Below are 64,159 nucleotides of genomic sequence, written 5' to 3' on the forward strand. Positions count from 1 at the left end.
GGTGGGGGCCCTTACTCACTGAACGCACTGACCTTAGAACAAGGGAAACTGAATGAAGCAGGGGGACCCGATCCTGTTCCAGGAGGTGCCGTTGCGCTGAACCCTGAAGGATAAATGAGATGAGCGTCAAGGGGAGAATAGACAGGACGGGGCAACAGTGTGAGGAGAGGCCTGGCACCAAAGCCCCCACCCTGGCCTCCGAGTGTGTGGCATCCCTTATGTTTCCTGTGCTCTAAGCATCCTTTTGCACCGTTGAGGCTCCATGAAGGCAGCCCTGGATCACCAATATCCTCAGGGCTCAAGGGGTAGTAGTTGCTCCAGAAATATTTGTTGAACTGAATTTGAAAGGAAAAGTAAACGGAGTCCTAAGCATGTCCGTGTTCAACTGTTGCCACCCCTTGGGGAAAAGCTGGCTGGGTGAAGGGGTGCTGCGACACCGAGGTCGCAATCTCTCCACTGTTCAGTGCAGGGAGCCGGGGTGCAGACGGGGTGTGGTCCCGGCCGGGTCCTCCCTGATGCCTTCGTTCATTCCAGGTCCCAGCCGTGGGGTGGCGTCATGAGCCTGGTGGCCTGTGAGGGTCCCCCTGGCCCTGGGCTGGAGCCGGAGCTCTGCTCACGAGCACGGTCCCAGGCCTCCGTGTTCCTCGAGCAGATTCGAAACCGGGTGGCACCAGCGGCCCCTGAAATGACGAAGCGTGACTACCTGGTGGATGCAGCCACGCAAATCCGGCTGGCCCTGGAGCGCGATGTCAGCGAGGACTACGAGGCGGCCTTCAACCACTACCAGAACGGCGTGGACGTCCTGCTCCGGGGCGTGCACGGTGAGGCCAGCGCTGGGCAGGATGGGGGTCTGTGGGGAAGGTCAGCGCAGGGCTCCCTGCCATCCATCCGTGGCGCTGGAGGCGCAGGGCCTCATAAAGAACATTCTGGTAGCTAACATTTATTGAGCGGTTCCTACACACCAGACACTGGACTGAGCATTTGCCCGTGTGAACTCAAGCTTCACAGTATTGAAGCTACTGTGCGTGTTCTTGCGTGTAGTTTCAAGTAAGCAGGAACTAGTTTTAGTCCTGTTTTCCAGATAAGGAAACTGAGGCGCAGGCAGGTTAAATAGCTTGTTCAAGGCTCTAGAGCTATTAAGTGGCAGAGCTGGGCAAGAGGGCACCCGAGGCCAGGCTGGGCCAGCACAGGGCCTTTTCTGGAAGTCAGAACTCCAGTTGTGCAGCTGAAGGGCGGGACAGTGCTCCCGAGAGAACAGCGCAGGCCTGGAGGTGAGCGGGGAGGCCTGTTCAGGCCACTGGAGCATTTCTACACCAGGTTGAGGCTGGCTTGGAGGCCGGTCTGAGACCCCAGTGGGTCTTGGTGGCCAGGCTGAGGGTGGGAGTCGGGCCCCCATTCACACTTCCTTGGTGCTGGGGACCTCTCAACGCCTGGGCCTTAAGCCTGCCCAGTGAACTCCTTTGTCATCCCATCCTGACCCCCGTCTGACCTTTCGCACACTGGCCATCAGAAATGGAAGCAGACAGGCTCTTTCTGGGAGCTTCCATCTCACAGAAATCCTCGCTCGGTCCCTTCCTAGGGTGTGAGGGCTGCCACTAGGGCTGGGTGCCAAGTGAAGGCTGTAGGCTGAGGGGAGACGTGTTCCCCAGCCCCTCTGGTCTCCCACCCGGAGGAGGAGCCCAGGAATGGAGGAAGGGGTGGGACCTGCTGACCACCCTCAGGAGCAGGCTGTCCTGGGGAGGGCAGAGGGCTGTCCTGAGAGCTGGAACCAGCCTTTCAAGGCAGGGGCCGGGGGCCGGGGTAGGTCCTCCTGACACCTTTTCCCTCACAGTCGACCCCAACAAGGAGCGGCGTGAGGCTGTAAAGCTGAAAATAACCAAGTACCTGCGGCGAGCAGAGGAGATCTTCAACTGCCACCTGCAGAAGGCGCTGGGCAACGGAACCACCCCCGGCACGGTGAGGAGCCCCCCCCAGGACTGAAGCTTGGGAGGGGAGAGAACTGAGCCCCCATAACCACAGACCAGAGGGCTGCTACCTCCTGTCCTGGACAGGTGGGGAGGCAGGTGGAGAGGCCAGGTGGGGAGGGCAGGTGGGGAGGGCAGGTGTGGAGGCAGATGAGGAGAGAAGGTTGGAGGGAAGGTGGGGAGGCTGGTGGGGAAGCAGGTGGAAGAGGCAGGTAGGGAGGGCTGGCGGGGAGGGAAGATGGGGGGGAGTTGGGGAGGGAGGTGGGGAGACAGGTGGGGAGACTGGTGGGGAGGGCAGGTGGGGGAGACAGATAGGGAGGGCCCGTGGGGAGACAGGTGGGGGGGCGGGGGGAGGCAGGGGGGGAGACAGGAGGTGAGGGCAGGTGGGGGGGCAGGGGGGGGCAGGGGGGAGACAGGTGGAGAGGGCAGGTGGGGGGCAGGTGGGGAGACAGGTGGGGAGACAGGTGGGGAGGGCTGGGGGCCCATTTGTGTGCCAGGTGGCTCCCCCGAGGGCCTCCTCTGGCTCACTCTTCCCACACCCTCCACATTCCTTCATTTCCAAGCACTTGGGGAATCACCTCCAGCGCAGTGTGGCGCTTCACAGTGCCTCACACACCCCTACCCCCCCTCACACAGCTCAGAGCCACGCGTGCGTGTGCACCAGTGCCGTCTCCCAGATTGTTTGTTCTTAAAGAACCACAGTGAGTGTTTGGAGTAGACATGAATACCCACACGCACACATGTGTGCACACACCTGAGTACACACTTTGGGGTGTGCATATACAATGCACAGATCCCTCGTCTCCCCAGACATCATTTCCTAACCCAGTCGGCTTCCCGAGAGGGTTGCGCATGTACACACGCGCCTGTCCCCAGGAGACCTGCTCGCCCCGTCCCCCTCGTAGGCTCTCTGAGTCCATGAGGGCAGCTACCCAGGCCACACGCCTTGGCCTGCGAGACACATGCCTTGAGACCCACAAGCTCCTAAGTTACTTTTCTACCCGGGAGCATCTGCCTCCTATGGATGCGGCCTCCCTGGGCCTTGGAGGAGGATGGGGGGGGGGGGCTGGGAGGGGCTCAGTGAAGAAGGGGCCCCCTGGGGCCAGCGTGGGACCCTGGCGGTCAGGGCCAGTTTCTCCACTCAGCCTGTCCCTGAGGGGTGGAATCTGCCTGTCCCCCAGTCCTGCCTGCTCTGGCCGCTGCTCCCCTGGAAGCCAGAAGCCCTGCGCCTGTCTGGCGAGGTGCTGGCTGAGAACTTGGCCCTGACGCCGCTGCGGCCCCCCCGTCTCCCTCCTCTGCAGGGTTTCAGCAGCCTAAGGCTCCGGCCCATCCGCACACTGAGCTCTGCCCTGGAGCAGCTGAGGGGCTGCCGGGTGGTCGGGGTCATCGAGAAGGTGAGTGAGCAGACTCCCGTGGTGACGGAGGGGTCATGTATGCAACTGGGGCGCGAGAGCAACCACCCCTACTTCCCCAAAGGGGACTGGGAGGGGTCTGAGGGTGTAAGGGGAGGAGAACAGCTTTGGCCAGTGGTTCCCCCGACCCTCGCTGCCCCAGCACATAGCTGTCCGGTCCCAGAAAGGAAGACAGGACCAGAAGAGGCAGAAAGCCTCTCTCTGCAGCCCCCCAGCTCAGGCACAGAAAACCTGCTCCCTCGGAGACTCAAGACAGAAGCCACAGAAGAAGCTGTGACCAGGGCACCCTGCCAGCGCCACTATTCTGCTAGTTTCCACTTCCCACTTCCCACAGGCCCCCGCCCCTGCGCCCCAGGGAGGCAGCCAAGAGTCTCTCCCACCAAACACAGCCAAAAACTTCCTGAGGCAAGAATGTGCGCGACTCCAGAAACCTGGCTGCACGGGCTCCAGGCGGACCTGCGCATGGCCCAGGGCCTGGACACCCCCATTCTCCTCCTGACACCACGGGGACCCTGTCCCTTAATTCCCGGCAGAGAAGAAGATAGGAGATGACACCCCAGCCTTTCCTGGGCCACTCACTAGAGGGGGTGATTTCAGAGGGACACACATTTTGGTCAAATGAGATGGAATCATTATTTGATTGCCCTCGGCCCAACCCCAAGGAGTCGCTAAAGCAGTTCTATATCTCACAGCCTGTTTAGCAGAATTACCTGGGCAGCTTCCTAAAAATACAGATGCTCAGGCCCCGCCCCAGACCTGTTGAGTCAGAATTTCTAGGGTTGAGCTCAGGAATCTATCAGGAAAAACACCCACCAGGGGATTGAGCGGGTCTGCAGACCCACAGAGAGGAGACGAGTGTGGGCTTCCCCAGGCACCAGAAGAGGAAGTGCTGTCTGGGTCCCACACTGTGTGGCCCAGGGCAAGTTCCCCCCCCACCCCCCCTTCCCCGCCCCAGAGTTTGGGTTTCCTTATGGGACAAGAAACCTCCCCCACAGGCTCCTCTGGGAACTGAAATGAAATAATTGTTGGGAAAGGCCTGGCACATGCTAAAACAGTTGATCCATGCTTGAGGGCTCTCAGTGCCAGTGACAAGAGCGAGTCAGGAGGCTGCAGGCTTCCCATCCCCGGCCTGGCTCCAGCTGTTTCTCCCCAGGCCCTGGAACGGGCCCCAGTCTGTCAGCCCAGGCCCAGCCAGCTTCCATCTGTGGCCTCCTTCCCTCCCGCTGCACAGTCCCTTGGCTGGGTCACAGCCCGGCCTTGGCCTAGCACAGCTGCTCCCACGGGAGGTGACCGACGCCGTTTTTTGAGGGGAGCCCATCTCACTATAGGTGTTCTGGAGAAAGGGGTTCTAGGTCAAACAAGTTTGGGCAACAGTGAGTTAGTCACTTTGCTTTGTTTTTCTGACTGTAGGAGTTTTCCAGCGCTTGTAGAGTGCAAATACACACCAGGAGTCTCACAAAGAGATCTGTGACACAGAATTTTCCAAATTGGTTTAACCCCAGGACATGCATATGCAAAGCATTTTCAGAATCCACTATTCTGGGGCCTGTGTGCATGGAAGGCACGAAATGAAAGTCCAAGCTTTCTGTTTTGAGGTCGCCCTTCTCTTTTACCCTTTCTTGGCACTTGATTTACCTGCTCACCTCCCTCCCGAGATCCTGCTTCCTCTCCTGTGATGTCCAAGACAGGAACACCACTTTCCCCAAAGGCCACGGTCCCAGGGCTCTGCAGCCTGGCCTGCGTGTGCTGTGCCCACTCCCAGCCCCACAGCTCGGCCCTGGTGCAGGTGGAGGGCAGGCAGGGAGGAAGCAGAGGGCTGGCGTGCCTCCTCCAGGCAGGCTCAGAGGGCTGGCGTGCCTCCTCCGTCGCAGTAGGTGGAGCTAGCCAGGGTGAGGAGGGGGTCTCTCCAGGGTGAGGAGGGGCTGAAGGGATGCTGGCTGGAGCAGGGTGACAGGGAACGGTGAGGTGGGCGGGCGGGGAACGCCTGGGGACCTGGTCTCGGGGAGCTGAGAGCCTGGGAGACTTCATCTCGGATTTGCTGAGGCTCCTCCAGGAACCAGGCTCTGAGTCAGGGGTGGGGAAGAAAAAGGTCATCCAAGTCACTTCTTGTTTTTTTGGTTCAAAAATGGGTTGTTTTTTTTTAATTAGTTACCAACATTGAAAAACTGGCAGGTTTTCTATAGAAGTACAGATTTCCTGCTGCTTCTGAAAAATCAGAAGATCTGGAGATGCTGGCTCACGTCCAGCGGGGCGGCAGGCGCAGAGGAAGGCCTGCCCGCTTTCATGGGGCATCGGTCCTCCCGTTGGCTCCTGCCCCACCCTGCCCGCTCCGCTCACGTGTCCACCCTTGTGGGCCTTGGAGTTTGAGAACCTGTTTGAAACATGTGGACTTGTTTGCTCCATGAAAGAGTCCTCCAGGGATTTTGATACTTCGGGCATTTGAAAAGAGAGTGGTGATGTGTTTCTCCAAAGCTTTAACTGGTCCCATGTCCCAAGAACTCTGTGGGGTTCTTTAAATAATAATAATAATAAAAGGTTTCCCTTTCGACAAAAGTGAGAGCAGGCCCCCAGAAGGACCCGTACCTTCCCAACAGCAATGCGCAAATACTCATCTGAACATAAGGCACGTTCTTGTTCACTAAGTTGTTGTATTAAACCCTCTAGTCGCCCTGGGGAATAAAGCATATTCTCTGTGGTCCCGCCCAGGAGCTACTAGCCACATAAGACTATTTCAATGAAAGTTAATTAAAATTAAGTATTCTGTTTCTCAATCTACCAGCCACACCTAATAGCTTCCATATTGGCCACTGCAGATATACTGTATTCCCCTCAGGTCAGAAAGTTCTGTGGACAGTGCTGCATTTTATTTTTTTTTAAAAAAAGATTTATTTATTGGGCCTCCCCTGGTGGCACAGCGGTTGAGCGCTGGGCTGCCAAGGCTGCTCGCAGCCTGGGCAGCGCCAGTTGGTTCCCCAGCCGCCGGGGAGGATCCCCCCCACCCCCCCCACACACAAAAGATTTATTTATTTATGCATACAAGAGCTGGGATGCAGATCAGAGGTGCAGGGGGCTGGTGAGAGGATTCACCAAAGGGAGCGGGGAACAGAACAGGCAGACTGACTGAAACACACTGCTGAGGGGAGCAGCGGGAGAGACAGGAGAGGTCGGCCGCGCCATATGGGTTGCTCCCTGGCCAGCTGGTGATGGAACTTGTGCTGCAGTGGCTGGCAATAGCTTGGTAACGCTGTCTTTAACCCCTGCACCACCAGGGAGACCCCAGTGCTGCATTTTGATAACTGTCTTACAGAGAATGCAGTTGAGACTCATGGAAGTCACGTGATTAATCAGTGCTCTGTACCCCACAGTTCTAAGCAAAAGAGGAAGGGTAGTATTTGTGTGCTTGGTATAATGGGGAAATGCTCCCTGTGCTACCCTTGTATTTTTTTGAGATATAACCAGAAAGGATTTTTAAAGCAGGAAAAAAAAAAAATCCCCCTACCAGTCTACCAAACTCCAAGATAATCACTATTAAATATGTATCATTTTAACACACTTATTCCGATATACTGATCAAGTTTTATTTCTGGCTTCCTCACCTTCACTGTTTTTTGGGGGTTTTTTTGTTTTAAGCTCTGATTATGAGAGAGGCTTGCCCAGGACATGGTGGTGGGGAATCCCACTTGGCAAGGGGCAGTGGGGGATTATCCTGGGTGTCAGCACTTGTGGGAAACTATGTTCTCCTAAATGACCCCAGATTTTTCTTCCTTTCTTTTTCAAGCATTGCACAAGTTTGGTCAGGGAGCAGGGGCCAGGCTGGCCTTGGAGTCTGGCTGTTGGAGGGAGCCCTCTGGTGGCCAGCAGGCCTCGCTCGCTGGTGCTGCAGGAAGGGCCTTCAGACTCCACCTTCCTTTCACTGGTGTTGGGGAAACTGAAGCCCCAGCCCCAGAGGGGACGGCATATGGCATGATCGCCTGGTTGTGCCTCTGATCGCAATTCTGTTTCCAGAGGCCCAGGATCAGCCTGCCTGGGTTCAAATCCTGCCTCTGCCACCTTTCAGCAGGAACTATAGGCAACATAACCTCTCTGAACCTGTTTCCTCATCAGGAGAAGGGGTGTGGGAAGCAAATCAAATAATCTCTATATCGTGCTCGGCACAGAGTGAGCGCTGTCGCCGGCGTGTGGCCTCTGTACGTTCACGTCAGCCACAACCACTGCGGGCTCCTGAGGCCACGTGCGGCCCGCGCTGCTGTCCTGAGCGGTTCCTTTTAATCAACTCCCCCTGTGCCCTTCGGGAGGGGGCACTGCAAGAGTGCTATCAGAGGGCACATGTGATCACTGACATTCTCACGGCTTTTGCCTTCCGGTGTCCACAAAGCAGTTGTGAGGGGAGGTGGCCATTTGTATTTCCTGTTTGGTAGTTGAGAAAATCATTAAATTCACTTACCCAGGCTCTAAACCCGGCGCCCCTTCCCACCACAGCCCTAGTCTGTGACTGTCATCACTGCCCAGTGGCCTGCCACCATGGGGAGTGTCTGTAGGGCAGGCCGACAGCCAGGGAGCCCCAAAGCCAAGCTGCTGGTCTTGCCCCCACTTGCCCCTCGTTTGGTCCAAATCTTCCACTATCCTGCCCCGACGTGCCCCGCGTTCCCCTCTTATGGCTGGCGCTGTCCTTTGCCCACCACAGACAGGAGCCAAAGGCCCAATTCCAAGCAAGGCCCTAACCCAGCAGAGTTGCCAAAACCTGCAGGCGGAGGGGTGGGCTGCTACAAAGACGGTCTCGAGGGGAGGGTTTAAGGAAGGCAGCGGGGCAGCCTGAAGGAGCAGATCAAGCCTGCGCGCTCCTGGGCAGGGCTGGCCACGGCGACGGGGAGCCACACTCTCAGGGCTTCTTCAGCTGTAAAATGAACAGCCAGAGCAGGTGACTGGCTCTGAGGTCCCTTCCAGCCGTGACCGCTTCAGATCCTGCAGACTGGACCCCACTGCCTCGCATGTGCAAATTTCCCCCTGCATCCCTAGCCGCGCAGTCCACCCTCACGGAGCTCACAGCCCGGGGAGAGGAGAAATCAAACGCAGTGTGATACGTCTCCCCAAGGAGGCCCAGAGGCCACTGGAGACACATAAGGAGCCCAAGATTGAACTGAAGGTTGGGGCAGCTTCTTGGAGGAGGTGGCACCAGAGCTCAGACCCGTAGGTCTAACAAAGGCAGATGGGCAGGACAGGATCAGTGTCAGCTTGGGGGGCAGGAGACATCCTCTGCACCCCTAAAGCCTGCCCTCCTTGCCTGCCTGTGGGGTGGGTCGGAGGAACCTGGGGCTGGGGCTGGGCCCCGGGAACTAGCCAGCGCCTTGACCCGTGCCTCCTGGACCTCACAGGTGCAGCTGGTCCAGGACCCAACGAGTGGAGGGACCTTCGTGGTGAAGGCAGGTGCCGCCTAGCCCCTGGCCGTGCTGCATTCCCCTTGGAACTTCCTCAGGGATCTTGGCAATCCCTACCTGGGGAATCCCCTCTTCAGAGCATTTGTCTGAAGCTCATGCTCCTTCCAAATCCACAAGCTTCTTGCTCTGCCCTTGAGCAACCGCTTGCCACACACACACACTGCCTCAGCCTTGGCCTGGAGGGTGGAGGGACCTGGATTCCCTGGAGAGAAGTATGTCAGGGACCGGGGGAGGCAGTGGGTTCTCAGGCGGACACCCACTCCTCTTCCAGTTGCCCCTGAAGCCGGGCTTGGTGGTCTCTGCTCCCCAGCAACACTCGGTCTTCCCTGCCCCCTCCCCAGAGCCTGTCCAGGTGCCACATGGCTAGCCGGGAGAGGCTGACCATCATCCCTCACGGTGTCCCCTACATGACAAAGCTGCTGCGCTACTTCGTCAGCGAGGACTCCATCTTCCTGCACCTGGAGCATGTGCAAGGTGAGGGGGTCGCGGGACCCCATCAGTTCCTCTGGCCTTTGGGATGTTGTCCTGTCTTGTCTGTTAAAATGCTGAGCCTGGGGGCGAGGGGTGGCTTGCACTAGCGGCTGCAGGGGACCCTGCCTTTCTGGAGGAAGATGGCAGGATCAGGCCCTGGTGGCCCGTGTGGTGCAGGACGTCCTGGAGGTGGTTCGCCTCCGGGGCAGGCGGGAGGGCACCCTTTCCTTTAGTCTTGGCTCTTTCTGTTGTCCAGTCCGGCCCGTCCTTAGTGGCGCCATGGGACGGTGGTGGCGACGCCGTGAGAACAGGACCTGAGTCATGCAGCAGCTGTGACCACCTAGGAGGGGGCCAGTTGTTCCAATGAGGCTCACGTCCTCGGGTGATAACGTCAGTCATCTCGAGCCCCTGCCTGGCCGTCTTTGATTTTACTTAAATTCATGACGCTGTTCCCCACAGTATGTCTGACACAGATCCTATGTTGAACACTGGCGAATTCGCTACCTACACCGAGGACATTCATGATGGTTCACTTCTCTTTAGGGGTTAAGCACCTATTTTGTGCCAGGCCGTGAGGTGAGAGTTGAGGAGAGGGCATTGCAGGCTGACAGGGCCCTGGCAGGCAGTAGCCATTCCCAGCACAGGGAGGCAGAGCGGGCCCGGGACCTGGTGCCTATACTCTTCTCCTGTCCCCATCCCGGCCACCCCCTCTGCATGGCCCAGGGGGCACGCTCTGGTCCCACCTGCTCTCCCAGGCACGCCCCCAACCAGCTGGACTCAGGCCTGGCACCAGCCTGGAGAGGACGAAGGCGCAGCTCAACTCCGGCCTCAGCCTCCGGACCCCAGCACGGCTTCCCCCAAGCCACACCTGCCTCCAGGACAGAAGGCCCCTGGGGCCTCCTCGGACTTCTTGGAGTCTCCCCACAGCCAGGGAGGCCCCATCCCAGAGAGAAGCTGAAGGTGACCTTTCAGCCAGGACCGGCGCTTCCTGCCGCTCAGATCTTCCAAAGGCCCCAACTGGCCGCCTGCCCCCTCCAGGCAGGCGGGGACCTGGCCAGAACTCGGACACAGGGTCCCCCTGGGGCCTCTCTTGGGTTCGAGAGGGGGCTGGCCGGGTGTTGGGGGGCTGTGGCCAAGGCAGAGGTCAGAGCCGCCCCTTGTCGGAGGGAGCCGGTCTGAGGCCTGGCGGGGGTGCCTGGCGCGTGAGAGAAGAGCAGGCGAGGCAGTGGGCAGCTGAGATGCTGGTGGCACTGGAGGCGCTGCACGAGCAGGGGGTGCTGTGCCGGGACCTCAATCCCCGGAACCTGCTCCTGGACCAGGCAGGTAGGTTTGTGTCCGGGCCTGGGGGAGAGGAAAAGGCTGCTCCCACTCCTCACCCCTACTCTCACTACGAATAGCTCCCCAAAGTCAAGGGAACTGTGGGGGCGGGGGGCCCCCATCCTCTGGCACTGCCCATCCCCTGGTGCAGGGGTCTGACTGCTCAAGCCCGAGCCCGGGAAATCAGCCTCTTTTCCCCGATGCTCTGAGCTGCAGGCCCTGTGACGGCTGGGGGAGGCCCGGGAGGCCCCTCCCCCGGGCCAGGGGCCTAGTGATGAGTAACTGCAGTGTGTGCCCCCCTTCTCCCTCCCTCCGCGCCCTGGACAAGAAGGTCACGTCCGGCTCACGTATTTCGGCCAGTGGTCGGAGGTGGAGCCGCAGTGCTGCAGGGAGGCTTTGGACAACCTCTACTGTGCTCCAGGTGAGAGGAAAGAGAGGGGCTGGGAGACCTAGGGTGCCTGTGGGGGGTGGGGGGCTTGAGGATGACAGCGGGCAGGGGTCAGCAGGACACGGGGTGGACGCCTGTCCTCTGGGGTGAGGCTGGGACACGTGTGTTCTTATTCCTGCAGAGGTGGGTGGGATTTCTGAGCCGACGGAAGCCTGCGACTGGTGGAGCTTTGGGTCTCTGCTGTATGAATTGCTGACGGGAACGGTGAGTAGCTGGGCAGGATGCGGGGCCCTGGTGCCTGTCGCTGAGCACAGGATGGGCTGCGCTTCGTCCGGCGGCTGGTGCCAGGGCGCAGGCTGCTGGCTCTCCAAGACCTGGTCGTTGGGCTGATATCCAGACAGCACACTCCCCACCTGTGCCCCAGCTGCCCCCACAGGCCGTGAGAGACAGGAGCCCACTCCCACCCAGGCCCTGGACACAACTAGCACCCAGAGATTCTGGAAAAGAATCCTAGAACTGGGCTAGGTTTGGAGAGTAGAATTTGACACCATCCTTCTTCCTTGGAAGGCCACCAGATCATGCCCCCAGTATTCAGTCCCCCCCGCCCTTCTGGAGTACAACCCCCAGACTTTGGCTAGAGAACGTGAGCGAGGGCCTCTCTCCCCCAGGCTAGCCACTGCCTTTCCAGCCTGGGTCAGCCAAGAGCTCAGAGTTCCGCCTGCAAACACCCTTGCTCGGCTGGTGACCTCTGCCCCCTGAGCTCAGCACTGCACCTGGGCTGGTTAGGTCAGGCGCGGGGGAGAAATCAAACTGCCTTTGAGCAGGAAATGGCTGGAGAAAATGCAGCGCAACCCAGGTGCAAATGTGACCATTCCATCCTGACTTCCTCCTGCTGTGCCTCCGCCCAGGGCCTCTTAGAGGCCTGGCTGCAAATACCCACCAAAGAATGGATCTCTCTTCAGTAGCCCACCTCCATGCCAGCCCAGGCCTGGCCTCCCTCCCGGGTGCTTTTCACAGTGCACCCTGACCTCCATAGAGAGCTCTCCGCTCTCCCAGCTACACCCTCTGCCAATGCAGAGAGGCCCTGGCTTCTTCACTTGCCACAGCCTGCCTGGTCATGTGACATCCCATGGAGAATTTTTTTCTGTAAGGAGTTTCCATACTGTTCTTGATAAGTGTCTGCTCCAATTGCAACCCAAGATCGGTGCGTCCAGCAGGCTTAGCGGCAGAGGGACCTGGGTTCAAACCCTAAACTCAGCATGCTTCTTTCCCCCTGAGAGGGGATGGTAAAATGGGGGACGCTCAGACATACTTTGAGGGTTGCTGGGAAAAATACAGATAATGGACGTCAGGCGTCTTCCGTACATGGCATACAGTAACTCCAATGCAAAAGGCAACAATATCACCACCACCACCACCACCCCCCATGTGAGAGGGCTGCCCCTGGAGTATACAGAATTTCTTGGGGCTGCCTCCTCAGAGGTCCCTTCCTGTGTCTCCACAGGCACTGTCCCTGAGCCACCCCTCAGGATTCCAGTCCCACACCCAGCTTCAGCTGCCTGAATGGCTCAGTCGCCCAGCGGCCTCCCTGCTGACTGAGGTGAGGTGCAGCCGGCTTCTGGGAGGTGGCTACTTGGCCTCAGGGTGGACATGGGGAGGGCAGAGACCCTGTGTGGGGACAAAGCCTGCTGAGTGCTAGCTGTCTGACGTGGATACATTTCTATATGCTGTCTGCCAAACCACCAGTGTCCCCCAGGGTAAAACTGGGGGTTCTGTGGGCCAGACTGGCAATCACCACAGGGGCAGGCCATGGTGATTAGAACCCTTGGAGGCCAGCACTGGGGCTGGCCCCCGCATTGCTGTCTCAGCACTGGGGCTGGGAGGGCCTGCGAGTGCTGACTGGGCCTTTCCTTGCAGCTGCTGCAGTTTGATCCTGCCCGGCGCCTGGGCACTGGAGGAGGTGGTATCAACAAACTCAAGTCTCATCCTTTTTTCAGTACTGTCCAGTGGAACAAACTGGTGGGGTAAAAAGGGGGCAGGCAATGGATGCAGCTGGACTGGACTGGAGCTCCTCTCTTCTCTGCGCCCACCACCCAGAGCAGCCCCTCTAACCAGGGGGCCTTGGGCAAAGAACTCAGGACAGCGGCCTTTCCTGCTCGGCCTCTCCGTTGGGTCTCAGAAGTAACCACGGGTACTGCCGGAGGGTCAAGGGAGTCCCTCAGCCTGCTCCTGAAGTCCTTTCTGGTCACTGCCGAGGGAGAGGGACAGAGATGCACCCTGCCAGGCAGCTAGGATCCCGCCACCCTCCACTCGTCAGTCAACAGGTACCTGCTGAACACACGTGCCGTACCTTGGACACAGGCCCACCAGGCTAACGGGTGCCTTCCGTCTCATTAGCTCCGAACTAGTGACCAGCCACGGAGACAACTGTGAGGTCTGGGACTCACTGCCTGCCATGTTGTGACACTGGGGACATCTTGGACACTCATCTCAGGATACTAGTTCCCTGGCTAGTGGACCCACACCAGGGCTGCCCTCACTGGCTAGCTTAGCCTCACAACTAGTGGACATCTTCCACCAGAAGCTACCAGAAGCCAGGGTTGGGGATGCTGGGGAAGCAGGGAAGACGTCTGTAGCGGGCGCGGGGTGTGGTAGGGGTAGGAGCTACGTTCCCCTTCTGCCCAGACTTTACAGAGCAGAAGGGAGAGGAGGAAAAGGATGAGGAGGAAAGGAAGACGTTTCCTTCTTCACAGCTCTGCCATTTAAAGCAATTTTGAAAACAGACTTAAGAGGTCCCTCCCAGCTGGCCCACAGCCGAGAAGAGACCTTACAGCCTGGAGCCACTAAGACAAATTGCACCCCCTAGGATTCCCTCCTTGGATAGTCCTCCTGTTTTCCATTTTAGCCTTGAGGGGCCACTCAAGTCACTGCCCACTGTGACCTCATCCCTTTGGAAATGAGAAACCCCACCACACAGGCAATGATCGCCCAAGCTTTTAGCCGGAAGCAAGATGTCTCTGGCCTTTGGAGAGCTGGGGTCAGCCGTTATTCCCAAACACAATTACCCCCCAGGTTTGGGGATCCTCTTAAGATTCACCGTCACTGAAAGGGCTCCCATTTCACCAGCCCTGTTCCCGCGCCGCCCACTGCTGTCCCGCCACCATTAGGTGGCGCCTCTGATCCCGTCCTTTAGTCTGGCAGTGAAGGCCCAAAACTCTTAACTCGGGCACAGAAAGGCCAAGGGGAAGGGCAGCCTGTGACTGGCCCTGGCTCACTCCGGAGCTTCCCAGCACCTCCCCTCCCCCTCCTATGCCCCAATAAATCCTGCTGTTGCCTGTGGTGTCCAAGCCTCACGAATGCAGTAACAGAGCCCTAAGGAAGGGGGAGAGGGAAGGGTCCCCAGAGAAGCTCCATGACGAGACTGCTAGCAGGAGGCAGGTCTGGTTGTGAACAGCATGTCAGCCTGCGCCCTGCAGACCCGCTTTGAGCCCGAGGGTTAGTGCAGGCAATGCTGGGGACACTGGGCTGCGTGGGCAATCTCACGAGTTTTCTGGGGGTGGCAATACTAGTTAAATCCTGACTCCTTTACATAGATGACAACCTGAATCACTGAAGTTTGAAGAGGTTAGTAATGGGAACTGGTCAGGGCCTGGCAGAGCCAATGTTTACAGGCTGATGTCCCTTCTGCACCCCTAAGTCAGGCCAGACCACATCCCAACTACTGCTGCATGAAGCAGGAGTTGCTTATGAAACTTCTGGGCCTTGCCCATGCAATTGACACAGCACTCTGGCACCTGCTAGAATTTGAGTCTTGAATCCTGTCCTCCCAGTCCTAGGCTGAGTCTACCTCCTTTTGATGAGGTGGGGCTAAAAACCTCCTCTGTAGGTTTACTAGAGAAATTAAAGTGTCTAGCACCATTCTTTGGACCTAATGACTTAAAAACTGTTCTTTTCATTGAACCCAATTGTTTCTTCTACTTACTAGCTCTAGTTCTATCCTCTGGAGTCACTTCATTCTGACATATCTTCAGAGATGGCATCCCTGCTAGCAAGACCAGGCTGTTTAAGCCTGGACACCACCATGCCCATCACCTGTAGATAACCTACATTAGCGCCTACTTCGGTCTGTTCACCTCAGACCTGCTCCTAGGTGATTACCCTGTTGTCTGTACTGACATGGAAAAACTTGTTACACATGTAGCAATGCAGTCCAAAATACAAAATTAGAAGGCCCCACTTCACCCCAACCCATCCATAACACAAACCTCCCATTATCTGCTGGTATTCTGAAGGGGCTTCACAAAGGTAGGAGCCAATTTCTCTTCAAGAGTAAGGCTTGCTGGCTCAAGGGGCTCACTAGAAAAAAGCTGGGGTGCTTTCCCAGCTGGCAGATAGAGGTCCACCTTCTGTCAAGTAGTATTAACATTTGTCAGAGGTCTGGGACAGCATGCACAATGGGACATAAGTGGCTTTCAAGGCCAAGCCACAATCAAGTACTGGAGACTGGTACCACCTCAGTAACCAAAAGGACCGCAGAAGCAGAAACCCAGTTTGAGAATAGTTGCCCTTTAATTTGCATTTAAAATCAGTTTCTTTAAATATTTTACTTACGAGTTCTGAATAGTGAAGACAGAGTAGATGCTGCAGGCACTCAGTAATGGCTCCCAACCCCTTCCCCCTCCCGCCCCCCCACCCAGGACTTGCTTCTTTGTTCAAGATACAAGGGGCACTCTGCACTGAAATGGCTCCCTATGTCAAGTGTCAGCAGCCTCAGGCCTGTATGTAGTTGGATACAAGGTGATGAATCCCAGTTGCTTTCAGCAGATGTGTGTTCACCCATGCTCCAAGGAATTCCAATGATTGTGCCCAGATAGGTCAGCCATTTCTCCATCGTGTACCAACATCCTGGGGCTGGTTTCCAGCACAGTCCATCCTCCCCTAGATCTGTGTTCCAGAGGAAGAGCTAAGGCCCCGCTCCCTGGGGGCCACAATGCAGAAAGGAACAGAACTGCTTCTTCAGTCCACGTGCTTATACCCACAGAATTTAAAAAGCTCAAGTCAATCTGAGCCAGTCCACAGGGAGCTTCCCTCACCCCAACCTCTACCATGTTCCAGCCGTTGGCTGTGACCATGCTGTCCCACTGCCACAATGTGCTACAATCTGCTCTAAATGAGAACAATGAGCTAGAATGGTTGCTAGCAGCCTGGAAGCTAGGCGTGACTGTGTCTATGGTCTTCCTGGTGAGGCTATGGCAGAGGAGGAGGGCAGGCCTGGGTTCTGCTCCAGTCTTGCTTACAACCTATGACCTCGGGTAACGGGTAATCTGCCTCTCTCCCCTCAACACAGCCTGCCCTGCTCCCACCCACGTCCCCTGGCCTGTGCTCCCTAGAAGAGGTAGAAGAGGCATGTTGAAGTCAGTGACAGCTGGGAATGAAGGTGCCATTTAAGAAGCAAAGCACCTCTTGGCCTGTGGTCAATACCTCCACACAAGTGGAATCAAGTGAGCACATGCACAGCCAGGACGAGGCTGCTCTAGCTTGGGAGCATGGCACCCTCCGAGGTGTCTCTGGAGAACAGACCTTCAAAAGACAGAAACTTAATCACATGGTCCCTGATGGTTTCCCTATAGTATACTGGCACAGGGGAGAAGCAAAATCATCTCTGCAGAGGGAGGGCTGATGGAAGAAAAGCAGGAATTATTAATGAGCATCCATTAAGGCTCTCTCCCTCTCCCTGAAGCCTAAGGAAGTAGGATAGAGTGTAAGAAGGGTGCGAAGAAGAAGAGAGCCTGGCAGGAACACCAAGAAAAGACCTGCAACTGCTGGTTACGTAGTGCCCTGGCTTCCTTGCTCGATGCCAACAGCATGTGCCTGTCTATCACCAGGCTAACCCGGGACCCATGAGGGGGCAGGGAGAAGACTGGTTTTCAGTTCCTGCACGGTCAATGTGTAGGGCGTGTGGTTCCTCCTAAAGGTCCAACAGGAGGACTCTGGGATCCTCTACCGCTGCTTTGATTTTGCGGAGGAAAGTCACAGCCTCTCTGCCGTCGATCAGCCGATGATCATAGGTTAGTGCCACGTACATCATGGGCCGCACCTCCACCTACAGAAAAGAAAGGTTGACAGGTTTGTCTATTGCAGGGCAGAGAATTCCCGCTGAGGGACATGAGAAAGCACAGCACACTGGCAAGTTCCCAGGTCCAGAGCCTTTCTTAATGATGTTGCTTCTGGACACTTTCAATATTTTCAAAGACCAAGCCTCACCCTTTAGTGCAAAGTACCTCCAGCTAGAAACAAAAGCTCAATTAAGAAAACAGGAGTCTCCTCACAGTTGTGGGGTTTGTTTAACATGTTCTAGCCTCGTGTTCATCTGCTGTTTACAAGGACAGTTCCCTCAGTCTGGTGGCCTGTAGTTCCGTTTTTTAGCATTATATTTTTAAAGTTCTTTTAACCCGGCACCCACAAATTCTCTCAAATTGAGTGCAAGTTGCGTATGTGAGGATTTTTAGGGGAGATTTATCTAGGACTTTCAGATTCACAAAGGAGTAAGTGACCCAAAAAGGTTCTAAACACAGGCATCCCAGAAAATGTTTCCCAACCAACATCTTCTGACCCCTTAACCTCATTTCCTGAATGCCCAGATAGCTGCCACACCTCATCAGACACCCTGGCCACACCATCTGCTCCGCACTGTCCTGTCCCAGGGATGAAGACCATGGCGCCAATTTCATTTCTACCTCCCACAGCACCCAGAGCTTGCTGGCACAGATAAAGGAGCCAGTCTCCTCCTCAGCTCAGGAGCTCTCAAGCTTTAATGCCCATCAGAATCATCTGTGGTTTTTGCTTCAACAGGTCTGGGATGTGGCCCATGAACCTGATTTCTAACAAGTTCCTAGATGATGCCAATGATTCTGATCCACACACCAATTTGAGAACAGCGCCTTTGGTATTAGTTTAGAAACAGGAGATGAAACTTACACCTAACATTGCAGTAAATCTTGAGTAATCAGCATTTAGATTCCCTCTTTATTCATCGTCTAGCCGCAAAGACAAAAGTGATGGTTCTTACCTTGCCTCCCACAGCCACCGGCCTGTCAAAGATGCCATGCATGCCTAGGATGGCAGACTGAGGGGGGTTGATGATGGGTGTTCCAAAGAGAGAGCCAAAAACGCCGCCGTTGCTAATGGTGAAAGTACCACCATCCATATCTTCAATGGCAAGTTCATTCTTTCGGGCCTAAAAACAAGAGATTTCGTAATTGAATATAAGGCCAACACAGCTTTCTTTCTTTCTTTCTTTTTTTGTAATATTTATATAGTAGAAGAACTGGGGTATAGGCCAGAGGTACGGGTAGGGGGTGTGTGTGTGAGAGGATTCACCAGAGACAAGAGTGGGGAGCAGAACAGGCAGATCTACTGAAATACACTGCTAAAGGGAGCAGTGGGCAAGACAGGAGAGGTCTGCTGCACCATATGTGGGTTAGCTCCCTAGTCGGGATCAAACTCAGGCCACCGAGGTGATAGTGCTGAGACTTAAACCCTAGGCCAGCAGGGAGGCCCTCCAACCCAGCTTTCTATACTCTAAGATAAGTCCAGAAGGCTCACATCTGTGATCAATAATCCAGGTTCAAGTTTCAACATGAAAGTTGTTCAGGAGACATGTGACTACTGCTCCACCAGGCGAAAGGGTGGCCACAGAGTCAAGACTTCAGGACCTTATCTTTTCCCAGCAGGTCTCACCGGATGAGACCATCAGTCAGAAGAGCATGCTACGCCCCACCAGATGTCTTCAGCTCTTGTGGATGAGCACGATCTCAGGGGCTCTGCACTCCTTCCAAAACAAAGGGAGGCTCCAGCCCCCCGAGCACACCCACCACGCACCCTGGCTCCCTTCCCCGACTTGCCCAGCAGATCCGATATGCTGCTTCCTACTTTACCTTCTCTCCCAGTTCACTAATGGTTTTCTCAATATCTGCGTAATTCATAACTTCCACATTCCTGATGACGGGAACCACCAGACCCTGAAGAGAGTCAAACACTGTTTACAACTGCAAATTACTAGTCCCCTTTAAAGTTACAGCTCCCTTGATTTAAGCCAGTGGTGTGCCCTCCCCAGAGTAATTATTTAATGCAATTAATAAGAAGTCTAAAGAAGTCTAAAATATTTAAGGTCTGACATCAAGATAAAAATATATGGTCAAAACCAGATCACCCTATTACTGACTCCCTTCAAAAGAGGCAAAATTATAAAAACAATCTTATTTTTATAATAAGATCTGCTTCTTCATACAGAAAAGGTGAAAGTATAAAAACAGAACTCCCCACCTCCTGCCTCAACGTACCCTCGGGGTGGCCACTGCAACACTGATGTCAATATAATCCCTGTACACCACTTCTTTGGTTGCATCGTCAATCACTGCAAGAGAGAAAACACATATTACAACTCTCCAGGCCTGGGCTACTGAGGTATTATATGCATCAACAGAGTAAAAGCCTTGCAGTGTGGACTGACCACCTAGCAAGACAACCATTTTGCAATAAAGAGGCAGCTAGGATGCCTCTTAGCCCATAGCAACCACTATAGTATCTCCGGGGAGCCCTGATGATGCCTGAGCAGAAAAGTAGCCATTTCTTGGGCAGCACCCAGAAGAGCTCAATACATCAGCGCACATACGGTAGGTATGGGCCAAGTTCTTGTTAACTAGCTCTACTCAAACCCCCCTCAGCTAAAAGCAAGGCTTAAGAAATGCTCCAATGGGCCTCCCCTGGTAGCGCAGCAGTTGAGCGCTGGGCTGCGAAGCTGCCTGCAGGCTGCAGCGCCGGTTTGATCCCCGGCCGCCAGTGAGGGTCCCACATGGTGCAACAGACCTCTCCTGCCGCACCCGCTGCTCCTCTCAGCAGTGTGTATTGTCAATCTGCCTGTATTGTTCCCCGCTCTGGCTCTGGTGAATTCTCTCACCCTCCTGTGCTTCTGACTGTGCCCAGTGCTTGTATAAATAAATAAATAAATCTTAAAAAAAAAAAACCTCCAAAAAAGTAAATTCACAAAGAGGAGGGATGGTGCCCATTCTCGAGAGGTAGGGAAAGCCTTTTTTGAAGAGACTCAGGAGGAGGCAGGGTGGTCTGGCTTTAAAGTGCTAGCCTGTGATAGCAAACCAGTGGATGAAAACTTAGGCTAGTGCTTATGAGAAAATACAGGCTTGGGAATCTTTTTCACAGACAGTTCATGTTGTATTGTTAGGTAAGTCAACCAGAAAAAGCCTGGAAAGTAAGAAAGAGGCTGAGAGAACTCTGGGAAATGCCTACATGGACGGACAGGCAGAAGAAAGGGGCCCATGGAAGAGATGGAGATAGTTAGGAAGCACGAACAGAACTGAAGGAACAGAGGTCTACATTTGGGCAAATAAAGGCTCCTACTCCTCTTCATCATCTAGAGTGTAACACTCAACGGATGGAACTAGGGCTTTTATTTCTAGATTTTGAGAGACCCTGGCATTGCTGAGGATTGCACAAGAGTCACTGTTCCCTCTCCAATCTTCCAAGGAACAAAGAAGAGTCTCAACAGGAAAGAGAACTGCTTATTAGGTCATTTCAATGACATAGTTAAGTTTAAAAAAAAAAGGGGGCACCAAGTTCATGAATAGGGACCAAGCCGAAGGCCTCCCAATGGAAGCCCATTTACCAGAAATCAAAGGTCACCCTGGAGCAATGCCAAGGGTGGAAGTCAGGCCCCAAGATAACAGGGCCCACAGGAAGGCTGGTACTAGGGAATGTGAACTTCCACCCTGACCTGAGAAGCCTGGAGAGCGGGGCTGGCTCACAACTGTCTACTACCAAGGTTGCAGCCAAGCTATACAGTAGGAAGAAACTGTTCTGTACAGGTAGTGGGGAACAAAGTGATCAAGATGCCAATTTAGGATGGTGAGTCAAGAAGTTCTGGGGACTTTACAAGCAGGAAATAAAAAGTCTTGGCCTGCTGATCTCCTTCCTTGTATCTGTGCGTGTGGGAACAGGTCTCTGTTTCTACACATACCTCCCAGAACGAACCTCTGTGATTCTGGCCATCATGAACTCACCTGCGTTTACAACAGGCTGCTCCTGCAAGGCATATGCTGAGGCCTTCACAAATGCCGACATGAAGCCTAGTTTGAGGTTATGTTTCTTCAGAAAACCATCCTTGTGCCGAGCCCTCATCTCCTGGATGTTACTGCAGAAACATATTACAAAAGAAACTGACCACAAATGAAGCCTCAGTTTTGACTTTCATACTGGTTTCTAACTCCATGTACACAATTGGGTAAGCTTTTCCCCTTTACTCTGCACCATCTACCTAAGTTCAAATTTTGAAATAGTCCACTAGAGGTCAACACAATAACCCCGTTCCTTTGCAAAACATGGATAGGAAGGAATCAAGTCCAATCTGTCTTTAAGCTCAACTGAGCCCTTTACAGGGAGGGCTCCTTAGTGTTCCAGAAGTCACAGATTTCAGTGACAGGTAATTCAAACAAGAGATCACACAGCATACCAACATCCTTCCCCTGGATGAGAAAATGATTTCTAACTACACAAAAACCATAAGCCACCTACCATGGGGCAAAAAAAAATTTAAAGCATAAACAAAGTCCACACAAAATACGGCAATATTCTTTATTTCTTGTTAGAATTATCTTCAAAGAGACAAAAAACAAAACACCAAATCTGATTATGACTTCCTTATGACATTCCTATCTCCTGGTTAATGAACCAAAGATCCTCTACAGGTGTACAGGCTCCATGTCAGCAAAAGCAGTCGTGACTATACAGAACCCAGCATTCCTTCAGGCACATGGAAAGTCTTCATTTTCCCAGAGTCAGTTGTTCCCTCTACTTGGCCCTCCATACCCACCACCTGTGAGGGTCCCTGCTGTTCAGAGCCCTTAAGACAGTTCCTGCCCTTAAGAGTAGTTTAATGGCGTGGTTTCACTAGTGCTTAGAAAAGTGAGCCTGTGTGGACCTAAGCCTTTAAAGCACAAGCAACAGGACCTCTGAGAAGCCTTTGCAATGTGAACAGCATTTGTTCCTGCAAGGCTAGTTCCACATGTGCACACCACATACGCACCGCTGAGTTAGAGGGAAATGGCCGCCCCAGCATTTTGTTCTAGAAACCCCAGTATTTATGAGATTACAGTTTTGCGAAGGAAATCACATTTAACTTTATCTCAGGCCCAAATGCTCGTTCCTCCCTCCCTATAATGGCCTAATTCGACATTAGCATGAAAGATAAGATGGTATAACTTTAACTCCCTCCTTTGGACCTTTTGTTTTTGAAAAAAGACGTTTTCCTAAAGGGGCTGATTGGGTTTAAAATGTTTGTTTTCCTGAGTCTAACCTTATTTAGTACTAGGATTACCACCCTAAAGACATTACTGGTTCCCAAGACACAAGAGCTGCAGAAGAGGGAAAGAGAAGTGATAAATATCTCTGCCCTCAAAGCTGCCCAAATGCTATTGTCTGGTCATTAAGTAGTTTCTATTTCAGAGCTCTGCCCTTGAGCGGGAGGCTGGGACAAAAGGGGAAAGAAGGTGGTCTCAGAAAGGTCCCTTATGATTTAGCGGATCAGCACAAGACCCAAAGGGCACTCGATCTAAACCTTATTACCAATTGCAGAGACCCAGGCCACTGTTAAATGACACCTCGATTAGCTGCTGAAAGGAGATCCAGCTGCTGCACTTACCATCCAATCAAAGCTGTTGGGCCAACTACATATTTCAAGGCCACAAATATTTACACGTTTTGTCTTAAGAAATTGGGTAGAATTTCTAAGTCCAATTCAATTTGTGTACAATTTGGTCCTAATGCACTGAAACATGAGCTGCAGCCTTTGTGATTCATTAGTCAAGGTCCTTCCTTACATTCTACGGAGAGGACAGAAATCTTTGACTTAAATGACATCCAGTCTTTTTCAGCAAGCTTCACAACGGAATGGATGGTATCCAGTGAACTAGACCACAAAGTGTTACTCTTCAACAATGCCGCACAGCACACAACCAGTACACCACTCCCTTCTCTCTACTTTTCAGACCCCTTCCAAAGGGAAACATTTCCCTAATGAAAAGTAGATTAGCAGATTAAACACTTAGGACAAAGAAGAGATGACCTGAAGATATGATGATATGATGACCTACTTCCTGAATTAAATATAAACTTTTAACCCAGAGTTTAAAACATTCTGAAATAAAAAAAAAATAAAATAAAAAATAAATAAAAAAATAAAACATTCTGAAATATAATCCAACTTTATCATTCTTTGCTACATGATCTCCTTGCAGTGATGTTTCTCAAATGCATCTTGTACTTCCCTGTCCGTGTCTGGTCCATACTGTTAATGTCTGAAAAGACCTTTCTCTACAAGACCTGTGTCAAAATGCTAGTGGTTCTTTGATGGGTATTAAAAATCTCTTTACGGGCCTCCCCGGTGGCGCAGCGGTTGAGCGCTGGGTTGCGAAGCTGCCCGCGGCCTCTGCGGCGCCGGTTCGATCCCCGGCTGCTCCCCGGCCACCGGAGGAGGGTCCCACATGGCGCGCAGACCTCTCCTGCCGCCCGCTGCTCCCCTCAGCAGTGTACTTCGGTCCTTCTGCCTGCTCTGCTCCCCGCTCTGGCTCTGGTGAATTCTCTCACCCTCCCGCGCTTCTGACTGTACCCAGTGCATGTATAAACAAAACAAACAAACAAATAAAATAAATAAATAAATAAAACATGCCTCTAAAAAAAAAAAAAAAAAAATCTCTTTACTCCAGGTAACCTTTCCTAATTCTGCCCTCCCCACCTCTGCACCCTACCTCAAAAATAAATGATCTCATTCTCTTCTCCATGTCATACTCTGTTTTTCTAGATTCTGTGTCTATTCAAACCACATGGGAGTGTCGGGACTCTCACTCATGTGTGTCCCCCTCAAATATAGTGTCTTCAAATACGTGTAACTAATATACAGTAAGCAATCACAAAAAAAAAGTTTGTTAAATTTAACTAAAATCTCTACAGTGCAGATACCTATAAACTTCAAAATCTTGAAGAAAATAGATGTGTTAACAATTAGCTCGCTATAGAAATAGGTATACTGAATTAGCCTCTTTAAACATTCTGAAGTTTTTATTTAAAAACACAACGTGCTTTCGCTTCCCCATCAAAGCTAGGGAAAGTTAAAGTTATGACAAGCCTATGCCTTTTCACCTACCTAATTCTGAGTCACTTAGGAAGCAGTAACTGTAGAAAGCAGCAGCGTGTGGTGACCAGGGTCTAGCTCTGGGCATGCTGCCAAGTGGTTCTCCATCCCAAGGGGGAGGCCCGAAAACCAGCCCTGTTGGCCTGGCTGCCCCACCTCTACTTGGCGACTCAGCACTAGTCAGCGGAATTTACGATTATCCTCAATCTTTGTTTATCACAAATTACAAAACTCAGACTAGAAGACTAAGTTTCTAAGTCGCAGAGGAGGCAGGCATAGTATTAGAAAAGTCAATCTTTTGACTTTTGACAGAGAATGAAACCAGTGGACCACTCTGTGTTAGTCAACAAGTAGGGCAAAGATATAACTCTTCTCTGGTAAGTGAATTAAGCCATCAGCCACTACTAGGCAGGGACCTGGGCAAGTGTGGTCCAGGGGAATAAAAGGACTACAGCTCTCACCTCATGTCAATCTCATTGAAAGTAGTCAGCATTGCACACGTATTCTGGGCCTCTTTTAGACGCTGGGCAATGCGCTGCCGCATCCTGTTCATTTTCTCCTAAAAGTGAAAGTGGGACAAGTAATGACAATCTGGTCTCTTTGGATCAAGCAACTCTCGTTTGGTCAGAAGGAGCACTCAGCTTACCAGGAGTGGATGGTCAAGGACTACAGTTCGTAAGTTCAAGAACTCCAGATTTCCTCTTTCTTATGGCAGCCTTGCCCCTTTGAGCAAGTATGAGGAAAAGACAAAAGCTACTAACTCAGATGTGTATGGAGTCTGACTAAAAATAGAGGCCCAGGAAATGGTATGATTTTTAAAACCAAAACCAATTTATGAAAAGGAAGAATGTGGCATCTGGCTAGCAAGCCTAAGAATCATTACACACAGGGCAATTTCTGGTGATAAAGTCTGGCATGAGACTAGCTAGCTGTGGAATGGAAACTCACAAGCAACAATCCACTGAAGCTATAGTATTTTTAGGAGCTATTCTCAGGCAGAGGAACCCACACTCTTGTCCATACTTCCTTGAGGTTTTATGTCTGTCCCTGACAGCTACTACTACTGGGTAGCCCTCAGCTAAGTATCCTGGAAGTATGGGAATAGAACTCACTAAACCACCTCTCTGAAGTGTGTGTTCTTGTGGGAGTGAGGGGGTGAGTTGCTAAGTTACCATCCCCTGCAAATCAGACAGTGCAGTGGTGGCATGGGATAGTGGGAAAAACCACTGGACAAATGTTCAGAAGCCCTCAAGGTACAGTCCTATCCTTTGACAGTTATCTGACTGTGAACAAATCACTTCTTCAATGCAGCTTCCTTGTCAAGGCCATGGGAATGAGCCACCAGTAGGTAGGCACTACCATACCTACTGTCCAGGAGTTTCAACACTGGCCCCTCTGCCCTTCCCAGAAGTGGTCCCCAAAGGCTTACCCGATGTTCTGAACGCACACCTTTGCCAACTCCCGGCTCAGCTACTAGAGAGGCAGCAGTAGGTTTTACCGCAGACACTGAAAATGAAGAGAGAGAGTACAGCTACATCAGAAAAATGAGAGAAACAATAAATGTTTTGAGTAGCTAATAGTGCTTTCACACTAAAATGCCACTTCATCATCAAGATATTTTGAGGTGGGCCTCCCTGGTGGCACAGTGGTTGAGCGCTGGGCTGCAAAGCTGCCTGCAGCCTCTGCAGCGCTGGTTTGATCCCCGGCCACCGGGCGAGGGTCCCACATGGCGCGCAGACCTCTCCTGCTGTGCCCGCCACTCCCCTCAGCAGTGTACCTCATCAGTCTGCCTGTTCTGTTCCCCGCTCTGGCTCTGGTGAATTCTCTCACCCTCCTGCGCTTCTGACTGTACCCAGTGCTTGTATAAACAAACAAATAAATAAATCTTAAAAAAAAAAGATATTTTGAGGTATATTAGTATGACTCCCAGTTTACAAATGAACAATCTGCTAAGACAAATTAATAGGTTAAGTAGCACTGATGTAAACAGAAAGCTTGGATGCAAACCCGGGTCTCTGATACAAAGTCTAGAGTTCTTTTGACCAAACAGCCAACGAAGCCTATTCAGAGACATGATTAGGCTCAGACTTTGCCCTCTGAGGGAACATAACATTAGGTGAGATGCTCTTCTCCCACATAAAGACACGTGGGAGGTAGAGGCTTACCCGGTTTGCTAGCAGGGGGTTGTGAGGGCGAGGGCACTGGTGGCATTTGAGTGGGTATGGATACTGCAGGGGGTGGAGGAACTGCTGACACTGTAGGCTCTGATTTTGGGGGTGCAGCAGCAGGTGCTTCAGCTGGCTTGGCCTTAGCAGGAGCAGCTAAAAAAAAGAAAAAAGAAAAACAGATTCCATTTACACTGTCTGGAATGGAAAGCAACCAAATCAGAATTTAACAACAGCAAAAGTTCTACCTCCAGTCAAAACTAATGCTTTCTGGTTATTTACTATCTATGCACGTCACCATGAGATACAGATAATGACAAAGGCCATTATTCTACTATTCCCAAGGCCCCCAGAAGTCCTATAAGTGATTTAATTTAGCTGCCTTGCTGAGTTCACAAATATCTATTAGTCATTAAATTCAGCAAGTACTTTCAAATTACCTACTAGACCCATGGAAATGTAAACTCCAAGTAAACGCCAAGAAAAAGAAACCCAGGCAATTTAAGATGTTGAAACACACACACACACACACACACACACACACACACACACACACACACACACACCCTTACAGGTAACATTTCTAATTATGGTAATATCAACAGTCTCATCTACTCTTGAGTATTAAAACAAAAATTTAAATAATTAAGGCATCAGATTTAAGAGTTCAAAGTATTCATGTGGGATAACTCATAAATGAGGTGGTCAAGTAAATAAACACATAACTTAAAAGTAGATGTTTTCTGATTTTACCCATCTGAACATCAGATCTAGTTTTATATTTAAATTAGAAGAAGACTTTTTTAAGGAATATATCAGAAAATGGAATTCTTCCACCGAAGAACTGATCTTTTCTCCTAATCTTCTACTAAATATTTTTTTTCTGTTTTGGGCTTTTGGTCTTGTCCTGCTCAATCTCAATGATGTGATCTACCACCTCAATTATTTTAAAAATGACAAAGAAATCAACCTTAGTGTCAGACCATTTAACTAAGACTTAGAAAAATCAGAGATTCTTTTCGTATCTCTAATATTAACAATGAGGTCCAGTACAAATTCATTTGCTTATTTTTCATTTCTTCAAGAGAAGTAACAACCCACCCTAGGAATGTTATGAGAGAACAGATGAGGAAAAAACTAGACTAAATTCTCTGTAACAGACACTCTGAAATATTGTGTCCTGGTTGGGTATCAGAATCACTTGGAGAACTTTTTAAAAAAAAATCTTAACAGAGGAGCCTCCCTGGTGGAGTAGGGGTTAAAGACACAGTACCATCAAGCAATGGCCAGCCACTGCAGCACAAGTTTGATCCCTGGCCGGCCAGGGGGCTGGCCTACATGGTACAGCAGACCTCTCCTGTCTCACCCACTGCTCCCCTCAGCAGTGTATTTCAGTGGATCCACCTGTTCTACTCCCCGATCTGTCTCTGGTGAATCTTACCACTCCCTGCACCTCTGGCCTATACCCTAATTCTCGTGTGCATAAATAGATAAATCTTTTGGACAGATAACAAGATAGCACAATCCCTGAGACAGGGAGTCTAGGTATTTTGTATTATTTTTAAAAAACCCATTCTGATTCTGATGTTAGGACTAGAAAGGAAAAAAAAATTACCATCTAGAAACCTCTTCCATTTCTATTATATTTTTAAGAAAAGGTCTAGTATAAGAAACATATTGAAAGAACAGAGTCTTAAAAGGTTTAATACCCTTTAACTTATACAACTTAACATTTAATATCCACACTGTATAAATGTCACCCCCATCTCACAGTCCCGTAACTAAGGGCAGCTGGTATGCCAAATAGTCTTTAAGATATCAAGGAATTAGCACATTGTGCTCAGCCCCAATTCTAAAACACTGGAGACCTTGACAACCAGGAGAACTTCTTTACCGCCAGTTTTCCTGAGTGTGAAAAGAGGAGTGCCTCCTTCGACTTTTCCTCCATCAGGGACCAAAAGAGCCTCAATCACACCATTTGCAGGTGATGGCACCTGCACAGATGTCTGGAAGAGAAAGCCGACGGAGAAAAGGTCCAATTTTTAATTCAGCATCAGAAATTTGTATAAAAATCTCAAATATGAGTCACAAGAATTACAACAGATATGAAAGACCACATACAGAAACACCAATACGCGGGCCTCCCCTGCTGGCGCAGCAGTTGAGCGCTGGGCTGCAAAGCTGCCCACAGCCTCTGCAGCGCCGGTTCGATGCCTGGCCGCCAGCGAGGGTCCCACACGCAGCTCCCCTCAGCAGTGTATTTCGTCAGTCCACCTGTTCTGTTCCCCGCTCTGGTGAATTCTCTCACCCTCCCACGCTTCTGACTGTACCAGTGCTTGTATAAATAAATAATAAAAATAAATAAATCTTGGGCCTCCCCGGTGGCGCAGCAGTTTAGTGCTGGGTTGAGAAGCTGCCCGCGGCCTCTGCGGCGCCGGTTCGATACCCGGCTGCTCCCCAGCCACCGGAGGAGGGTCCCACATGGCACGCAGACCTCTCCTGCCGCCCGCTGCTCCCCTCAGCAGTGTACTTCGGTCCTTCTGCCTGCTCTGCTCCCTGCTCTGGCTCTGGTGAATCCTCTCACCCTCCTGCGCTTCTGACTGTACCCAGTGCATGTATAAACAAACACAAAACAAACAAATAAAATAATAAAGAAAGAAATAAAAAACATGCCCCTAAAAAAATAAATAAAAATAAAAATAAATAAATAAATCTTTTAAAAAAAAAAAAAAGAGTTGGGGAAAAAAAAAAAGAAAGAAACACCAATATGCATTTGCAGACTGAGAGTAATGACACATCAGTGTGATTGTGAAGAGTCACTCTTTCTGTCCTTTTTCAGGAACATTAAATATTTAGCTAATGTGTTTCCAAGTGACAGCTAAAAAACTGGAAACAGTTTATTCAACAAAGCGGGAAAAAGCTATAGAACAAAAGCTGCTAATATACATCTACATATAGTTAGGTCTAAAATTCTAAAGTTTTTCCTTCGTTTGTAATGGGCTATTACATCACTTTCACAACTCAAGTGAAAGCCAGATAAAAATTATCTTTAAGTTCCTGTTTCTTTCATTAAGTTAAAAAACTAGGGAGTGGGCCTCCCCAGTGGCACAGCGGATTGAGCACAGCGCTATGAAGCTGTCCGCAGCCTCTGCAGCGCGGGTTTGATTCCTGGCTGGCCAGGGAGATACCCACATGGCGTGGCAGACCTCTCCAGTCTCGCCCGCTGCTCCCCTAAGCAGTGTTTCTGGTCCGCCTGCCTGTTCTGCTCCCTGCTCTGTCTCTGGTGAATTCTCTCACCCTCCCACACCTCTGGCCTGTACCCCAGTTCTCGTATAAATAAAATAAATCTTAGAAAAAAAAAAAAAAGCTAAGGCGAACATGAAAAATTAGCACTAATATAGGACAAGCCTACCTTGTCAGTTTCAATCTCACAAACCACTTCATCTTCTGCAACCGAGTCTCCAACAGCTGAAAAGACAGTCAAAAGCTACCATGTTAGGGGGAGCCTCTAGTAGTCAAAATCCTTTTTGGCGAAAGCATTATAAGAGCCCTTTCCTATACAGTCAGGAGAAAGTACACTGTATGTGAAAAAAATAGTAGAGCCATAGGTTCCACTGATTTTCATGTATTTAGACTTCAGAAGTGAGTGTACTACACCTTACCTTTCTCCCACCTGACATCCCCCTCTGTGACAGATTCTGCAAATGCTGGGGTTTTGACAGTAACCACATCATCCTCTAGAAAAAGAGCAAAAAAGAAAATCACAAGTAGCCCATAATTTTCCTTTTTAATTTTTGTTTCTTTAATTAAACTCAGTCAGTTGTTGCTCTCCCACTAAAACGTCATTACCAAGAAGGCAGAGAGCTGAAGGTAGGTACTTACTGCACACAGCTGTAGTTCTGAAGAAACGAACAGTGAAGACATTGCTGCTGTTAATGCTACAAAAAAAAAAAAAAAAAGTAACATAAAAGTGAACTCCTTTGGAGGTGAATCACTCACATTTTAGTCTAGATAAGGCACCACAGACCACCTTCCCTTTAAGTTAGTGATTCTTGACATGGTGCCCATCAGATCACCAGTGGGGGGACTTTTTCAAAGCAAGTATGTCTAGGTCCCATCTCCAGAGATTCTAATTCGGCAGGTCTAGAGCAGGGTCTGGATGAAGTGGAGCCTTAGGTAGTGAGCTCCTTAGGTGAGCCCAGTCCCTGTGCTCTGGGAAATGCCAGCAGCAAAACAGATTAACATTTTGTTCTTTAAAGAGAAAAATAATGTATCCTGGTCCTTTTGCACCCCCATCAAAAGAACTTAGCTTCCTGACTAGTTTTTTTCCTGAACTAAATCCAAGTAAGATAAATTTTGTACCCATGGGTACATGCCATTGTCTCACAAAGGAATTTCTGTCCACAGGATTAAAGATTTAGATCAGACAAGGCAGCAAAATGAGACAGTTAACTTGGAGGTAAAACAAGCTGTTATGTGCCCAAAAAAATTAATAGTAACCTTATTTGGCATCGCCTAGTTTGTCATTGCTAGGAGACAGTGCATCAGTCTATCCTGGACTCCTTCAAGAGGAAAACCTCAAAAGACGTATTTTCTGATATGACACTATAAATAATATAAAATGAAGACTATCACCCTGTATGTAAGAAAACATTAACAGTGGTTACCTCTAGGTAGTGTGATTATAGATACAAAGTATCTATGATTTTCTGTTATATATATATATAATTTGGGAGGGTGATTTGGACTAATGGGGAATTTCACTTCCTATACTTCAGAACTGTTTAAATATTTTACAATGAGCACCTCTATAACAGAAAAGTGAAACAGACTTAAGCTGCCTTTGATACAATTTTTATTTTTATAATGTCAAAATGACACTATCAGGTCCATACGGAATCAAGGGAGGGAAAGTGCTATTAAAAAAACACAAGACACAAAGTGTCTTATATAGAGTATAAGCATATACTTATATAGAGTATACTTATATAGATTATAAGCATATACTTATATAGAGTACATGCTCATGGGCAACAACTAACAGGTAATGCAGAAAATGCTCTGTTGAAGACACCCAAGAGCCTGAAACACTGGCTGTCTCTGGGAAGAGAAACTTAGTGGTACTAGAGGACAAGAATAAATTCTTTTTATGGATATTCTTTTTACTTTTGAACCATATAAATAAGTTATTAAATAAAACATTAGGGCATCCCTGGTGGCACAGCGGTTGAACGCTGCATAGTGAAGCTGCCCGCAACCTCTGCAGTGCGGGTTCTAGCCCGGCCAGTCAGCGAGAATCCCACATGGCGCGGCAGACCTCTCCTGCCTCACCTGCTGCTCCCCTCAGCAGTGTATTTCAGTGGATCTGCCTGTTCTGCTCCCCACTCTGTCTCTGGTGAATCCTTTCACCCCTGCACCTCTGGCTTATACCCCAGTTCTTGCATGCATCAATAAATAAATCTTTAAAAAAAACCAAAAAATTACTTTCAAATAGTTGTTTGTTGTATTTATTACATAGAGATTTGTAGTTGCTCTAATTTTCATTTAAATTGCAGATAAGCAGCACACATTAAATCTCTAAAATTTTTATTAAATTACAACAGTATTAAATGTTCACTGTAGAATATTTGAAATCAGAAAAAAAACTGTACAGTAGGAAATGAAATTATTTTTTTCCATCTAGCATGGTGTGAACGTGTAACATGACATAGTTTAGCCAACTCCTGTTATTTGGCCATTTCGAGAGCAATCTGGGTGCACCAGGAATTCTTCAGTGTAGATTCCTAGAAACGGAATTGTTAGATAAAAAGGGACACACAGTTCAAAGACTTATGGTTGTGAAACAGACCTCCAAAAACAAGAGAAATTTGTACTTCTAGTACTTAGTGCATCCTTTCCTCAATTACAATTTAAAAATCCCACTGTGATGCACAATGAAGGAGCTAATCTGCTGAAACTTCATTTTGAAGGTTTTTCCCTATAAAGTAGATAGCTGTTCAAAGGCGATCAGAGAGCATCCTCTTAACCAGAACCCAAAAATACAAAGGAAACACATGAACGGCCTTTCTCCAAACTTGGCAGTATGCAGAACACGTTCCCGCTCAACCAGTCCAAGTCCCCAGACTCAACCAACTAGACTTTGGGTTCACTGTTCCAAAAATGAGTACCTGCTACCAAGAGGATGCTCTCAATCTCCACATTTAATGTAACCACAAACCCTTCAGCAGCACCAGCATCCAACCAGAAATGTTTACGAGCATCCTTCTGTATCTATTCCTATATAAAGAGGATTCCAAATTCACTTTCGTTATAATGTGTCATCTTTCATTATAAACACCTGAGGACAGGAACACTCCTGGTCCTGCACCTAACATGGGGTTGAAGCTCAAGGTATATCACATATAATACAGTAACATTAAGGTTAGGACCAGGGACTCAACATAACCATCCTGATTTTAGGCCTGGAAGCCAGTGAAGAAACCAGATGGTTAAATTTAGAACTCATATGTGAAATGCCCCATCGCCACATATCTGTGCTCCCCAGTGATACTTACACAATCTTCCTGTTGTCAGGGTAACCTGGTCCCTGACATAAGGAGACCCCTGCAAGAAACAAAACAACTCTTAACCAAGAACCCTTGTCTTGGGCCTCCCCAGTGGCGCAGTGGATTGAGCGCCGCGCTGTGAAGCTGTCCGCAGCCTCTGCAGCACGGGCTCGATTCCCGGCCGGCCAGGGAGAAACCCATTGGCATGGCAGACCTCTCCTGTCTCACCCGCTGCTCCCCTCACCAGTGTCTTTGGTCCGTCTGCCTGTTCTGCTCCCCGCTCTGTCTCTGGTGAATCCTCTCACCCTCCCGCGCCTCTGACCTATATACCCCAGTTCTTGTATAAATAAATAAATCTAAAAAAAAAAAAAGACCCCTTGTCTTATACAGGATATCTGTTAGGGATGGAAAAGAAGTCTGTTCACCTCCAACTTTGAGATAGAGCAGGAGCAAGTACAGACTACAATACAATCTTTACCACACAGAGTTTCTACATTTCAAACTTTTCTACCAAACTAACTACCAGGCCATGGAGCAACAGGTATGTGGGGTCAAAAATGGGAATGTATTTGAGGAAGGGGAGAATTTTGAGGACACAGCTTGAAGAAGTTTTAGAATCTTATTTACCATAAAATGTATAAGCTGTCATTATCCTACTATGCTCTACTGATAAAATGTCATCATCCCCTCCTCAAGTCTTCAAATACAATTAAAGCTCGTAAAGACACCCGACGGCTTATCCTGTGACTACACGTGGCCTGATCTGAGAAGCGGGGGGATGGCTGGCCTGGGTGTGTTTCCCTGGTTACTCTAATGCACCGGGCTGGAAGTCTTACTGCTTAAACCCTTGTAGCAATACTGGGCCACTTCAAGCCACAGGTCTCCAGCTTGTCCTACAACTGAGCAAATCATTATCCGGCCTTTCATTTTATTGTCTTCCCAAGATTTCTCTGAAGTCTTCTACTATGATCACAAGGTAGGAGACCCACTGTGTCCCACTATCTATGTTCCCTTTATCACAGATAACTGCATCTCCCTAACTGATGATTTATTACTATAAGCTATCTTACCTTAATGTAGTCTTTCATGTGTCTTAATTTTTCCCAATCTATTAACTATTTTTGAACCATGGGCTCAGAAAACACCAAATGGGAGACAGCTCTTTCTGGTGCCCACCTCATCATAAACATCCCCAGGTTTCAGAGTCAAGCAAGTCACCTCCATGTCCAGCAACTAATGACTCTGCAGTACAAATCAGCCACGAGCACATACTGATTTTTGAAACCATGAGTTCAATTTAGAGTTCATCGACAGTAAGTTTCATTTATACAGTACCTTAAGATTTATAAAAAGCTTTCACATAATGACCTCATTTTGATTTTTGTGTCTCGCAACTCCCGCAAGCAGAGCAACCATCTGCCATTATTCCTATTTCATATACAAGTAGGGCTCACAAAGGTTAAGGGACTAGCCCAAGGTAAAGCCCTGAGCTTCAGTGCAAACCCAACTGTGAGGTTCTTTCCACTGTCCTGTCAGTCATTTTAATAAAATACAAAAATAAAATAATAGATATTTTTCAGGGTTGCTAGTAAAAAAGAACTTATTATTGCAGGTACATTATACATTAGCACCATGCTAGATGCCTCCGTTCTCTTGACTCTTATGATAAAGTCTGAAAACTTTACACATTCCTGTGTGTCCAGCCAGACAGAATACCCTTCCTGCCTGAAAATCTGTGCACAAGGATTTACCTTTGCCTGAAATATTGTAGGCTAGCTCCTACAGATTCTTCAAGACTTGGCTTAAGAGTCACTTCTTCAGGGAAGCCTTTCCGGACATTCCCATAGCACTGTCACCCTCCCCAGCTAGGCTATCATCGCATTACAACTTGCACTTCTGTCAAAGTAATCACAATGTAATTAAGTCCTTATGCATACATAAACGTTTATTTACTGTCTCTTCAGCTAGCCCATAAGCTTCTTGAGGGTAGAGACCACCAAAATCCGTGTCACACAGCATAGTCCTTGGTATGTATAAGACCTGAATAAATGATGTATTGAGCACATGAGTAAATGATAACAGGCTGAGGAGTCAGGTAGACCTGGCTTGACCAACAGTTACCTGACCTTGGCCAAGGAATTTGACCTCTCTTAGCATTGTGTTATGCATTCGTAAAATAAAGAGCATACCTCTGGTTTTTGGTGATTTTTTTGGGAAATGTACAGAAAGTAGTCAGAATAATGCTTGGTATGTAGAAAACCCATAAGAAGATTGACTCATTCAACAAATATTTAGCCAGGCTTATTAAAAAAATACAGGAATAAGATCTACACTTCTTCCAAAGATCTCTATACATCTTCCATGGCATGCCACTCTCTTCCTTAACCAAAAGGCACTAGCCAAATCACCTTTTGGCCAGTGCTGAAATACTGCCAAGCTCCTTCCTTCCTCAGGGACTTTGTACACGCTATTCTCTTTGCTTCTGCTCTTCACTGGGTTGCCCTCTGCCATATCCTCCAGGTCACAGCTTTAACATCACCTACTAAAGAGGCCTCCCATGACACCTCCATTTGTTCCTTCTCAGCATTTAACCAAAATGTATGACTGCTCACTTACTTCAAATGTACACTTCTCTTTCTCACTGGACTGTGAGCGCCTGGGGGCAAGAATTACTAACTGCTGTACTCCCAGCGCATGCCTAGCACAGAGCCTGACCCCTAGCACAGAGAGAAGCCCAGGGACTATGTGCTACATGGAATAACGATAGCTGCCATTAAACGGCACGGGGTTCGCTGTCTGTCTGAGAAACGCAGGCACCCCATTTCCTCACACACTGCTCTGCCCAAGAGGAGAGCCTTTTACGTGACCGCCAGGGCAGAACTTACCAGGCAGGGAACGTCTCCCTAGAGGGCAGTTCCCCTGTTGAGAAAGAAGACATGATCGACGTCACCCAGGATGCCGCGTGAGGAGAACCGGCGGCCGTTCTCTTCATGACAGACTCAGAGCTGTCCCGGCGCGGGTGACAGACACGTCTCAAGACCCCGAAACGCACACGCACCAGCCGGCGCGCCGGGGCCCGTCGGGCTCGGGCCTGCGGACCCCTCGACTCCCCAGGGGCCCGGGACCCCGCGCTGAGGAGGGATCCCGCCGGGCCCGCGGCGCCTCCTCCCAAACGCGGAGCCCCGAGCCGGGCGGGCGCGCGCGGGGCGGCTCCTCCGCCGGGGGCCGAGGGTGGAGCCCGCAGGGGACGGCGCGCCGCGGCCTCGGGCGCGCCGGGGGCCCGGCGCGGGGCAGGCCGGCCCGGGGGCCACCGCCGCCCTGGCCCGCCCGCCGCGGCCTCCGCGTCCCGGTGCCCTTGGTGCTCGGCCTGGCCGGCGCGCCGCGCCCCTGCCCCCCGGCTCCCCGGCCGCCCCGCGGGGTTCTCGGCGCCGGGCCAGGCCCGGCCGGCCCGTACCTTCTGGAAAGCGGAGAGCGAGCGGCTGAAGGCTCGGGACACGCAGCGGGACCGGGACAGCATCGCGGCAGCGGCGGCGGCAACGGAGCCGAGGGCGGGCGGACACCGGATATAGGGCCCGGCGGCAGCCGGAAGTGGCGCGGGCCGCGGCACCCGCCGCGCGGGGAGGGGTGGCCGGGGCGAACCATTCGCTGGCTGGGGGGGCGAGGCCGGAGCGCCGAGGGGCGCGGGCCTCCCTCCGCCGGCGCGGGGACGGGGCTTGGAGCCCGCTGCGCGGCGGGTCGGCCTCGGCCGGTCCTCCCGAGGGTGCCTACGACCGTCGGGCGACCTAGTCGCCGCCGGGGCCGGCTCTCCCGACCTTTCCGCAGAGCTGGCTCTGGCTTGGCACCCTTCTGTCCTGGCACCGGGGCCCCACGCTGGGTGGGAGGCGCAGGAGGCAAGGCAAGCCCAGCTTTGACCTCCGACCTTGGCTGGCAGGCCTGCCTGATCTTCCACTGTGGGGCCGTGGGCAGGTGAAATTGCCTCTGGGAGCCTCAGATATAGGCAGTAGTTCCCTCCCTGCTGCCTTAACCCCCAAGTAAAGAAACAGACCGCCCCAGGAACCTCCAAGGGTTTTATCTAATCGAAGATCTTCTCCAAGTAGCCGAACTTCTGTAAGACATCTCACCTGACATCTCACCTGACATCTCACCTGACATCTCACCTTCCATAGTAGTCCCTACTCTCTCTGGCCGAGCTAATAGTTCTCCATTCCTCCAGTGCAGGCTGTTCATTTGTCATTCTGCCCCTATAATAGAATCTCCATGAGATTAGGGACTCTGTCTGGCTCACTGCAGTATCCCCCACACTTAAAACAGAGAGTAGGATAGGCGAGGAGCGCAATAAATATTCGTGAGCTGACTTTGGCCTCTCAGCTCTGGGCAGAGCATTCTGCCCATCTTCAAAATGAAAGCACATAACATCCCCTTGCCTGTTTAGTCTTTTCTTCCCTTAAATCCCCAGGTCCCCGAGTGTTCACCTTCATAGCTCAACTTCCTGGTAGAAAGGGTTTTCTATAAGCTGACTGAATTAAGAATGAATCAATGAATGAATGAACGAATGAGCCACTTGGTGTTGCTTCTTAAGCTGTTGATTTCTTTACCTGAGTTCATCTTGCATAGTTCTCAGGGCTTTATGGTGCCTTCACTCATCCACACTCTGAAAGCACTTCCACTGGAATTCTAGAGGGGCTTCTGCTAGAAGCCCTAACTAGAAATAGAAAAAAAATCCTTCCCTACTACTGCTGTCATCAGATCCTCGCCATCCTTCACCTGAATTATTTTTCAAAGCTTTCTAAACAGACTTGGGCCTCCACTTTCACTTTCTCAAAGCCATGGTCCACACCTGTGTCAAAGATCCTTTGCAAAGCAAATCTAATCCTATCACTCCCCTGCTTAAAGTTTGTCAATTGCTTCTCCCTGTGGATAGGATAAAGTCCAACCCATTAACCTGACCAGGCACCTGAAAACCAGGTTGTGATCCTCCCCCATTCTCACCTGTCCTGACCTTCAGTCATTCCACACCATAACCCCATGTACTATTTCACTCCACGTTTTTATGGCTGCTCTTAATTGTTGCCTAGGATTCCTAATCTTCCTTCAAATCTCTTTTGAATCCCTTCCTAATCCCCTCTGGCAGAGTTAACAGATATCTTTTCTATGATAACAAAACTCTGTTTCTATATTGCATGTGTCATATCCTATTTCCTTGCCTGTCTTCTCTACTGGGCAGAGCAGCAAGAGGAAAGAGATGACTCTGTTTTCCTGAGTCTCCTGCACAGAACACAGTGCCTGGCACTCTGTTGGTACTCGATAAATACAAGAGTGAAATGACTAAATACTGCCATGCTTATAGTCCTGTCAGATGCAGCTAAAGAGTCCAAGAACAGTAGTCAGGATTTGTGGCAATCCTATGCAGGGATTTAATATTACTTAAATAGATACTTTATTTTTTCATTTTTTAAAAATAATTTAACTGGGCCTCCCCTGGTGGCGCAGCGGTTGAGCGCTGGGTTGCGAGGCTGCCCACAGCCTCTGCAGCGCCAGTTCGATCCCCAGCCACGGGTGAGGGTCCCACAAAAAAACGAACAAACAAAAAAATTAATTAACTTTTAAGAGACTTATCTAAGATGCCGAAGCTCAATGCTGAATGATGCATGTGGCAAAACATTTCTCCTAGAGTTTCAGTGATCACCAAAGTTAATCTTAGCTGTTATAGTCTGAGACACACACACACACACACCCCTCTCTCTGGCATGCATGGGTGCTTGCAAAGTTCTTCTTAGAGGATGAAGGTTGAAACCGATTTCCTTGAGATTCACCATAGAGTTCAAGATGCAAACCCAATAAGCTCAAACCTCTTCTGTATTTAAAGCCTCCCAGGACACAGCATCATCTATTGTGATCTATTGGGACAGGAATTTATGAACAGAAGTGCATAGACTTGTGTGTATGGCAGGGTTCAAAAGAGAATTTTTAAAAAAATTTTTTTTCTTGTAAAATAGATATTCAAAAGGGTGTATAATTATATCTGTATAGGTTAAAGGAAATTAAGTGCTCACGCTTGCCTCCCAGCTTAAGGAGTAGAAAAACCTAGTGTGGCCTCCTTGCTGATTCTCCTAGAGTTAATCACTGCTATACTTAATTATGTATTAACAAGTCCCTCACTCTCATTGTAGCTTCAATACACACACACGTCCTAAATGTCTGTATCATGTTTTTGTCTATTTTTTAAATTGACAAAAAGATGTATTTGCTTTCAAATTATTTAAAAAGGAAACATTTCTAGAAAGGATAAGCCACTCAGCTAATGAAAAACACCTCAGAGTAGGCAGCTTACCTTAAATAATACATACAACGTTCTTGTCCTTTACCTTAAATCCCCCAGTATTCATATGTGTGATCTGAATCACACACTCACATCCTGGTTTATTTCTTTATGAATGTTATTGACCAAATAACCTCAATCTCTGAGCCTCTTAAAATAGAGACGATAGCCTGTATTCACTTTGCATTATTCTTGATACTTGGGTTCCACCTATCTGTCTATTAAAAATAATGGACAGGTAATTCACAATGAAAATCTAGACAATGTTTAGACTATTTTAAAATGCAATACAGGCCTCCCTGGTGGCACAAGGGGTTAAACACCTCACTATGAAGCAATCCACAGCCTCTGCAGCATGAGTTCAATCCCCGGCCAGTCAGGGAGCAACCTGCATAGCGCTGTAGATCTCTCCTGTCTCACCTGCTGCTCCCCTTAGCAGTGTATTTCAAGTCAGTCTGCCTGTTCTGTTCCCCTCTGTGTCTCTGATGAGTCCTCTCACCCACCCCCAACATCTCTGGCCTGTACCCCAGTTCTTGTATGCATAAATAAATAAATCTTTTAAAAAATGCAATACAAATGGAATCACAGCATCTGTATCATTCTGTGGCTTACTTCTTTCACTCAACATTATGTTTGGAGGGTTTCTCTATGTTGAGTTTAGCTGCAGTTCATTGATTTTCAATGCTATATTTCACAATATTCACTCCATTTGCCAAACTAAAAGGAGGAAAAGTGGCAAAATTCTAGAGGTGTGGAGTATTGGCGGCTTTGGCTAGTGAGGTCTCCCCAGCTCTGCCAGAGGTGAGGGCCTTTGATTCAGCCAACGGGCCCCCAACAGTGTCAATGGAGGGAGAAGTCACACAGTCTCTCATTCATGCAGAGCTGAAGGGCTGTATTTGGGTGCTGAACTGGTTCTAGTATCCTTAGATTGCTTGAGGGACAGGGCGCAAGTTCACTTTGGAGCTGCCTTCCTGGGGAATTTGGAAGGGAAGCGCTCCCTGAGGGAGGCCAGTGGAGTAGGAGAAGCTGGGTAACTCAGTCTTTGTGTCCTTTTCAAGGGTCTCTGTGTCCTTGATCAGGGACAGAAAAGATGGCATTTCAGGAAGGTCCTCTGTGATCTGGTCTTTCTGGGCATCTGAGATGGGATAAAGGTGGGAGATGGTGGAACTGTGGGGGGGGGAGCCAACCAGCTCTGGCCCCTATTTGCATATTCATAAGTTCCCCACACCGGTTGGCTGCACGAGGCAGCCCCCACTGTCCCCGCTGGGGCTGGGCTGGTCTGCCAGAGGTGCCTCGCACTGAGAAGGGGTGGGAGACGTCCCTCACCCAGCCACCAGCATCAGAGCTCCTGAAGAGGAAGCAAGAACACCAAAATCACTTCCTGACCTTGGTTCTGTCTGCCCAAGGCTGCTCCTTCTCCTGGGGTGGCGGCCCCACCTGGACGCAGAGCCCAGAGCCCGGACTCCCACCTCCCAGAGGGCGTCCCTGGCTCGGTGAGTAGCCCTCTTCCATCATTTCCCTTGCCAGAGCGCTTGTTTGTTTATTTTTATGCTGGAATGTTTATTGTGGAAATTGTCAAGTATGTAAAAAGGTAAAGACTAGCGCACTCCCCACCACCTAGATTTAACAATTGTTAATGTATTGCCATGTTTGCTTCACCTAATTTTTGTTTTCTGAAATACTTTCAAGTAAATCACAGACTTGGAGATATTCTCTCCTATTACCTCACTCCTCAATCCCCAGCCTGCTTCTGCAGGGCAACTTGAGACTCTTCTTTCATTAGCTTCTCACACCAGTCTTGAGTGAGGGGATGGGTGATCAGCCCACTTTAGAAAAGCAGAAAAAGCTGAGAGTGTGATGAGGGGGAATGGCTGGGAGGTGAGGCCAGGCCACCTAAGCCCCAGCCCAGCACTCTTATCTCAGCCCCTGAAAGCACCTTTCCTGTCAGGGATGTGTTCCTAGATAGCAGTGCGGCTCTGCGAGACTACTGGGTGACCTTGGGCCTATCACTTCACCTTTCTGGGCTCCTGTTGCCTCAGCCATAAATCAAGGAGGGTCTGGCATGAAGATCAAAGGGCCTAATGCTGGTCTGTGATGTTTTCAGAAAATACAAGATATAGAGCTTCTCACAAAGCTAATTTGGACATTATGTTCTTTCCTTTTTTATTTAAATGTGGTGGTTAAAATTCATTTCTATTACAAAGTAAAAATCATAGTAGCTTGTCGTCTTTTTTTTTTTTTTTTTTTTTTTTTGGTATACTTATTTTTTGTGTCCTTACCTGCAAATAAAATGCCAGCTACTCTCATGTTGGGCCAATTTTTTGTTGTTTTCATTTTAATCAGTGGTTGAAATCTAGAAATACGGGAATCACCCACTCTACCAACTGAACCCTAAGTCTTTTCCAGCTCTAAAGTCACTTGGTTTCAGGGGCAGGTGGGTTCCCCATCCTGTCCTGAGGGAGAGGAGAGGAAACTGCAGTTTAAGGAGTATATTCCTCATAGAACCCTAAGAGAGGCCACCGTTAGCAACACATTTTACAGATGGAGATACTGGGGACAAAGAGGCAAAGTTAATTCCGTAAGGTCACACAAGAGCTAGCAAGTCTGACCCAGATCCAACACCGGGGAGATCAGTCACGGTCACAGGTACAGCAGCAGTTCAGTAGATAGACCAGCAGGATTGTGACTTGGTTGTCTGTCTGTCTGTCTGTCTGTCTGTCTGTCTGTCTGTCAGCAGACAGGGCTGTGCGGTCTGGGTCGTCACTCTGAGCTCCTCTCCCCTTTTCTATCATCAGCCACTGCAACTGGAGAGCTGCTCAGGGCTGGACCGGAGGTGGAAGGGGCCACCTCTGACTCACAGTTCCCCAGGGATGAGTCAGACATGGGGGCTGGGGGGCAGTAACTTCATCTTCGGGAATGAAATAGAGATGGGGTTGCACATGAAAACAAACTTAATAAAGCATAAAAATCTATATGACCTTGAGATCTGCCACCCTAAACAAGTCTTTTGTGGGCTGCTAATATTTGCCGAGCCTGCCAAGCACTTGGGTGGGAGGTCGTGGGTCAGACAGAAACGTGCTCATACATAAGTGTGTGACTGAGCGATCACCATTATGAATCACCAGTAGTGCGCCTTTCAGTCCTGCGACATCTGCATAGGAGAGGCTGTTTCAGGATAAGGCATTTTCCTCCAACCGTATTGTGGGTGCTTATCAACTAGGCACCATCCAACCAAGTCTAGGAAATGAACAAAATCTTGCAGAAGGAAACACTGTTTTCCCAACCTAAACCTGGTAGCAACTTAATATTAAGGAAACAATAGATCTGGATCGAGCACCAATGACAGTGATGAGTTACTTTGCATCTCTTGGGCTTTGCCTGGTGCCTTTTATTGACGGGCTCCCCAAGCCTACGTTGCTTCATTCCCTAGAGGCCCTGCTGGACTGTGTCAGGGGTGTTTGCTGTTCCCTGAGTGTGGGCACAACACAGAAGGAGGCACAGGCTGGGAGCTGCTGGTTTCACCTCATTTAACCTGGGAGTCCTTCTGTGAGTCTGGGCCTTTCCCCTTTGTCCCCTTGGGCAGAGCTTTGGGAGATCTCGACAGAGATCCCATGGAAGGGCCCAGACTCACAGAAGCGCTCCCAGGTTGGGGCGAACTGTGCAGTTGAGACTGCTGCAGACGCGGGCCATGTCTTTTCAGCTCATACACACGGCCTCTGACACTTCAGCTGAAAAGCACATCTTCTTTCTGACAGCTAGTATTTACTTGAGATGACTATATCCCTCATTTGACACTCTCTAGTTATAAAATGCTACATACCTTTGCAGTTGTATCAGGAATCCTATGTTTTATGCTGATATTTATGGTAAATTTGCTCCCCCATGGGGGCTTCTATGTTTGGAGCCCAGAAGTGTACATTCAAGAAAGAGTCAATGACAAAAAAAAAAAAAAAGCAAGCTTGTTTATGTAATGGACTTTTTTTTAAAAAAAGATTTATTTATTGATGCATACAAGAGCTGGGGTACAGGCCAGAGGCATGGGGAGGGGTGAGAGGATTCACCAGAGGCAGAGCGGGGAGCAGAACAGGCAGACAACCAAAATACACTGCTGAGGGGAGCAGCGGGCAAGACAGGAGAGGTCTGCTGCGCCATGTGGGTAGCTCCCTGGCTGGCCGGGAATCGAATTCATACTGCACAGGCTGCAGATAGCTTCATAGGTTGCGCCTTAACCCTTGCGCCACCAGGGAGGCCCCTGGGCTTTATTTTTTAAAGCAGTTTTAGAGTAACAGCAAAATTGAGCAGAATGTACATAATTTCCCTTTATATCCTTGTTCCCACATATGTATTGCTTTCCCCATAAATACAAATTTTTAATTGTTAAAGATCTTTTTTTTATCATATAAGTGAAAACATACACCTTGAAAAGATGGTAAATACAGAAAAGTCAAAAGAATAAAATAAAGAAAAAATTGCCCATCATTCCATCACCCATAAACAATTATTGCTAACATTTAATGTATTTACTTCTCATCTTCTTTATTGTACTTTTAATATATAATTTTCTTTCACCCACTTATAGTTTTCTACAAACTCTTCTTAAACAGGACTTTAAAATGACTGCATAATATACTACTATGCAGATGATACCATATTTTATGAGTTATTTATCCAGTCTCTATTCTATAAATAACACTGGAGCGATCATTTTTTACATAAATCTGTGGGCATAGTGTCATTTTCTTGACTTCGGACAGAATTATTGACTTTAGTGTTAACATGTTTAAGTTTCATATATACTATATAAATAATTCCCTAAAATATCTGTAAAATGAGCAATATTACTGAGAGTCAGAGAAATGCAAATAATGAGAATATTTTCACTCATCATATTGGCAAAGATTTAAAAGACTGATGATACCCAGTGTTGATGAAGATGAGAGGGTGTGTTCTTCTATAGGTATGATGGCAAGAAAACAAATTATCTCTTTAAAAGTATGTATACAAGTAAAGCATAAGTACATTCTTTAAAATTTCAATTAATGCAGACATACACATAGTAAAAAATTGAAAGTTCTCCTTCAGTCTGTCATCCCTACTTCCAATAAGCACATTTCTTGTATAGCTGATTTCTGGAGGGCAGTTGACCAACAAGTATGAAAGTTAAGCGTATACCTGGCTTTTGATACAGAATTTCCACTTCTACAAATGTATCCAAAAAAAAAAAATAGGAAAAGTTCCCAAAGATATATAGAGAAATGTTCACCCCAATATTACTAATAGTAATAATAGCTAACTCTTATCTGCAATTTACCCCGTGCCAGAAACTGTTCTGAAAATACGCATTAACTTACTGGCTCTTCACAACATTCCCATGATAGCAGTAGTTTGTGTTTATTCCCATTTTATTGATGAGAACCAAGACACAGAGCAGTCACAAAGCTAATGACTAGTTCTTGGGAATCAAATCTAGTAGATCTGACTCCAAGGTCTAATTTCCTACCCCCATAATATATTGTCCTGTGACTATAATGGTGATGGCATAGAAATACATCTGTCTGTAAGGAGGGAGTTTATTAAATAAATTATGGTACATCCATACATTGATATATCAGCTTTCACAATGTTGCTGCAGATTGATGTTTGTTGACATGAAATCTCTGTGTGGAGTTTGTTCACATAGGTGCTAGAGAGGGATCTGAAATCTTTACCTCTAATGAGACAAAATCAGTCTAAATGAGGTGCTTAGAATGCTTAGAATGATTTATTCAACTGAGTTAAGGAAGCTATAGAACCATGTGTTAAAAATATTACCTAATCCTGGTGATCATGTCAATGCGTATCTATAAACAGAGAAAAGGTTTGAGACACAAGGACTAACACCAAAATGTTAACTGTGATTTTTTTTCTGGGAGGCAACATTGTCTTTCTTTTCCTCTTAATACGTTTCTAAATTTGGCAAATAAAGTGATCCTATATTACTTTCATAATCTAAGAAGAGCGGTAAAGTTGTATTTAAAGGATTATGACAATTGCCACGTCTACCCGTGAATGTGAAAGTGCTGCTAGTTAATTTTCAAACAGAAAGCCTTGCACTCCACGATGCACTCAGATAAAGGGCTCCAGGGAGCAGCTGCCCAGCACAGAGGTTTCCTGTTTCTTAGCAGCCCAGATGCAGAGTTTCCATGATTGTCCTACAAAAGATGGGTGTAAACAACTCTGGGCACCCAACCACAGTGGAGTCTGGCTGGATTTCCCATTTTTTTCACCTCAAGACATTCCTGCTGATTGCTGTTTCATGAAACACACTGAGCTCCACCGCTTACCCAGTGGTTACACCTTCTGGTACACTCAGACAATACCTTGAACGCGCAAGAGAGATTTGGCAAAGTTGGTGGTTTTCCCTCCCTCCCTCTACCCCTGCCCCCTACTCTCCCTCCCTCTCGTGTTGTTTAATGCTAGGTCTTTCTCTTCTCTCTACATACATTCCTAGGTGAACTCATCCATCTACGTACTGACAGCCCTTAATTTTCTGTTTCTAAGATACATGTCCCTACTCCCCTCAATGTATCTCCTCCTCTCCCCCAGTAAAGAATGATCCTTTTAAAACTAAGTCAGATCATGTTGCTTATAACCTTCCCGGGGTCCTCATTTATTTCAGAGTTAAGGACGATTTCACAATGTCCAACGAGGCCCTATTTAATGGTCTTCCATTACTGACTTTGTATATTATTACATTTATCTACCTTTGCATGAATGTCAGCTCCACATGAACAGAGGATTTCCTATGTAGTTACTAATGACCCATGTTTGTTGAATGAATGAATGAATGTAGAAGGACCAAAGTGAGGAGAGGCAAGAGGATGGGGGCCAGTGAGGAGGTATTGGGATTTCCAGGTGAAAAATGATGAGGCCCTGAATCAGGGAAAGTGTAATGGGAAAGGCATAGCAGAAGATAGTGCAGAGGCATCTTTGCCATAAATTTACCAGCCATAGTGACCAAATCAATGCTGAGTTGACAGGTGTCAAAGAAACTCTCTCCCTCTAGCTTCTGGCTTGAACAGTAAGATAGTCTGCGTGGTGAAGCACATTGGCTAATTGCAGAGTTTGGGTTTAAAAATGTTGAGTTTTGGACAGAGCTAGAAGGGATCATGCTCAGCGAAATAAGTCAGAAAGAAAAAGAAAAATACCAGATGGTCTCACTCATAGCAGGAATTTAGAAAACCTAAATAAGAGAACAGGAAAAAGACTAATCAATACAAAGTGAAAATCAAAATCAACAAGTAACTATAAACCAGAGACACACTACGGGGGGGGGAGGGGCGGGGAAAGGAAGGACTAGAGTCAAAATAAGGGGGGGCTAAGGGGGGAGTGCAATTGTATGGGGAATATGACCAAAGTGAAAATGCATACATTGTGCAAAGATGAAAAAAGATGTAAGAATTATATAAAATAAAATATTTAAACAAAAAAATTTAAAAATATGAAATTGGATATTTAAAACAATAAAAAATAGGGGCCTCCCCGGTGGCGCAGCAGTTGAGCGCTGGGTTGCGAAGCTGCCCGCGGCCTCTGCGGCGCCGGTTCGATCCCCGGCTGCTCCCCGGTGCTTCCCGGCCACCGGAGAAGGGTCCCACATGGCGCGCAGACCTCTCCTGCCGCCCGCTGCTCCCCTTAGCAGTGTACTTCGGTCCTTCTGCCTGCTCTGCTCCCCACTCTGGCTCTGGTGAATTCTCTCACCCTCCCGCGCTTCTGACTGTACCCAGTGCATGTGTAAACAAAAAACAAACAAACAAATAAAATAAATAAATAAATAAAATTTAAAAATAAAATAAAAAATAAAAAAATAAAAATGTTGAGTTAGAGCAGACAGGTTCACTAGACAGAATAATCAACATCAATCTTTTTTGGAAGCACTTAACTGAAAATATATATGGTCTGTCTATTATTGTTATACAGACTCTTGGCTAAAATATCGTTTCTTCCAGTTTGGAGATCATTATTAGTTACAAAATAACTAATGTGTGCTTAATGGTTCAGTTATGCTTATCAGATGATATGATCTGATTTAAAATAAATTCGTTTCTTGGGCCTCCCCTGGTGGCGCAGCAGTTGAGCGCTAGGCTGCGAAGCTGCCCGCAGCCTCTACAGCACTGGTTCTATCCCCGGCCGCCGACAAGGGTCCCACATGGCGCGCAGACCTCTCCTGCCATGCCCGCTGACTGCTCCCCTTAGTAGTGTGTTTCGTCAGTCTGCCTGTTCTGTTCCCTGCTCAGGCTCTGGTGAATTCTCCCACCCTCCCACGCTTCTGACTGTACCCAGTGCTTGTATAAATAAATAAATTAATTAAAAATAAATAAATAAATTCGTTTCTCTTTCCAAGTGGTAAACCATCCAAATTGTTGCTATAGACTTGGCATTAACAAATTATTTCATCTATGTGAACTTGGCAAGTCATCTATTTTCTTTTTAGTAATTGACAAATGTCTTACTCAAAGCAAGACTCTTCTCATTATTCTGACCCAAGAACCTAGCCTTCTTTCAGTGGCATTTACCCCATAATGCCACTAGAGCTGCCACTGCCCCTCAGGCCCTGCCCTGGTACTGGCATGATAACGCCATTGCTCTCAGTGGGCTAGCTTGGGGTCTCTGCCTTTGCCCAGCAGCTCCAGGTAGAGGACATGATCAAGTGTATAGACTAGACCCACCACTGCAGATGAGCTGAGATATGCCCGAAACAGAGAATCCTGAGTAAGCTTCAGGATTCCAGTAGAAAGAGACAGCAAGCTTTCCAGGTAGCATTTGTGCAAAAGAAACAAGAGAGAGTGAGAATTTGAAGAGGAAAAAAACTTAATTTAACTCTTCCAGAAAAGGATGAATCAACTTAGCAGGTGGGTTATGCAGGTCTTTTCATTATTGGGGTTAGAAGATTTGGAATTTTCATTATTCTCTGCCTCACTGAGCCTCAATTTCCTTGTTCATAAAATGGCAGCATCATACCAACTCTGTAGATTGACGTGAGATACAATGAAGTCACATGTACAGATGTTTCATAAAATGCCTTCCACCTGCTATCGGAAGGCTGGATACTTAAGCTCAATGTTCTTTGATATTTTGTAGGAATAAAACAGCTGTAGGCAGCTTTTCCTAAAATAACTCCCTCTTCTCAATATCCTCCTCCCAACCTCCAACCCCTTATTGTGCTTTTTCTTCATAGCAATTATCACAACTTAAAAATATATTTGTTTATTTTTTCTTCCCTTTCCAGGAAGCGCCACAACAGAGGGCGCTTTCCAGGTACCAGAGGAAGGCCCAGTCTCCAGTAAGTGAATAAACAAGTTGATACATGTTGAAAGATGAATGTATTATCTGATTCTTCCAGGAGCAGAACAGCATCATGATCGAACAGCAAAGGTTCCCAAAATATTTTCAAATGCAGCACCTGCCCCAGCACTGAGGGATTCTGATTTAGCAAGTCTGGCAATACCCATTAAATTTGCTCTTTTTAACAATTGCCCGGGGTGATTCCTTGGCAGGCGGCACTAAGAAAGGTACTCTTAATCAGACAAATCTTGTTTTGATTCCAGACAGATCGAGTTTGACTCCAGCTGTATGACCTGAGGGTGGTGGCTTCTTCTGAGCCCATTTCCTTATCGGTGAAACAGGAGCAACAGCTCTCAGAGAACTGTTTTGAGAATTAGTGAGATCACGGAGGTGAAGTTCTTGACAATTATGCAGTTAGCTGCCATTATGGGATCGCCCTGGCAGGAGGACTTTCTTTCTGGAGGCTCACTCTTGGGAACCTCCTTCAAGTGTGGTCTCCACCCAGCAGCATAGCACTAGGGGCTGGTGAGATGCTCTGCCCCTCACCCAGACCTGCTGAATCCAGAATCTGCATTTTTACAAGATCCCCGGGTGATTTTTATGCACATTCAAGTTTGCATAGCTCGAAGTCATATGCTTCCTTCTGTCTCTGATTTCAGGGTCTGCCCGAGGGGTTCATAAGCCCTGACATTCCAGAGTCTGCATCTTTCCTCTGCAGATGCAGCTGCTTTCACGCCCTTAAGGGCAGAAGAGGATCCCCCTGCTGGCTCTGGTGCACCTCCAGCGGAGGACATTAGGAGGAATTGCCCCACCGAGCTCCATTAACCCCACAGCCTCTGAGCAAGTGGCCCAGGAGCCAGGCGATGGACCCAAACTCTGCCTTGCTTTCTCCTCCACCCCAAGCCTGTTCCTATCTGGCAGAACCCTGCATGGAGGGTGGGAGAAGTCCATCCCCCCAAGACTCCCCCTTTCCCTGGAACCAGGTCCCCAGCTCAAGCCTCACTGACCCAGACTGTTTCTGGAATGAGCACACCCAGGCAAAGAGGGCCAGAGTGGAGACCATCATCCGAGGCATGTGTCTCTCCCCTAACCTTCTGGTGCCAGGCGATGCCCAAACCAGGGACAGGCCCTGCGGCCCGGAGAAGGCCCGGGAGCGGAAGAGGAAGCAGAAGCTTCCCATGCAGCAAGGCCACCTGCAGCCAGTTCCTGCTGGGGACCAGAGCAGCAGGAAGGGGAGCCCTCGGGTAAGAGAACAACTTCATCTCCTAAAGCAACAGCTAAGACATCTGCAAGAGCACATCCTGCAGGCTGCTGAGCCCAGGGACACAGCTCAAGGCCTGGGAAAGCCTGAGAAGGGGAAGCACCCACAGAACATAAAGCAAAGGCACGGCTATGGGTCTAGGCCCTGGGCCGTGGACAGTGATGACCATCAGGGCTCCAGGGGGATCTTCCCCAGGGCAGGGGAACACATAGTATCTGAGGTGGAACCCCAGTCTGAGGAACCCAGTTTCCTCCCTTCTGGAGCACGGGCTTTGCTGGACATTCTGAGCAAAGAGCTGACTGGGGCAGTGTGCCAGGCTGTGGACTCGGTATTACAAAAGGTACTACTGGATCCGCCAGGCCACCTGACTCACCTGGGCAGAAGCTTCCAGGGGCTGGTTTCAGAGGGTAGACGTGAGCCCTCACCTCCTGAGGGAGATGCCTGCCAAGATCCACTTCCCAGGAGGGCCCAGTCACAGGCTGGGGGTCCACTGGGAAACTTATCGCTGGCCACTTCTCTGGAGTCTCCTAGGTATCCTATCTCTCCAAGGATGATCCCCAAACCCTATCAGGGCCCCCCAGCAAACTGTCCCTTGACTATGCCTTCCCATACCCAGGAAAATCAGATGCTTAGCCAGCTCCTGAGTCATGGACCCAACGGCCACTGGAACAGCAGTCTTCCCAGGGACTCACCTTCCCAAGGTCACCCCTGCTCAGAGTCGGCCCTTCCACCTCGGGGAGCTGTCAAGCTGCGGCCCTCGGTTTTGAGCCAGCAGCAGTGTCCCTTGCCCTTCACTTGCACCCGTGTGGAGAGACGGTCCCTTCTTCCCTCGGTGAAGATGGAACAGGGCGGCCGCCAGGGGGTCGCCGACGCACTGCCTTTCTCTTCAGTCCACATATCCTTTACGTCATTGCAGTTCTCAGAGTCACAGCCCAGAGAAACAGGGACTCTGGAAGATGGGGGTGGGGAGCGGGCACAAGGAATCGCTGTTTTCCTGATGGTCTTCAACTTGCTTCTGGGCCTTCCTTCCCTGGGGCTCAGTTGTTAGGCTCCTGAGAAAGTAGTAACCACATTCCGGGATTTAAGGATGTGACAGTTCTTCTGTAACACATCAGATTCTCCCACTACTGACTATTCCATTAGGTCTGAAACAACTTGATCTGCTTGTTTTTAAACACAGATGGGCTTCCAAAGTAAGCAAGTCCCCCAGGGAAGGAAGAACCCCATAATTTGGTTGTCAGTTGCCCATATACCCAGGCAGAGGGTCAAGGGCATTAGCTAAGAACAGGCTCCCCCATCCTCTTGGCTCTACTGGTAAAAAGCCTGAGCTGTCTAATTAATTTATGAGGAAGATATGAGGGACCAGAAACTTCTGGGGTTTCTGAGATGGGGAAGTTTTCCACAGAGACCACACTTGAAAGGTAGCAGAAGGGGTCAGAAGCCTTCAGTTTAAGGAGCAGCTTCTAAGCTGTAGCTGAGAGGACTAGAGCATGGGGGCTGAGCATGTGCGGGGAGAAGGCCCCATGGGGAAGGTGGAACCAGCCTCAGGCTGGTCTGCAGGGATCTGGATCTGACTGCAGCACCTTTGCAACCCTTAGGCAGACCTCATGCTTTTAAACAGTGTTTCACAGCATAATCCTCCCTCAGTCACTGCTTCAGAAGGAAAGTAGCTTGGATAAATACTGGGGTAGTTGCTTTACTGCAGGACTTCTCAATATGCTGAAGCCCGATGTGAAGCTCTAAACTCATGACCATAAATAACCCTCATCAACAAGCATCTTGCATGACCAAAGTTCCTGAGAACATCCTTTGGGTGTTGTTTTTGGGGGGCACAGAGACCACACTTCTACTTCTCAAGGGCAGCCTTGTTTCCAGAGTTCAGTGTGTCAGTGGAGTCTCCTATCTAGGTGTGAACAGTTGTGTCCTCTGCCAGCGAGCTGTAGTAAGGTCAGCAGGAGAGGGTGGTACCAGCTCACTGCCACACCAGGGCCAGTTGTCCTAAATGCTGTGAGCGCCACCTGCTGATCACAGATGTTGGCAATCAGCCCAAAGCCTGGGAGTTAGGTGGTTGGGCAGTGAGTGATCAATTACAAACCCCACACTAAGAACACCTCACCCGCCACCACGGCTTCTTCAGGCAGTAGGGAAGCTTCTTGGAGATGTACAGATACAGGATAGACAGACTTTCTGTATGAGAAAGACTACCTGTCTGGACCTTTGATAAGAGACCACTAATTAAGAAACCCCATTCAAGTCAGGGCAGAAGGACTGCAAGAACTCGGTCCCAAAGAGTCTCTCTTGTACTTCTCTTGGGAGGAGCATGCTGATATTTCAGGCACCTCCTGTGTGCATGGCCCTGCCCCATGAAGTGAGCAGAGTCAGAGCTTAATTATCCTAAAGGTCTCAGACCAGCCCCTGGGGTATCCCCGGGAACACTGTTATACAGTGTTCATGCATAGGAATCTACTTCCCTCCAACCCTGGTGCTAGGCAGTCACACCACAGGGCCCTGCTCTGATTAACGGGCAAGTAACCTTATTAAACAATAAGGTATGGGTTGAAATATACTTTTCTCATTTGTGTATGGATTAAAGCTGACCATCACTCATTCCTTTATCCAACAAACATTTATTGAGCATCTAGTATGTTCTTAGCACTGGTTTAGGCATGTGGGGTAAAAGGCAAAAAGATAAAGAAGGTCCTTGCCTTCAAGGAACTCACAGTATAAACGAGGAGATGAACATGCAGTAAAAATTACAGTAAAGTCACAGCTATAACAGCGATTTGTACAAAGAGCTCTGGTAGCCCAGGGTTAGGGAGGCCTAGTTCTTAAGGAAAAGTTTCACAGAGGAGAGAGTGTCTGAGCTGAGGCAGGAAGGATGAGAGAGAGTTCTGCCAGGCAGATGGAGCACAGATGCAGCCTGCAGTCCAAGCAGCTGCTGGAGCCAAAGCAGAGTCTGGCGCATTCAGTCGGCTCCAGACACTGTTGGCTTAAACACGGCGAAGGCAATCTTGAGAGCCAGAGTGGAGACCATTTAGTCAACTCTCATTTCACAGACGAGGAAACTGAAGCAGAGAGGGGAAGTAAATCTCTACTTGGGTTTCTAAAAAAGTTTTTCCTCTTCCCTTCCTATTCAGATAACCACAATAGATTACTTAATATGTATGTCATACAATTTTTGCACATCAAAATGCTTTTGTAAATTATGACTTTACAGAACATGTATGGTGTTCACCATCTGCAAAGAAAAGAACTTATCAGACTTGCCAGAGACAGAAAACAATGAAGCACATACACCATTCAACCAGCAGAAATATACAGAGAAACCATAAAGAACAGGGAAATTCACTACTTGGATAATCTGATAAATTTGAGAAACTGGTATGCATTTTCCTTGACTCCAGGATAAATTCAGGAGGCCCTAAATCCTGGTCACTTGAAGAAAGCCAAACTAATGTTTTTCTTCACACGCTACCCCAGCTCCAATCTCCTGAAGGCCTATTTCCCTGATGTTCAGGTAAAGTCAGTCAACTCAATTTCAGCTTCTACAAAACTCCCAAGTGGCAGTGGGTTTTACCCACTGAGACATCATCTGTGCACCTCATGTCCCCATTCAAGCTGTGGATGGAATCCGTACAATGTCCAGTTCCAGGCTAGGCCTCTGCCCAAATAGTCATGAATAACTTTGGGCTAGGAGGGTTGGGTATCTGAATTTTTAAGTTTTTGAACTATAGATTAAACCCAGAAACATGAGGGAAAGGATGGAAGGGGAAGAGAGAAAACTTCATAAATGGCATCTCTGGCTCTGTCTTTGCTGGGGACACTATGAAAAAAGAAAGAATATAAATAGTTGGTGCCAAATTTACATTCAAACTGCTATGTTTCAAAATTGAGTGAAAGTGAAAAGAGATCAAGCCCAATGGGGAAAATCAAGTTCTGATAGTTAGAACCAGACCAGGGTGTTCCTGTGAAGTCTCTGGGTGTTGAGTAGGGCTCTGAATACTTTGTATCTTTATCATTTCTTTGCTTTTTTGTCAGATCTTTCCCTCATGCTGTTGTTTGGTTGATCCCTGCACCAAGCTCTGACTTCCATTCATTTTGCAATTCCAAGTTACTCCCTAATCTACATCTTCATCCACATCTTCCCTTGGCCCTTTACTTGCTTGGGGCTGCCATGCAATCCACCTGCTTGCTGCAGTCGGACTTGACCCTTAGCCCGTTACAAAGTCACACTTATACACACCGTGGAAAGGTTTTCATGGGTGAAAAATCTTTTTAAACCTGGTATAACATTATTTTCTACAGGGTATTGTAGCTATTCAGATTTTTCTGCGTATTTTAGCTGTGGCTTCTTTTAAAGGTTGCTGGAAGCATTCTTATTAACCTCTTTGTTGAACCAGAGAGCTGATAGTTCTGTCTCTGAGCACCTTATGACAAACGTCTGACTTGATGGACCTCATTGTTTGTACAGTTCAATCGATGCATAACCTCCCAGATGATCAAGTGGTTCAGCAACTTTCGTGAGTTTTATTATATCCAAATGGAGAAATTTGCCCGGCAAGCAATTTCAGATGGTGTCACAAATCCCAAAACACTGGTGGTTCTGCGCGACTCAGAACTTTTTCGAGCTCTCAATATGCATTATAACAAGGGGAATGACTTTGAGGTAAGAACATGAACTTGGTCCCCTGAGTACCTTCCCTTTCTGATTGGAGTGTTAGAAAAGTTGCCCTTCTGTGTCCTTACATCATCGAGAGCCACAGTCTCAAGCTCTTCTCTTAGGCAATGGGTATCTGCATGCTGCAAACAGAATACCCACCAGTCTTCATTCTGAAACTTAAGCAGAAGTCTGCAGGTGCTACGCCATTTCAGACTTAATGCTCTTTAGCGTTCAAGTTACATCACTTGGTAACCTTTTTGCTTTTGCACTAGGAGGCCTGGGAATAAATGCTAGGCTCTGCTGTAGCACCTGGTCTACATTCTGTGTTCATTTTATCACTTGATTCTTTATTCATACCGGAACAGCTTTTTGGGCCTTCCATGGTGAGTCACTTCAGATCCTTTCTGGAAATAATGAGTAAACAATACTCAAGTGTTCCCATCCATGGGGATCTCTATGGAAGGCACACTGGTGGCACCTTAGAGGTAAAGCATCAGTGATGGGTTAGCAAGTGCCTAGGTGTCATTGGTGAGAACACACATTTCCTCATGTATGGTGGTCAGCTTTTTTGAGCTGGCATCTAGTTCTATAGGTGCCCGGTCTGTCTGGTCATCGACTATACTTTTCTCGGCTTTATCACTTGACTGTGATCATAAAGAGGAGCTTATTCATACCTTCAAGAAAGGGAAGAACCGCTGGCATCCACTGGTCAGATGCTCCATCAGAATGTTTGGAATGTTTACCTGAGGGTAAAATGGACCATGTGTCTTTTCTGAGGCTCATGGGAGGAGCATTTTTCCACAGGAGGTGGTCATTGGGCACAATGGTGGCATGCCCTGGGTCAGGCCAGGTCCCAAGGATCTGTGGGATGTCCTACCACAAGGTGCCATTCTGGATGAAGTCCTGGAACATATTTCTGAGTCCCTGTCAACCCCATGGCTGGCTTAAGAAGCAGGGATGATTCCAAGTGGCTTTGGCTCCAGCCCCAAAACATATTGGGATGAGGCACAGCAATAGTAAGCTTAGGGGCACTCCTTCCTTTCTTATCAGGCACTGAGAAAAAGAATATTAAAAACCTTTTTTTGAGTCATAGATTTAGTTTCCATCAGTCAGTTTCCCACTTACAAAAAACATTACCCATTAGAGAATCAGCTCCTCCTACAAAGGGAGTGTCCATAACATTTCTCCATTCTCTCCATTGGTACATTGTAAAATTTTTGTTTGATGAGGGAGCAGAGGCTCCCAGGACTGCAAAAAGCAGGGGCCAGTAGAGCAGGAATGCTCTTATCGGCCCACCACCCAAGGAACAGGCAGCCGCAGGCAGTGAGATCTCCATAGCACATGAGCTCCACAGCCTCACGTCTTTTCTTTCTTGTGGGTCTCTTTGGGTATGCAGGTCCCTGATTGCTTCTTGGAAATTGCCAGCTTGACATTACAGGAGTTCTTCAGAGCAGTCTCCGCAGGGAAAGACTCAGATCCTTCCTGGAAGAAACCCATTTATAAAATTATTTCAAAACTGGACAGTGTCATCCCAGAGATATTTAAATCTTCCAGCTATCCCCCAGAGCTGTTTCGGAATTAAGATCCCACAAACTGAGAAGCTACCATCACTTAAGGGAAAAAACAGGCTTTTTCTTAAGTGGCACTCAGTAAAGATATAGTCATATTAAAAAGGGCATGAGGAATCCCCCCACCCCCTCGCCAGCAACCCTAAATAGGTACTATAATCATTTCTGATGATTTATTTCCTTTCCAAAGGTATCAGCCAAGTGTATTGGTGTGCTGGTAGCATGCTGTAAAAGGGACACAACAGTTTGGTACCAGAAGATTCAAATCTGCAGTGTTTCCAGGTATCCTGTCCCTGGGAACTCAGCAGTATTCTGCATTTTTGTAGGGATGAAAAGACTGTGTATCCCAAAACAATTCTGTAAAACGTTACTACCAAATACCAAGTTTTTCCCCCTCCCCTTGGCTTTCAGACAAGGTTATTTTATTTGGGGCTTTTACAAATTGTTGTTTTTAGCTACTGATTTTTCAAGTTCTGCCTATTTGCTACACAATTTCATTATCTTTACGCTCTTAACCCTGAAACGTGCTATCTTCATTTAAAGAATAACCAAAGAAAAGTTTTACAACTACAAGGTAATTCACCAAAGGCTGTAAGGCTGGAGCATTTGGGTTAGAGGAGGATCAGGAATGTGAAGGAATCTCAGACCGTTTGTGCCAGACTGTGCCGGATCATCCCTGCTGCCTCTCTGGATCTCCATCCCCAGTGAGCACTTATGGGACACTGTCAGCTGACAACCCCTGCCTAGTGCTTCATCTCCCAAGATTTTCCACAGATCATGCCAGCACTCCCAACATAAACTCTCTCAAGGATCGGAGTGTTGCTATTCATTCACGTTTCTCTGCTAGAAGAGTTTATCAGATGGACAACCCAAACTGTCTCTAGTTGACCAGTGCAATTGATGCCACAACCTCGGGTGCAAAAGAAACTGAGCATCAGATGGTGAAAGCTAGAAAAGGTCTTAGATCATCTGATCCACCCTACTTAAATTAGGAAGGAGGCAACTGAGATCCATACAGGAAGCATGAAGAGCTTCACAGGTGATAAATGGCATAAGTGGGACAAACACAGCATCACACACCAAAATAGAAATTCTCCTACCCCCTCTACTGACCCAACACAAATTATGACTCACTCTGAACAGAGGCAAAATATCTGCAAAGTTACATATCCGCTGTCTTCTAGGCTGGTCGGAATCAAGTCTTTTAAAGCACTGCCAAAGGTGTGCATGCTAGGGTGGGGATCACAGTGACCACTCAGATTAAGGGGCACATGTGACTTCATTAGCTTATGTTTTTCCCCATCTATTGATACATAAAACAAGTTTCTATATTCAACCACCTCACTTCCTTTTTGGGTGGGTGCATCAGGCGAGATAAATTCCCTAAGTGATTGCTAGATATAGCAACATAGAAAGATATGAAACATTTCTTTTGAATTTTCTTATTTCAAACCACCAAGAGGGAAAAGCAGACATACTCAGCCCAAATTAATCTTTTCAGGTTGTCTTCAGATGGTTTTTTGAGTGTCCTTCAACACATCCAGTTGCACTCAGATGGTCTCTACCCTCTTCCCTCCCACCATGTTCCCTTCACAAAAGTGAAGAAATCTGTCAAATCAGTTTTAGAAGGAGGCAAAAGCACTGAGTGCCCTGAGCAGTCAGTCATCTGTGGTTGGAAACAGCAGAAGAGCCCGCTATCCAGAGTGACGTCACGTAGCTATTTACGACATCCATGGGAAACAATTCCCAGTTCACGTGATATCCAATATGCAGCAGACTTTTTCTGTCCCGTCTGAAATTCATTAGTGTGTGTTTTAAAGACTGAGCCAAGCCACCTCCAGGGCAGGAAACCTTGTCCCAGGGACCAACTGGATGAACTGTACAAGCTCAAATTGAAGCCATTTGTGTACTGCAGCCGTTCCAGGCAGTGTTCTCTAACCACTGAGCTAAATACAGAAGAATGTACAAATATATATGCTGCGCCAACAGAAGAATTCTATTTCATTATATTTTTCTGTTTCTACCAAGTTTATCTCTTTCTCTGTTGGGAACACATTCTGAGTGTAAGCTGAGCTGGTCATTATGTTCTTCTAGCAGTCATAACAATGCTAAAGGTTTGGCCATTCTTTCCATAAGGTATATGTGGGTATATGTGGGCACTATTCTTTCCCAAAGTAGACACAATCAGAATCTGGTCAATTCCTGCCTAATCCTTCAATGGTAGACAGTAAGGCCTGCCATGGTCTACAGTGATAGTACTACTGTCACATTAATACCCAACTATTGATTAAACGCACTTAATTGGCATTCCATGCAGGAAAAGGTTTACTAGGAACCTCTATTTCAAACTTGGTTTTATACAGTATGCAAGGTTCCAAACTGGATTTACACATTGAAGAGGTCAAACACATCATCTCCTGGGTGTATAAGGTATGCCTGAACCATTTCCTTTCCATCAGAGAAAGGGCAAAGCCTAAGTGGCAAATAGAGTTAACATAGCCCTCCTAAGTTTCACACCTCAGCCCCACCACTAAGTGGAGGTCCAAAGGGCCACTTTTCAAAAATATCTTTGTTTTCAAAGACAAAATATAGAATCCTCAGGAATAAATAACTTGGAATAAGACTTCATAATTTTACACAAGGCTTTAGAAAATATTTTTTAAAGTCCTGATAAAACTAACAAAAATTTTGGTAACAAGTTTGTTGAAGTTCTATACATTGTAAGTTTTTATCATCTTCAATTCTAGCACTTTATTTCTAGCTCTTTTCTTTATAGTTTTGACCCTTTGCTCTGTAAATCAGTTTGCTGATTCATGTCTTAACGACAAAATAGAAATTCAAAAAATCCTCTGGCATTTTTACATGAACTCTATTAGGCATTTGCATAGTTTCACACAGTACACGATCCTTTTCTCAGGATTGAAAAAATCAGAAAAGATAATGAAATAGAGTGATAGATGGGAAAGAGATAAAAAATACATTAGTTAAAATTAAGTTATAGCTCTATCATGATGATAAAACTACATACATATGAATTTTAATAAGTGCTCCACAATTCTTAACAGTTACTTCGCAGAGTTGGATGTTTTGGGAGGAAAGGATAAGCTTGCAACAATATGGCAAAAATAATGCTCATGAAAAGACATCCTTGTTCAAATTTAAACATGTACAACACACACTGTAAAGAATGAGCTCTGTTACTTGAGAGCATGCTGTATCTCATGGTACTTACACTTAAAACATATGTACTAAGCACTCATGGAAAGAATATTTTTCAGGGGTAGACAATTCCTAAACACAAATAAGCGTCTCTTTCAGATTATAGAAAACTAGTGTAGCCAAATGCCCAGCAGTTGAATGCTGTCATATTAAAAACAAACCCAAAAACCCCCAGATACTAGCCTCCAGGAGGGAATGTTGACATTCAGAGCAGATATTGACAGCGAAAACAGTCAAGGAATATGACCCTAAAGTTCCCCAGTTTTACTTGTCCATCTATTCAGAAAAAGCAGATGCTTCTTCTTTCACCAAGTTGTTTGGGGTTATTTTGTTTTTCACAAACTTATCTTTTCATGCTCATAAACTCTTGTTTTGCCATCTCCAAATCCTCCACGCAGCCATCACATCAGATTCTAGTCTTTCATTAGAAACCCCTTTTCCTTCCCATATTTACTGATTTTTGTGGCTCAGATTCCTATCTCCTTGGAAACTGCTTCTGTCCTGGAAGTTTAGCCGTAGGCAACAATGTTCTCTGCTTACCTTTCCCCCGATTTATTCTTAGTTATCTTTCCCCCCTCACCAACACATTTCCTAAGCAGAGGACTGTGGTAAGGGGTGTGAACTCTGGCACAAGCTTTCATCCAGGCTCAAGCACCTACCAGCTGTGAATCTCTGGAGGTTATTTACTCACTTGACCTCAGCTTTCCCCCTGCAATAAAATAGTACCCACCTATCTCATAGCACTGTTCTAAGGTTTGGGTAAAATAATACATGTGAAATTCGCAGAAAACTTTCAGTGTATAATACGTGCTTAGTGAATGTCCACTCAATTATTATTCAGCAGTCATATACTGTTAGCAAAGTCATAACGTCATACTGTTTACAGTGAAAAATTATTTCTTAGCCTAAGAAATAATAGGCACTGATGTGTGACACTGATATAAATTTTCTGAATCTTTCTCTTACTATAACAATGCAGTTGCATGCACTAATACCTGTGGTGACAACACGAAATTTAGCTTTAAGCCAATATGTTTTCTGAAGTAAAGAAAACCCAGGTACAAAACAGCCTTGTGCTATAAACTCTGTATTTGTGTCCTCATTTACTCTATTACAATCCTATGTGTGTACTTGGTACATGACCTAACTATTATTGCTATTTGGTAGCTGGTTTCTAAGAGTATGACCGGTTTTGTCTTTACAGGCCAATACATTGCATTTTTGACACTCTCTTAATTATGTTTTGTGACTAATGTGATATTTCTAAAATTATTCAACTTGCCATCTTTAAGAACTGCTTTTTAGGGCTGTACTAATGGCCACTGAGTAGACCAGTTTTGGTTTGAATATTTTCTTGATTAACATGTATAGTCATTCAAAACATCGTTTTTAAGTTGTTCAACTTGTTAAAAGAGGCTGGCTCATTGCTGTGACTGGGTGGGTGTTACGAGGGAGCACATACTAACACAACCCTTAGGCAAGAATGTTCTCTCTCCTAACATTTAAAATCTTTGTTTTAATTTTAGTATAATTTGTTTTAATCATTTTCAATTGTATGGGTGTTTTCAACTTGAGAGAATAAAGGAAGTGAAAAAAGAAAAAAAAATAAAATCTTTGTTTTCTCCTCTTCTAGCATTTAAATCTATGTTCAGGACTACATTTTCATAAAGATTAGCTTATTTTTTAATTGAAAATAATCTTGCCTAGTCAGATCAACATAGTCATCAATGTTGACTATCCATTCTAGGATATTTAAGGCCAAGTGTTTTAGCTATTGTTTCTGAGTAGACTTTTTCAAACCAAGCTATAGAGACAGTGGGATTATCAATTTCATGTTTTGCTGAATTCTCACTATATTAAATCCCTAAGAAAGCTCCCATAATTATATCTGAAAGAACGCATTCTTCACAAATACTCCAAAGCTGCTTCTGTTCAAGATTGCTTGATTTACTCAAGTTTAAACACTTCATTTCTCATCACATATCCCATTATTTCATCAGGGCTAAGCTTACTGACTCTGAACCAATCAGAACAAAACACATACAGTTTTTCTAGATTGCAGATTTATCAGCAAATCCTGGGAAGAGAAATTTGGTACCGCCAGACTTATATTCATGAACACCTTAGTTCTGATATACTAGGTGCAAAGATAATTAACATCCTTAATACCACATGAAAGGTAGAGAGAACTATGTATCCTTAAACTCTGGAGACATTAATTACCTGAAAAATGAGTGAAAGTTTGGTATGTTAACAATACTTAGAATATGCTAAGTGATGTTTCCATTTCTTTATTGCATAAGCATGCCTATGTCAAACACATCAGGTCATTTCTCCAGAAGGTTGACTGTCTTCTCATTGTTTCAGGAACTAGAAATTAGTCGTTAATTGATCAAGTCTCAAGTGTACTAAAACTTGGCGTTCAGTTAATTGCGGTTGTGCAGAATTAGTGGATTTACCCCCTGTTCCTGCCCCCAGAGCAAGAGCAGTAACAGAACTTTATATATACTTATCTTTTCACTTGCTTCAAATAAAATGACCAAGATTTATCACCTCTTTATAAGGTTATTGGAAAATGCACCTTTAATGATGAACAGAACGAACGTCTTTTGCCAAGTCTTTCGGTGTTATTTTTCAATCTCATCTTTGTGCTCATAAACGTGTGTATTGTCATCTCCAAATTATCTAGAGTCAGATTCTTTCATTATAAAACCCTTTCCATTACAAAAACTATGATATCTACCACCTTCAAAGCAGCAGTCCCCAACAATACAAAATTCCTGACATCAGGTTGGTGATGAGACTACAAAGTGAATCATCACATATTGCTTAACAGTTCCCTGAAACAGTGGAATCTTGATTGTAATGGTGGTTACATGAAGCTACACAAGATAAAAATGCATAAAATACACATATGCACACACTTACAAAATCATTGGAATCTGAATAAACTGGAATACACTAATGCCAATTTTTTGGTTTGACATATAACATGTTACCACAACAGGCTTAGCTTTACTTGCTCCCAATAAGCTAGATTTTCCTTTTATCTAAGCTGATCCTTGGCTTTTAAGCATATTTGGAAACTACATTAATGCTTTCCCAGTGGGTTTTATTTTGCACTTAGGAGTTTGTTATTAACAAGTTTCCTTCAACAGCTCCAACATCGTTCACAACTCAAAATTATGAACAGGGCCTCCTTGGGGGCACAGGGGTTAAAGTCTCAGTGCTATCAAGCTATTGCCAGCCAGCCACTGTGGGCTGAGTTCGATCCCCAGACAGGGAGCTAACCCACATGGCAAAGCAGACCTCTCCTATATTGCCCACTGCTCCCCTCAGCAGTGTATTTCAGTAGATCTGCCTGTACTGCTCTCCACTCTGTCTCTGGTGAATCCTCTCACCTCCCCAGCCCCCAGCACCTCTAGCCTACACCCCTTCTATGCATAAATAAATCTTTAAAAAAAAGTTACGAACAGATCAGGCTCTTTGGTAATTGTGATTAATGAGCCTATCTTCAGATGGAGAGGAAATAAAATTTAAAATCTCCTTTAGCTTAGTGATTCTCAAACTTGGCTGCACACTGGAACTATATGGCATGGTGGACTTTAACAACAATCAATGCCTGGATCTCACTTCCAGATTATGACTTAATTGCTATGTGGTATAGTCAGAGCTTCAGGAGTTTTAACAAATCCCTAGGTAATTTTTACATGCAAAGTTGATAACTAATGCTCTAACAAAATTCTTCACATGGAGCATTTTTTTTATTTCATCATTCTTCCAAACATACACACATAAAGAATAACCGTATGTTCTGGTGCTTGTGGAGTCCAAGCAATTACTCAATTAGAACCACACCAATTCTTCAATTAAGGCCTCCATTGTCAATACCTTTCCATGACATTATACTTTGGGGCTGTCTTTCAGAGCTTGTAGAGAACCTATACCTAGTGAAAGCATAAGATTCATTTGAGGGCTTCCCTGGTGGCACAAGGGGTTAAGCACTGCACTATGAAGCAATCCGCAGCCTCTGAAGCACGAGTTTGATCCCCGGCTGGCCAGGGAGCAACCCACATGGTGCAGCAGACCTCTCCTGAACTCGCCCGCTGCTCCCCTCAGTAGTGTACTTCAGTCTGCCTGTTCTGTTCCCCGCTCTGTCTCTGGTGAATCATGTACCCCCCGCATCTCTGGCCTGTACCCCAGCTCTTGTATGCATAAATAAATCTTTAAAAAAAAGATCATTTGAAAAGCAGAAAATACTCAAAGTGTTTTAAAAGAAGACTAGCGTTTTGGGTTCAAAGCAGATTCCCATATATTCCTTGCCTTCATAAAAAGCAGCTTTCCCCATCATCAATATCCCCCACCAGAGTGGTACATCTGCTACAACTACATTAATATATCAGTATCACCCAAAGCCCATAGTCTTCCCTAGGGTTCACTCTTGGTGTACATTCATGGGTTTGGACAAATGTATGATATGTATCCACCATTATACTATCATACAGAAGTTTCATTGCCCTAAAAACTCCTTTTCTATTAATCCCCAGCAACCACTAATCTCTACTGTCTCCAGTTTTGCCTTCAAAGAATGTCATTAGTTGGATTCATATGTAGTATGTAGCATTTTCAGGCTTAGTATCAATTTAAGTTTCCTTCATGTCTTTCTATGACTTGATAGTTCTTTTCAGTGCCTAATAATATTCCACCGCTTGGATGTTACACAGTTTATTCATTCACCTACTGAGGAACATCTTGGTAGCTTCCAAATTTTGGCAATTATGAAGAGTTGCTGTAAACATCCATGTGCAGGTAATTGTGTGACCATAGTTTTCAGCTTTTTAGGGTAAATACCACGGAACATGATTGCTGGATTGTATGATAGGAATATGCTTACTTTTTAAAGGAAACTTCCA

The 64,159-nt window shown here is 47.5% G+C and overlaps 3 protein-coding genes across 6 annotated transcripts; 2 read left to right on the plus strand and 1 right to left on the minus strand.

Moving 5' to 3' along the window:
• Positions 1-556: 556 nt before the first annotated feature.
• On the plus strand, positions 557-13,015 carry RPS6KL1 (ribosomal protein S6 kinase like 1; the record flags this gene model as incomplete). 4 transcript variants are annotated; one of them, XM_084241368.1, is made up of 10 exons in its annotated part: positions 557-821; positions 1,832-1,956; positions 3,266-3,358; positions 8,749-8,796; positions 9,153-9,285; positions 10,006-10,605; positions 10,931-11,020; positions 11,169-11,251; positions 12,492-12,587; positions 12,905-13,015. In XM_084241368.1, 10 exons carry the CDS (start codon positions 557-559, stop codon positions 13,013-13,015), a joined length of 1,644 nt encoding a protein of 547 aa, XP_084097494.1. The 4 variants fall into 4 exon arrangements, with proteins under 4 accessions (XP_084097494.1, XP_084097495.1, XP_084097497.1 ...); XM_084241369.1 differs by lacking the exon at positions 8,749-8,796; XM_084241371.1 differs by lacking the exons at positions 10,006-10,605; positions 12,492-12,587.
• A 3,940-nt stretch (positions 13,016-16,955) lies between these two features.
• DLST (dihydrolipoamide S-succinyltransferase) lies at positions 16,956-36,487 on the minus strand (the record flags this gene model as incomplete). Its single annotated transcript, XM_084241374.1, has 15 exons — positions 36,353-36,487; positions 35,784-35,817; positions 32,908-32,956; positions 30,236-30,291; positions 30,016-30,090; positions 29,766-29,821; positions 28,248-28,359; positions 26,354-26,509; positions 25,618-25,694; positions 24,650-24,747; positions 21,064-21,194; positions 19,330-19,403; positions 18,925-19,008; positions 18,057-18,224; positions 16,956-17,090 (listed from the first exon to the last, which is right to left on the minus strand). Exons 1-15 carry the CDS (start codon positions 36,413-36,415, stop codon positions 16,956-16,958), a joined length of 1,368 nt encoding a protein of 455 aa, XP_084097500.1. The 5' UTR covers positions 36,416-36,487.
• Positions 36,488-49,390: 12,903 nt separating this feature from the next.
• On the plus strand, positions 49,391-56,041 carry PROX2 (prospero homeobox 2; the record flags this gene model as incomplete). Its single annotated transcript, XM_084240309.1, has 4 exons — positions 49,391-50,700; positions 53,215-53,316; positions 54,271-54,465; positions 55,856-56,041. Exons 1-4 carry the CDS (start codon positions 49,402-49,404, stop codon positions 56,039-56,041), a joined length of 1,782 nt encoding a protein of 593 aa, XP_084096435.1. The 5' UTR covers positions 49,391-49,401.
• Between the last annotated feature and the right edge of the window lie 8,118 nt (positions 56,042-64,159).

This window comes from Talpa europaea, assembly GCF_964194135.1.
Source record: "Talpa europaea genome assembly, chromosome: 8".
Taxonomy (NCBI): domain Eukaryota; kingdom Metazoa; phylum Chordata; class Mammalia; order Eulipotyphla; family Talpidae; genus Talpa; species Talpa europaea.